This window comes from Bidens hawaiensis, unplaced genomic scaffold (assembly GCF_021521415.1).
Source record: "Bidens hawaiensis isolate Kalapana, Puna unplaced genomic scaffold, B.hawaiensis_p1.1 tig00014518_1, whole genome shotgun sequence".
Lineage (NCBI taxonomy): Eukaryota > Viridiplantae > Streptophyta > Magnoliopsida > Asterales > Asteraceae > Bidens > Bidens hawaiensis.
The window spans coordinates 145,971-218,059 of record NW_027492263.1 but is presented as its reverse complement, the minus strand read 5'-3'; the positions used below and the strand labels follow the sequence as shown (position 1 = coordinate 218,059).

The 72,089-nt window shown below is 34.8% G+C and overlaps 1 protein-coding gene and 2 pseudogenes across 3 annotated transcripts; 1 reads left to right on the top strand and 2 right to left on the bottom strand.

Annotated features, from left to right (window-relative positions):
- Positions 1-23,170: 23,170 nt before the first annotated feature.
- On the top strand, positions 23,171-25,249 carry LOC143546921 (putative jasmonic acid carboxyl methyltransferase 2; annotated as a pseudogene). Its single transcript, XR_013137676.1, has 4 exons — positions 23,171-23,248; positions 23,347-23,740; positions 23,846-24,100; positions 24,850-25,249. The product of XR_013137676.1 is annotated as a putative jasmonic acid carboxyl methyltransferase 2 (transcript).
- An 11,156-nt stretch (positions 25,250-36,405) lies between these two features.
- On the bottom strand, positions 36,406-42,581 carry LOC143546923 (replication factor C subunit 3-like). The gene is made up of 11 exons (XM_077038469.1): positions 41,554-42,581; positions 40,775-40,885; positions 40,624-40,656; positions 39,296-39,461; positions 39,020-39,198; positions 38,735-38,871; positions 38,002-38,097; positions 37,750-37,819; positions 37,595-37,672; positions 37,447-37,516; positions 36,406-36,652 (listed from the first exon to the last, which is right to left on the bottom strand). The coding sequence occupies exons 1-11, from the start codon at positions 42,418-42,420 to the stop codon at positions 36,567-36,569; spliced, it is 1,893 nt and encodes a 630-aa protein (XP_076894584.1). The 5' UTR covers positions 42,421-42,581; the 3' UTR covers positions 36,406-36,566.
- A 9,516-nt stretch (positions 42,582-52,097) lies between these two features.
- LOC143546928 (benzoate carboxyl methyltransferase-like) lies at positions 52,098-54,460 on the bottom strand (annotated as a pseudogene). The gene is made up of 4 exons (XR_013137679.1): positions 54,261-54,460; positions 53,013-53,445; positions 52,686-52,940; positions 52,098-52,471 (listed from the first exon to the last, which is right to left on the bottom strand). The product of XR_013137679.1 is annotated as a benzoate carboxyl methyltransferase-like (transcript).
- Between the last annotated feature and the right edge of the window lie 17,629 nt (positions 54,461-72,089).

Below are 72,089 nucleotides of genomic sequence, written 5' to 3'. Positions count from 1 at the left end.
CTGAATTTCTTGTTTGTCAGGAACAAATTCGGCTTCATCAATGGTTCAATCAAGAAACTGGAGCCCGATTAACCTACCTATCTTGCATGAATGCGATGTGATGTCATGCTTAAGGGATGGTTGAATATATATAGCATAACCATTCAACTACATATATTATCTTTGCATTTGCATTTTCTTCTATTTATTAGAGTGTGCTATTATCAGATGGGTCATTCTCATCTTTCATACAAGGATTCTAAACATGACACACGCAATAGTATCAAATTCTAAAGTTAAAGTTTGTTAAAGAAAGATAATATCATGATACCTCTATTTAATCCTCCTATTTTCTAAACGTTTTCAACTATTTCATAAACAAAACAATCAAAGAACTTTATATACCTACTTAATTTTTCCTTTTAACAAATAAATCTATATAAGACTAAAAACTAAATAAATAGTTAGTTGTGGTATGATAGAGCAGTGAGTGGCCACAAGAGTCTTTTAGTCTTTTGAGCCTATGTCTAGATCTCCTTTTACTGATTACTATATTTTATAAGTAAGCCGAAAACCATTTTATCTTCTTCTTAATTACTCAAAATTCTCGAGCAAAATAAAGAGGTGGTCGGAAAACCTCCATTGATGGTATTTCACTCATTTCTCTACAAAGTATTAGTATATAACCATTCAACTCTATATATTATCTTTGTATTTTCTTCTATTTATTAAAGGGAGTGTTATTATCAAATGAGTCATATTTGTTAACTTTCTCTCTGCACATGTAAAACATATGTCAACACCTTATCATTTTAAAGCGTTCATAATTTTTCATCGAAAATGTTTTTAAATTACTTTTGACCAAATTTGAGCTTGCTGTGCCACTAAAAAGTAAAAAGTCACTGTGAAAATAGACACCATGCATGTTAAATTACTGCACTTTGGAATGGCTTGTCATTCTATATTTCAGTCAGGCATACGATGCTAAATTATTGCACTCTGATTGGCTTATCACTATATAGTTCTAAGAATAAAATGAGATTTCACATATTTTTAGTGCAATGGGTTACTTTATTAATATACCCTGCCAAAATCTCTTATATTTATCACCAAGCAAAAAAAAAATTAATCTTGAATCTATTGTCATATCACTTACTAGTAGTGCAAATCATTTCTAGTTCGTTGTGGATTGTTATTAATCGTCATATTTTTAAGAAAAGTAAGTAGCAAATATTACATAATTATAAGTATGTAAGAATTCATTTATCGTCTTCTTCCTCTAGGTTCTCGAACAAAGGTGGATCCATAAACTTTTGTGACGAAGTTGCACAAATTAAATAGGGTCAAAACAAAGCGGTCAAGATAGATCAGGTTAAATGGGTCGATCAAAATACTTATTACCTTAACGAACAAAACCCCATGGTATTGGTGCAATTTTTCCCCTAAACAATAAATTTTTTATTAAACATAACAATAAATATTAAGTTACAAAAAAACATTTCGTAAACCAAAGATAAGAAAACATTTGTTGTTCAGTTGGTTAATAAACCTTTATTAGCTTTTGAATTTTCAACATAGACAAATGCAACCTACTTTTATCAAAAAATATCAATAACAATCTTAAAATTAATAACTTAATAGTAAATTTTAAGCATCCAAAAGTTAACATTTCATAATATATATGCGTTAATCATGACTCTAGATAAGCAATCTATTTTGTCTTGTTTTTATTAACCAACTGAACAACAAATATTTTCTTATCTTTGGTTTACGAAATGTTTTTTTGTAACTTAATATTTATTGTTATGTTTAATAAACAATTTATTGTTTAGGGGAAAAATTGCACCAATACCATGGGGTTTGGTTCGCTAAGGTAATAAGTATTTTGATCGACCCATTTAACCCGATCTATCTTGACCGCTTTGTTTTGACCCTACTTAATTTGTGCAACTTCGTTACCAAGTTTATGGATCCGCCTCTGTTCGAGAACCTAGAGGAAAAAGAAGATACATGAATTCTTACATATTTATAATTATGTAATATTTGCTACTTACTTTTCTTAAAAATATGACGATAATAACAATCCACAACGAACTAGAAATGATCTGCACTACTAGTAAGTGATACGACAATAGATTCAAGATGAATAAATTTTTTGCTTGGTGATAAATATAAGAGATTTTGGCAGGGTATATTAATAAAGTAACCCATTGCACTAAAAATATGTCAAATCTCATTCTATATATTTTATCAACTTTATTCGATTCTTATACTTTCTATGTTGTTCTTGTGTTACTTTCTCAAATGCCACAGTCACCATGCACTCACTTATTGCCTATATAAACAATCGTGAACATGAGATGATTGATATATGAAACTAGCCTCTCACCTCACAAGAATCACTTCACCAACTAGTACTACTTAATTTCCAAAATGGCAATATTTGAAGCTCAATGTCACCAGGTGAACAACGACTTAGAGGCCGCACTCATCCAAACCCCAGATGATTATACCAATAGGTATGCATGCATCTACAATTTTTTTAAATATTTATTCATATAGTCTTAATTTCTAAACTAACCCATCTAGTCCTTAAATTTTTAGATCATACAGAAAGGAACTACGCGCTAATTATACTAGATTCTTCCAAGCTTACTTTGTATTGCTCTTCATTTCAAATGAACTCAACAATGGTGCGGTGCCAATAATTCATATAACCATTCCACTTTTTTTGTTGTCGCTAGCTTTTTACGTGTGGGATTCCCTTGTTGCTAAAAACTCCAAGAAATGGAGGAGAAGCTTGGTGTACATGGGTATCATTGCCGCAGTGGGCATTACGTGGGTAGGGGTCATCTAATTACTCGTTCTAAGATGATCAGTGGACTGGAATAAGATGATATTTAAATAAGTTTTATGTATTCTTCATTTATGTATGAGGAAAGTTTAGGATAATAATATAGTTGTTCCATGAACGCTACATGTAGTTTCTTATACATTTTGCAAATATTAATGAGAAGGGTACGGACCTTTTGAGAGCAATTTCCTTATAGATTTTAAACTCAACAAATAAAAATAAAAAACATCTTAAAAATATGTAAACCTGTTTTCGTTTCATGTATTGGGGTCCACGAGACATAATCACAATTCACATGTGACATGTTATCATTGAATTTAATCGGCCTAGTAGAGATGAAAAGAGATCAAAAGTAGACATATTGTCTCCTTCACGGTTTTTTTAGGGTTTTAACCCAATGTCTCCTTCTTGTATCATCGATCATTTATGATAAGTTGTCTTGCTGTCTGTCTTGATTACATATGGATTACACAAATACACAATTAAGTATTTGATGTTCTTATTCTTGTTGTATCTATCGATTTCTTGAATTGAGTATTCTATTGGATTGGGATTAAACCATGTTATATCAGGATTTTCCGCTAAGTGTTACAACAAAAACTAAAAATTACTTAATTATACGACAAACAAATTAATTAATATATAGAATCAAAATTAAAACACAAAAATTTAGGATTTTCCGTTATGTGTTGTTACAAAGGAAACTAAAAGTACTTACTATTTAACAAATACATTTATAAAAGGGCATCTAGCGCGGTGGTGCTTTAAGTCCTTGGTGGTGCTGTGGAACTAAAAGTCCTTGGTGGTGCTGTAACCGGGATGCGGGGTTTATCAGCAGCTTGGTTATGAAAATGACATCTAGCGCTGTGGAATTGATGAGCTGTCTCCCAAGACTTCGGGATCCTCAATGCGAGCTTCTTTTGCTTCGCTCATGTATGGGAGTCGCCAAGCTTTTGTTCGGTTTGAGAACGTGCCAACCTATTTATGTGGGGGAAGCTGTTTCTATATTTGACAATGGTCTTCGAATGGCGATTGAGGACATCGTGGTTTGTGGAGGTCCGTTCTTTGGGGATCTCCAATGGAGGTTGGCATCACTTCCGACCCGTTATGGGGGTTTGGGTCTCTGTTCGGCCGAGGATGTATCTACATGTGCTTTTGTGGCTTCGAGAGCACAGTCGCGGTGTTTCCAAGACCATATTCTTCGGGGTTGTGATATTTATGGGTTGGACTCTGATTATGGGTGTGCGATGGATCGTTTACGTACTTCACTTCCAGATTTTGATCTTAGCGGGTTCTCTAATAAGGACACCGCCCCCCCTAAAGCCCAACATGTTGTGGCGAGTGCCTTATTTAGTGGAATCATCAAGAGTTTAGAAGTGAAGTTTAATATATCCCCTCGCCAAAAGGCCGTGTTTGAATGCCTTCGGGCTCCTCGGGCTCAGGATTTTCTAACGGCCATCCCCATTGAAGGATTAGGCCAACGTATGTCGGGTTTGGAGTATCGGGCTATCCTTAAGTACCGGTTAATGATCCCTATGTTCCCAACTGATGAACCTTGCCCAATTTGTCGCAAGGTGTAAGGCCCCGAACCCGGTAGCCCTACTTTAGCGTCGGATTTACTCATAAACACAGTTCTTACAAATCAGAGTTAATTAAAACTTTCGCGGAATATAAAAACTTTCATAAAATATTACAGCAATCCAAAACTTGCCTTAATTAAACATTCTTGTCTTTCAAAATAAACGTCAATTAACATTAAAACATCTTGAGTCTTCAGATGCCAGTCTCCTATTCGCCCACCATGTGCCCGCTTAAGCTAGCTGTCTCATTCTACTCACCTGCGTGCATACTAAAAGTCAGCTACGCTGAGTGAATTCTAATTAATCGGACGCCATACAATACATACACATACATACATATCCGAAGATACATATCCATACTTAATCCGTTACCCTGGTACCATACATACATACATATCTACAATCACCAACCTCAGTCTACCGAGAGTACGTTCATAGTCCGCCGTCTATACCTGTACTCAAGATCGTGAACGTATAAGGTCCACAGTCCTTACCTATGTTCACAAGTTTTGGTACGTGCAAGGTCCGCAGTCCTTCCCTATACCATTCTACTATAACAACACGTACAAGGTCCTCAGTCCTTCCCTATGTTGCAACCTAAACCATAGCACGTACGAGGTCCACAGTCCTCCCCTATGCTACCACAACACAAATATAGCACGTATAAGGTCCACAGTCCTTTCCTATGCTACCACAACACAAATATAGCACGTATAAGGTCCACAGTCCTTTCCTGTGCTGACGCCAATTTACAATACGTATAAGGTCCGCAGTCCTTATCTAGGTTGGCGTCTATACCTATAACACGTATAAGGCCCACTGTCCCTATCTACGTTTACATCTATCATCTATATCACGTATAAGGCCCACAGTCCTTAACTACGCCATCACCTGCCAAGTCGATGTCCAACAGAAGCTAGAGGGATTTGTCATCCTAACTTACTACGTCAGACGTAGAACTCACGTACCATTCCTGTACCTTCATACACTTACTTCGCATATACAATAAACACATCGTAGCATAAGAACACTCTACGCGTTCCTCACATCATTCAATTAACAATCATGCTCCTTGTCGGTACGCGCAATATCCGAAGATCGTTCACGCCCCGACAAGCATTCATTTATAACGATCATACATCATCCATATATAACATTCATATCTTCATTTACAACCTGACAGTACGCGCAATATCTGAAGATCGTTCGCGTACCGATAGTCAATCATTAATATCTATCACATATATCATATATGGCATACACTTACCACTTAAGGTAAGTGTATTAACTAAACACATCGAGTATGCACACAACCCCGAAAACATAACAAGGAGTGGGGCTAGAAACCCACATGAATGCGGTTCCTTTCTCCGTTTATCGTGGTTCCTCTCTTTAACTGTGCTCTGCTAACTGTATATAGGTTACACGTATCAATACTCGTCCTATCGTATCAGATTATTTCAACTTAGTGCTAAGTTAAACTTAGGTGAAGTTAACCTCAGGCGAAGTTAACCTTAGGTGAAGTTATCAACAGGTGAAGTTAACCTTTGGCGAAGTTAACCTTAGGCGAAGTTAACCTTAGGTGAAGTTATCAACAGGTGAAGTTAACCTTAGGCGAAGTTAACCTTAGGCGAAGTTAACCTTAGGCGAAGTTAACCTTAGGTGAAGTTATCAACAGGTGAAGTTAACCTCAGGCGAACTTAGTCAGCTGGCGAACTTGATAACCAGCAAAGTTATCATCAGGCGAACTTAGCTGCAACGAAGTTGTCCAGCTGCAGCTACTGTTCGTTCTTAATCCCCATAATCATCTTCGTTTCTTAACGAAATAACTCGATTTAGGTATCGACAGAATCGTCTAAGCAGCGCCTACAAACCCTAACCATTCAATCGTTCAAAACATCGGGTTTACAGGGTGCGATTTATGTATATACATACGGGTTTTTCATAGTAACGATTAACCTATAAATCTGTAATCAATTTCAGTAAGTTTAGCCTCGTTGGATTCGTTTTTTTACCAGACTAAAACAGATCTATGATTTCTAGACAAAATCCGAACATAAACGAACAAGTTCTCGATATAAACGTACCGTAAACGAGTCGAACTACGAATAGAGCTGGTCTTTGAGGTTGCTTTGGTCCGTCACGACGATCTAGCACCAACAAGCTCGGGTTCTCGTCTCCGGATCTTGGTTCGGGTTGTGTGTGTGTTTTGGTGGTGTATGGATTATGTGTGAAATGAATGGAAAATGGGAATTAAGGTTTATATAATTATGGATCATGGGCTTAAGCCCATGGCCTCTTCCTTCCTTCCCAAGTCCATAACCCATATCCATTACCTAACACTAGCCCGACCCATACTAGCTTCTACTCTATTAATTATTTCCCGACTAACTCGAGTAAACTTTCCCACTGATATTAATTTATTTAATTATAATATTCTTAGAAATTTCAGGATGTTACACAAGGTCTGTTTGGATTCTTTTGGTGACCATACGGTGCATTGCAAAGAATTGCCTGGCTTTAAATACAGACATGATTTGGTTAGGGATGTTCTGTGTGATGTTCTTAAACGGGCAGAGATTTCTGCTAAAAAGGAGGCTTCTGTTAACTTTCTCACGGATCCTCTTGAAGGGAGGTCCACTTTACGACCATATGATATTCTTGTGTTCGGGTGGACAGTGGGGAAACACGCCTGTGTGGATCTTACATGAGTGTCTCCTCCTGTTGGGCTCAGAGACCGTGGGTTTGTTGTGGGTCAGGCTGCGTTGAAGGCTGAATCGGGCAAAGTTGTTAAACACGAGAAAGCTTGTTCAGATAATCAACATGTCTTTCTACCATTTGCCTTTGATACATTTGGTTTCCTGGCCCCAGAGGCTGTGAAATTTTTGAGAAGGGTTCAGCGCGTCGTACACGGAACCTCTTCAGCTTCTAGGTCTCAGAACTTCGTTTTTAGCAGGATTAGTTTGCTATTCAAAAGGGGTTGCGACGCAGCTTGTTGCCCGTTTGCCTGCCACTCTATTGTAATCGTTTTATAGTAAATTTTAATTTAAAAAAAATTATAAAAGGCTGTCAAAAATATAGAAACAAGCATTGAATACAAGGAAAAAAAGGGATACTAGGATGAAAAAAAAAATAAATTTTCACATGACATTAAAACATATCTCGCACTAACGAAGCCAAAAACCTTTTCATGAGGTGCAGAAATTCATAGGGACTGTTTGTCCACTGCCATATACTAATTAATTTTTTCTGAACGAATAAGGTTGGGTTATATTAAAAAAGATAATAAGGCTAAATTCTATATATGTCAAACGTCACTACAAATACAAAATGAAAAATTGAAATCTAATAAATCTAAACTGTTCTACTCATACAAACACAAATCATATTTTAAATCTAAAGTTCTTAACTTGTTTAATTTTTCAAACCCGGTCCATATTCATATCATGACATTTTACATACCAATAATTCATGTTTATGGTGAATCAAATAGAGTAACGAAGCAAAGTAATTTTAGTGAAATAATATGAATTTACTCTATGCAAAACAAAGAAAGCAGAAACGTTAAAAAAATAAATAAACATTAAAACTCTCTTGTAAGGGTATGTGTAGTGGTAAAGGAGAAGGGGCAGCAAATTGCAATTTGGGGCGACAAATTGAGGGGAACACCCCAGGCTACATATAGGCGAAATGTGTGTGTGTGTGTTGGGGGGGGGGATGTAGTTGTCGCCTGTTGTGTGTCGTTGTTTTATTATTATTATTATTATGAATATTGGTTTTAAATAATCCAAACTATACTCTATTGGTAAATACCGGTCCCAAATTCAAAGTTGGATGGTGGCGGTACCAAGTAAAGGGTATTTGTTTTAAATGAACCGGGACTAACAGAGGTTAACTCCGTTAGATATTTTCTGACGTGGCACACCTACTTGTCAAAAATTACTTATGTGACGAATACGTGGATGTTTAGATGGAAAAAGTTGAGGGGGGATTTGGTTTTCTTTCAAGGTCCAAGGGTATGAAATGAAACTTTGAATTATAACTTCCACCTTCATCATTCATCCACGTTTTTTCCGACCAATGATTCCGGCATCTACTCCGAGGATCTTTTAACGCCAAATTAATGACTGAAACGACCAGTTAATTACATCTTTTGATTCGTAACCCCAAGCTGAGATGGACACAACCTCTATTGCGTTTTTACAGGCTATAAATCGTTTCCTAAATGAGTCTTTATTCACCGACAGAATCACGGGATTTACATTATGAAAGCAGACATTGTCACTCGTTTTCAAACACAGCAAATTTTGTTCGCCATCCACTTTTCCCTCACTCAAATGGACCCATTGATTTTCCCCTGTGTTGACACGTCGTCACCATCGGAGCTCCGGCGAGCCATAAATCCTTCGATTCGTTTTCAATCAGGTAAACATTTTTATGCATTCTAGTCGTCTTCATTCCCGGATAAAAAACCCCCTGTCAATTTTAACTTACATGGGCTTTAGATTCATCGATTTTGGGGTTGAATGATTAGGGTTTATATCGATTTGTGATTGTTGATAGCTGTATAAAAATGATGTGCCTACTCATCATCATCATCAGATGCTAAGTAAGCTGCCTATGTAATCAATATTTGGCAAGTAGGTGTGTGACTTCAGAAAATCACTAACGGAGTTAACCTCCGTTAGTCGCAGTCCGTTAAAAACAAATACCCTTTTAGTTGGTATCGCCACCAGCCAACTTTGAAGTTGGGATCGTTATTCATAGTTGGGATTATTTAAAACCAATATTCCTTATTAATATTATAAGTTTGTGTGTGTATGATATATATATATACATATACCTATATATATAAATATATATATATATATATATATATATATATATATATATATATATATATATATATATAAGGGATGGTTCAAGAGAGAAGTGCTTAGAAATCTGTGTAGGTGTATGCTGATTGTATAGAGATATTTTGTTTAATGGTTGTGTATGAGTATAATAGCTTTGTATGAGTTCATATAGGTTGTGTAGGGGTACATTTGTTGTGTACCCACACGTTTCATTTAGGACAATAATATTAGTCCTTTGTTTGCTTTTAAAATTCAAAATACACAAATGCATCCGACTTTTAATTGAAAAAGAATATATTAATAAGCATTTTAAACATAATAGTTAATTTTAATGGATCCTAAGATTTCATGTTAATCATGATCACTCTAGATAAGCAAATCTATTTTGTTGTTGGATTAACCAAGAACAATAGATCTTTTCTTGTTTTTAGTTAATGAATGTTTTTTTTCTAGCTTATTGTTTATTGTTATGTTTAATAAAAAATTTCTTTTTTTCTAACTTTGTGCCGCTTTGATAATAAGTTGTATTCGTTTTTTTAACATGTTAATTGTTTTAATTATAACTATATGAGTGTCGCTACTATTTTATATGTTAGACAAATTAGTTTTTTTTGAATTTAGTGTCGGTGTTAAAACGAACTTAACTAATAGTCTCAAAGTGAATGCATGTTAATGCACCGTCAAAACGAGACGGGGACAAAACTATTTTCATTAAAATCTTTAAGTAAGAAACCTTTCCATTAGATCACAATTATATTGATCTTCAATTTTTTATGTTGCATGGTAGGTTCTCTGGAGAAGAACCAATTAAACTCACCTTAAACATGCATGCAAGCGCCTAAACTACACAAACAATGTGCTTTTTCACGTAACATACTAGCTGAATTATATCTTAATTATATGGATTAGTGAAAATGCAAAATAGTGTAAAGAAACGAATCTGTAGCTCTGTGTAGATATAAAAATGCTTATCAATTAGTATTTATATTTTAGATTGTTATTTATTTTTTACTAGGCTAAATTAGTTGAAAATAATTATGTCGCCAAATCAGTTGTAAATGGTTCCCGTCACAACTTCTGTCGTTAAACAGTTCAGTCGCAAAAAAAAGTTCACTCGCAAAATTGGTCGCAAAAATCCACGGTCGCATTCTCAGTCCAAGAAAACAAACTCTAGTCGCAAAATCGGACACACCAACATTTTTTGTCACAAAATAATTACCGACCAAGGTAAACCATTCGGTTGGAAATCAGTCGCAAAATAGCATCTGCGACCGGTTTGCGACCGAAAATGTGGCCTTAAATATCGTGTTTATGATTTTTCAAGCAAACAAAGTGGGCTAGCTTTAAAGGCAAGTAGCTTTGGATTGGATATTGAAGAAAAGGTATTGGTGAGAAGCTAGGTTGCTCGATTCAGTGCACCAGTTGTTCTATCAAATCGTGGCCTCCAAAGAAGAATGTTTTGAGCTGGATTTGATGTCGTTTGATGAGGTTGTTGGAAGGTTGAAAGCCTACGAAGAACGTTTGTTGAAAGCTTAGGTTGCTAATTCTATCTACCTTTGTTTTTGCTGGTAAGGATTCCATTTTTTGATAAAGGATTTTACTCTCGAATATCGAATTAATTAATATATGATGTGGTCATGTTTGTTGATGGTCTTATTGTGTTTGTAAAGTAGTTCGAATTCTACATGTTGTACTGAGGTTCTTGGTACAATGGATTTGGAATAATGTAAGGCAAGAATGTGTTGACTTTGGATGCATGGGTCAACTAAGCTTTCCTGTTTATACTTTTATCTTCCTCAAATATATGTTGGTTTAAATAAAAACGTGCAAATTATTTATACATAACACAAAAATAATATAAAAAAAAATTAATAACATGTGACATGTTTATAACATTATTTGAGGAATAAAAATGTCTTGTCTGAAATTAAGATAGTACTCATTGGCCAAACTCTTGTCTAAAGTCGAATCTCAAATGAATCCTTCACATCCTTTGAAATCGAAGTTTTCCTTTTTGTGTTGTCACTTGCAATCTTGTGTACTTTAATCAGATTAAATGCCTACTCGGTAAACAAAGGACACAAAATTCTTTGAGTTTGTGAATTATACTAATTAACTCATTAATGTTAGTGCATATTGTATTATGCAAATCTATGCTACAGCAGACTGAATCCATTGTCGAGTAGCATAGCATGGAAGTTGATTAGGGTAACATGCATGGGCTATAAGCCTATAACACTACAAGGTGGACAGGTGTGAAAATGAGAAACTTGAATATTTACTTTCAAGTACAACATAAGTTCACTTACAATAATTAAGTTTCAAACTAAATCTTAAAAAAGTGCTCAAAATGTTGTTACTAAATCAAATTGTTATTATTATTATTATTATTATTATTATTATTATTATTATTATTACGACGGTTTGGTTAAGCTAAAACGATTGACCAAAACTCATGGGTTGGTCACCGCTATCATTTTTGTCATAACTCATAATCGATTTAAACGAATCGAACCGAATGTCATATATTTTAAATATCACTATATTAATTATATCAATATAAAATTTACTTTAGAGCTCCAACCATGTTTTTTGATTTTCCTAACACGTACCAAACAAACCGCTGAATTTTTTATATTTGAAATGAGTGTTATTGATGCTAAACATTTGTAGATATGGGAAAGTGAAGCTTAAGAACAAAAGGATATATTCCAAAATCTCAACTTTGATTTATCATCCCACATGACGGGTTAAAAGAAAAATACACTCAATCAAAAGTTAACTTCTAAATGAAAAGGTAAAGATTAAACACAATACCTTTCCATTTTAGATTTTGGCCTATTGGGTACTTGCGATGGTGCATACAACCAGTTGCCAAACCTTCAATTACAATAAATAAACCCAAACCAGCAGCAAACATAATATCTATCAGAACAGATCGAACTCGCGCAAGCTATTTGACAACATCACATCTAAAATCATGTTTTCAATTCACAAATTAATTTATGATATATATCAATCTCGTCCCCTAATTATATTATGTGGTGTCAACTCTCTAATGTATACTAATTATATAATTATTAGCAATAAAAATGTACAAAATTTATATTAAGATTAGTATTGACTATTAGAAACTAAATAAATGTAGTCATGTAGTACAATATATTGATCAGCCAACAACAAATTCACAATATATTTAACTTAAAACTCCTATAACACCTCGGATTTTAAAAAGATTTTGTGCATCTTTATTGCTACTTTCTTAAATATGAAAGAACCATTTGTCCAAACGTTACATGGATTGATAATGTGTGATACAAATATTTTGTATATTAATTAAAAATTATTATATTTTTATTAGTATATATGAATTGCTTAAGCTTGTTTAGTAAGCAAGTTTGCTTTTAAAATATAGAATAAAGTTTGAATTTGTTTAAGCTAAGATTGATTGAAAGCGTTTAACGAGCCAATCTCGAAATGAGTCGCTCCTGGTAATGTATAGGTCTTAATATCTCCAAATAAAGTGGTAAAGAATTTTTTTTTAAATACATTAAAATAATGCCAACAAGACTGACATTGACAAAAGAACTTATCACATGTGTTTAATATACATGCGTTCAAAACAAGTTTTGATTTCCTTTGATCAATTATGTGAACACAATATTATTCTGACATAACTCAAAGAATCAACGCCTTTGTCACAGTCACCACAATTGAGATATGTTGGCGGAGTGTATTGTACATGAGTTCACATTATTCTATAAACTTATACAACAATAATAACAAACAAAATTAATACTTCAAGAATGATTACTATAAATCACCGAACTCAAATGAACTATACAATCCACCAACATTTATTGGATTTGAAAACTCGTTATTATGCGCTATTACATAATTATGTGCCATGAGCCAAATGACAACCAAGTTAGCAGCCATATTGAATCGGCATTGGGAGGTAAAGTAAGAGATTTAACTCATTTAGGTGAAATATTTTATGCCCAAGATTGATGGTTCTTGAACTTTGCAATATCCATTAACATTTTAACTAACATTCTAAAATGTACTTTACTTTAATGATGTTTTGTGTCCTTATGTTTTATAACACATATGATAACAAAACGCATCATAGCATCCAATGATATATTGATATGTCACTTTCAAAATTGTTTTCATCAAAAGCCTTGTTCTTTCATATATTGTCACTATGAAAGTTTTTTTGAATAAAGTATTGTTATAATGATGTGAGGTTGCATTATTGTATGTTTCGGGACCACTTAAGTTATGAAGCCTTCTATTGAGAAGCATTTAATTATTCTTTTAATGTTGGGTCTTTATGAAACCAACCTTTAGTTGACTCCAAGTTTCGTATGACATTCCAAACCTTTTACTCCATATTTTTATTATTTAATTTTAATGAAATAAAATTCTACTAACTAATATCTTTTAAAAGTTAGTAATCACAATTCGTGTATTCTTCTATTCTTTTTGGTTGAACTTGAAATATTACAATTGCTTCAATCTCCCTTAGCTGGTAATACTATCAAACTACAAAACGTAACACACAAACAATTAACGTAGTATAGTTTTTATTTATAATAATATTAAAACATTAATAAATAACAAAGTGTAACTAAATTAACCCGATCAGAGACTTGATCTTGTTTTAATCGTTTTAGCTCGTCAAAAGTCAATAACTAAATTAACTCCAGTATTGGAAACATTGATTCGTTAAAAGTCAATAAATAAGCAACAATAAAAAAAATAAAACTATAACTATTTCATTGTTTATTTGAAATTGCATTTTGACTTTACAGAGTCACACTACCGAGCAGACGACGAGGCAAGGGTCGGCGGAGTACTGCTAGAGGACAGATGGTTGTGCGACACATTACAAAATTATTGAAGGATTATAACTTTTTTAGAAAAAGAATTTTATCCATTTGTAATTAATATGTTATGGTGAAACTTGTTTTTCATGTAGCGAGTTTGGGATGAGTAGGAGTTAAAGTTAAACGAACAAACAATTTTGTTTTATATACTTTGAACTGGAAATTCTATTATTTTCTTTGACTAAATATTAGAGAAATCATCTTGTGTTATAAATTTTGAACGATTTTTATTGAGAAAGATACCAAAATGTAATCATGCTAATGATATTCACCAATCAAATATGGTTTTGAACATAAGAAAATGAGAGAAAGATGTCAGTTCCCTTCATGTGTTGTTTACACCTTATCACAACCCTCCACGTATACCAATGCAATGACACCAAATAGATAGAAACAAATCTATATGTTGGTTCTCCACATTCTCCTACTACGTGGTCCACCATAAGTGGGTGCTCTTCACTCTTCACCAGTAAGATTTGTTATTAGAGGAGTTGGTCTAGTAAGTCAAAATATTTGACTTGTGTATTTATTGCTAGGGTGAGTTATTTCAAAGTGAAGCAAGTTATTACTGTGGAAATTAAAGCATGATTAATAATGTTGGTTTTCTTTCTACTTAATTGGTAATTATTATTGTTCTTTACTCTCATTGTCAATATTGTCTTCCATCCTTTTAATAATGAGTTATATTATATATACATACATGTGTGACAACATACATTTCTTGCCATAATATATGTGCTTGACTACATATATAATTTGGTATATACTATATACAACTCTTGTTTGTTCATATAGTTATTTTTAACTGATAACTCATGTGCCACAAGCATGGTTAAATCCCGATTAATAGCTTTGATACCTCCGCCGATTAATTGCTATTTGGTCAAAATTAGTCAAAATTGAAAATTTTAGATATTAAACTTGGTTTATATGTGGATATTTGAAAAACTACATATAAATTTTAATATGATTAATCATGATTAACCGTTAATTCTTACCTTACCGTCCGACTAGCGCTTAGTGGCTTCTAGGCCGAGCATTGCATATTCAATTAAGAACTTGATATTTAACATGTGTGATATTTGCATTTAAATAGGTGATTGTTGTTTTATATAGGGATATTTAGATATGTGTGTATATAATATTCACCAAACACAATCCTTACAAAGCTCCAAAATGTTATGACCACGCACCAACCACAATATGATTAAGGGGAAGAATAGACAAAAAGAAAAAGGTGGTATCCCATAAACAACCAAGTAACATATTCTCTCTCACATGTGCACATTTACATAAAGTCATAAAACTCCAATGTTTGTCTTCCTTTTCTGTTTTATCCTTCTTTTATTTACTTTCATATTGTTTTATTATGAATGCTATGATAGTGAACCATGGGCATGAGAAAAACATGTTTTTATAATGGTGATCATATAAAACGGAAAATAAAATAAGTTTGAGAAGATTAATTGTGGATTAGATTCTGTTAGTAAAACATGTGCAATGAAAGTTTGTTATGGTCAAATATTGTAATTTTTAAAAACTATACGAAATTCATGGCAACATGTCCTTGATATATTTGGAATATAAACAACATCAATGATGAAAAACTTTATAAAAACCCACACTAAATTCCATTGACAAAATTTGGAAACTGTTAAAACCTACAATTCTTTGGCGGAATCACATCTCATTAAACTTCAAATTTGAATTTAACTTGTACTCTATTACATTAGTTTGCAAAATATGTGGAAATTAATAGACGGAAACCTGATTACTTGGAAGGCTATATGGACATGCTAGTTGAAGGCCATGTGAATACCTTGTTTTGCTTTAATAGTTTAGTAAGATAAAATTATTAGATTATTAGCACTAGTGCGTCTAGTTCTTTCCATGCTTCGTGGGATCAGTCATCGCCGGGGCTGGGGTTCCATCAATGTGGTTCGATAGCTTGTATGCAACTACGTGTTGTTTGAATAACTTGATCCATGAGGAATAAGTAACCTTTAATCCATCTAAAGTACGAATTTTAGTTTGTATATTCATGACAGAATAGGCTGGATGGAGTGGGGTTTGTTTTGGTGATGAATCAGAGGATTCTGGGGGATCGTTTTTAGTCATAGTGACCGGTAAAAAAGGATAATAAGGGATTGACGGCTGGAAAAAAATAAAGAAACTTTAGGGTTTCAGAACCGAGGCTCTGATGTCATAAAAGTGTTTATGGTATTCTATTATTGATGATCAGAAAGAATACATGAGGGCCCTTTATATAGGGAAGAAACATAAACATAACCTAACACCTAATTAGGAATAGATAATAATTCCTTATTTACAATGATTATCTTATCATAAATTTAAACTAATTTAAACTATCTGAATAATGTATACGGTGCTAATAGGAAATACATTATACCAAATGTTCAAACGAGCCTTTTAATGATTGAAAATGCTACAAACTGTAATTCTAAGTGATGTGTTATAAAATCATTTATTATATGTCCCTATGCCAATTAATACATATGAATTGGTGGAGCTACCCGTCCGGTCCATTAACCCTTATTCCGGCAACACTATTATCTAATCTATTACACGTTTTTTTAACAACACCTTATACCGCAGGGTTTGGGACGAGTTTGGGATGAGGTTTTATAATCCGGCATGGGTATGAGAATACCTAAACCCGATCCATTGACATCCCTATTGTCATCGATCTTCAATAATTTGGCGGCACTTAGTATTATCATTAAAATATAGTACGCACAGAATCCCATAATGACGTGCGAGAGTTATAGATTGCTATAATGAAATTGTTGAAAAAATATTGGTTTAGTTCGGGTCAAAACTAGTCATTTTGAAAAGGTATCGATTTGTTTAAGCTCAAAACGGGGCATTTTAGAAAGGTATTGGTTTGGTTCGAGTCAAAACATCCCAATCTATATATACATATTGATTGTGTATTTACTTAATAATATAATTATATACTACTATTAAGAACCATATTGTAATACAACAATGCATATTCACACACATGGTATGCTATTCTCTTGAGAAAATGATTGTTGAACAATTTGTTTTCCAAAGTTTTGATAACTTGATGCTATTAAGTATTTAGTCTTATCCTCAAAAAGAAAGTTGGATCCAAGGACGTTCTATTCTTACTATATCATTCTTACTAATATCTAAGTAACAAGCGAGAGATCAAAGTCTAGTCACTTTAAATATCCAAACTCGAAACCGGGGTCCGCATAAAGTACGTTATTAGATTAAAGGACGTTCATTTAATTTCGTTTTTCTTAAAAAAAATTTGCGTAACGACAGATCTAGTGGCATGAGAGAATAAAGTCTTAAAAACTTTATATAAATGAACTTGTGAAGATAAAGTTAAGGTTCAAAACAATAAAATAAAAATGAATAAATGTCATAAGGTGCATAGAATTATTTGGTAATTAGTAACCTCGAGCATGGAAATTAAACGAGCAAGATTTAGTACACGAGCAGCGACCCAGCCCCAAATGCAAGCCCATGCAAAAAGGATTAGAACTAAAGAACTAGTATAATATAAATATGAATCGGTTGACAAAAGTTCGAATCTCATTCCACTGCGTATGATTTTTGCGAGCATCTGAGTTAGAGATGACGCATTGAAGCTCAGTTGTGAGCAAACTATAGCCATCCACTCCTCCCTGGGCTGGACTGCGAGCAGTGCGTCTAGTTTCACGAAGAAAAAAACACTTCTTTCTTCCATCACCCATTGTTATTTCTGTTAGTTAAAGAATCAACTACTTTTTTATATTTATATTTATTACAATACTAGCTTTAGAACCCGTTGGAGGTAAAAAGAGTCGTTTTCTTGTTTGATGTAAAATATTTAGAGATATGTACAACCTACAAAAAAAAAGGGTCAATTTAATATTTGGGTTTAAAATGCGGCAATAAACAATAAATCCAAGATGAAATAACTAAATTTGACCCCAACAATAAGCATGTTTCAATATTAAACAAGAATGATTACAATTTGAACTCTAAAACTCCCCATTAATCTTTCATTCTTCTTGACCCGTTTAAATACATAACATACACAACATGATCGATCATAGAAATTCAAGAAAACAAACAAATTCACACATTCACTTCCATGAAATCACAACTTTGAAAATAACATTATGACCGAAAAAGATTTAGCATTACTTAGAATATATAGTAGATAGATTCAATATTACTTTATGGCCTTATATATTCTTTTACTTTTTTTCTTTAATTAAATATATTATTTTTTAAAAGACATATAATTATGTTACACATTTTTACATGCATGTGACTTAAAACTAGATGCTTAGTGATTGACACAATGTTCAGTTTGGTGAGGCATCCTATGCAAGTATATATGCAAGAGGCTGAGAACAATCAGAAGCTATGCATGTATATAATAAACCCAACCTTAAAATGGGCATCGAATCAAATATGATGCTCATTTATTAACAAGTGGTGATGGAGGGAGACCTGGACTAATTTTAAATAGAAAATTTAACATTTACTAGAAATGCTGAGAAGCTTACTGGTTGACACGTTAGGTGAGGTCATGGGTTCTAATTCACATCTTCATTTGTTCACCCTCTATGTCATATAATGTAGCTTCTTTTAGTTTCAAAATTTGAGATATTTTTAACATAGTTTTGTATTTTGCTAACAACCCTAACTCATTGTTTACCTTATAACAATGTTTGCCTCATGTTTATTATATTCATTATATACATGTATTGAACACATAATATACATATATGATTTGGAGGTTTCGGTTTTACCCTTTAGCCCTAAAAGTTTTTACAAATGCAAATCAGACATCTTTAACGAGTTGGGCTTGTTTAAACTTGAAGTTGGCCGGGTTTGGAAAGCTTATAAGCGTACTTTTTATCTCTTGTCACCCCTGCGTAGAGGGCCGATTAAATGCAATGATATATGTAATTTGTCACATGTGAATTAAATATCATTTATTTTTATTTTGTGTTGAATTTAAATCCACAAGGAAATTGCTGTTTGAGCTCTTCTCATTAAAACTTGCATATAAAATATAAATGCTTTTGTAGACTTTGTAAATTAAGAAACCACGTATTCATTTAGAAATATATTTCAAAAATATTAATCACACGAAATTCAAGTAAGATAAAGTGAGTCCAACGATATAAAGCTCATGCTACATTACATACACATGTATGTCAACTACTATTTAAACTTTTTCAAAAGCAAGTTATTTCTTTCCTAAAAAATTGAAGTTATTTCAAAGTATCTAACAAATGCAACATTGGTTAATAAAATATTAAATACAAATTAAGAAATTGTTAATATATTATATGGATTAATTATCTTGTATATTTTATATAAATGATTTATATAAAAGAGTGATAATTTTTATTACTTCTATGTGGTGTAAGCAACAAGGATCGATCTTGGAAGTGCCGGTAATAAGAAATATGTTTGATTTGCTAACTTGTTATTAGCAAGTGATTTCGTTTTTCAAACAATGTAAGTATTATATTTCTAAAGTTTACATACTTTGATTGGGTTAATCAGGTTTTACGGTTATATTATTCGGGGGTTGGGTTAATCAGGCTTTACGGTTGTATCATTCGGGTTTCGTGTTTGTAATTTGGCTTTCCGGTTGTACGATGATTCAAATCCATTTTTATATATGGGTTTGGATATCGGGTTTGGGTTTGATTAATATTGACTTTGTTACGATATTTATCTAAACTTTTATATCTTTTTTAGATTTGGAATGATATATCATATATCACGCATGAGGAAATTGACATGCACTTGATCGAAAACATCATGAGGCGGTTTTTTACCTCACGTATTTGATGATACAATGAGCGATACCGCGTAGTTTAGTATTCTACTTGAACAAGTATATGTTGTAAAATATGTATTATATAATGAATTAAACAAGTGTTGTCATAATTCAGATTAATAACGATAGAAAAACCCCACATAAAAAAATAAATAAAATACTTATTAAATTACAATACTTTACAATTTAAAAGAAAACAATATAAAACCTATTTTCTCAAATAAAACACACTAATGGTTTGTGAAACTAAATTATTAGTTCATAATATTTTGTAAATGAAAATTTTATTATGACTTAAAATCAAATTGAACAAATTCGACTTCAAGACATTGAGTAAAAGAGGCACCAACCACTAAACATTGAATTTAGGATAACGTGTCAATCCATGATTGAATAAGGATCACATGTCAATCTGTAACTTAAGTGAAGTTACTGAGTCACCCTTTATCTTACTTCCATGGGGTCATTTGCTGATGTCTTTTAGTCATTATAAATAATAAGTGAAAGGCCCAACCAAACTTTCTTATTGATTGAATCTTTACTTAAATGCGGACTATGGTCTATGGGTACTACATATGTGACCCACACCACTTGTCATTCAATTCCATCAAATGGGGACCATCACTCATCATTGTTCTTTCTTTGAATTGAGTTCATAAGTAACTTACTAATCTTAATTGCAAGTACCAACATATACTATGCCCCTGCGTTTAGTTTCTTGAAGACAAGGTATGTCTACTAAAAAATATATTTTTTGTTTAACATATAAGTTAGAGATAAAGCATAATCAAAAAGCCGATGGGTGATTAAAAAAACTAAACCAAATACATGGCGTTACCACAATATTTTAGGTCAAATGTATATTATTTAATTCTCATAAATCTTTAGGACCAACTGCATTGTCTAACCCATTCTTTTCGGCTCAAAATTTCAAGGCCAAACGGCTCAAATAGAAGAATGAAATGGTTGGACCAAATTCATCTAAACAACAAAGTGTTATTAGAACTTGTTAGTAATATTACTAGAACTCTTCTGTAATTATGGAGTCTTTTATATTAACAGTGACAAGTAAATAAATAAGTTAGTTGAGGTTAGATTGTTATTGCCATGGGTAGGATCTATATGTTGTGTACAAAATTCCACCGAACCTTCGGTCAAACTAGAATTACATTAGCATGAGATATTCAAACACAATGGGACCTACCCATGTGAAAAGTACATAAGATTGGTGGTGTCTTGTAACATGAAGCTCATGGATTTTAAGTCACAATTTCCTTTGTTATTCTAATTTGCCGTTTAATTAACTTCCTCAATATATTTCAAAGTTTAGATTATAAGTTTGATAAACATGATAGCGCATGTGGTCACATATTTTTTCATATTCATGAATTGAATACACAATAAATTAGCACAAGAAAAAGACACTTAAGTGGAATTGATAGGCAAACTCTTATCATCACCCACCAATATAAAAGAAGACAAAGAAGCATCAACATTATCATGTTTGTGTGTATATAGATTTGAAGTGTGATGGATTGGATAATTCAGTGACAAAAGAGGGTGGGGTGAGACTACAACGGATGTTAATAGACCGAATCTTTTATCTTTAGGGTTTGGTCAAAGCCACAAATGCTTTGTAATTGTACATATGGACCCGGTTAACTCATATTGCGCCGCTTGCTCCTTCAGCTAAAGTAATTAATTATTCCAATTTTACAAAGCCCAAATGAATCCATATTAGTCCACAAAACTTTGCTAGCCAATTGTAAATTATGAACAACTTATGTGTTCACAACAAAATTATATAATTATTATATAATACAACCATCTACCTAAATTTTAAAAGACATCCTTCAAATAAATGGCCTTGTGTAATTGTTATTTATAACAGATCAGATGATACTTTAAAAAATTGCAATAAGTGTTATGTTAGGTTGTGTTCAATTGATGTATTTGCATTACTTAAATGTTATAAGTTGCCCCTCTAAGTTGTATACCTTTCCATTATTATACGTATATGTGTCATATACACTGGAATATATATCTATATTTGTCATACATACATAAGCCATATAAATAAGAACATATGTCCCTATATCATTCAGCCCCACATAAACTTGCCAGTGATGTCATTTAATACTCCATCCGTCCCATTATAAGTGTCATAGTTTGACTTTTCGAGTCTTTCTTTTGCAACTTTAACCGTAAATATTTTTTTTCATGTCATATAATACTTGATGAAAATTATATCAATGTAAAATACATTTAAAACCCAATCCATTTATATATTTAACATCAAGTATTATATAACACAAACAAATTTATTGTCGGTCAAAGTTAAACAAAAAAGATCAGAAAAATCAAACTAGGACACTTATAATGGGACGGAGGGAGTAGTTGATAAGACAGATCCGGGTAGCTAGCTCTGTTTCAAATTGTGTCTAATATAAAGGTATAAGTTTGAATGGTACTGTTAGAGTTAGTGTGTCAACATCCCAAGAGATTTGTTAGAGTTGTTGGACCGATACGGTCAAATATGAAGGTATAAGGCTGAATAGTGCTGTTAAGTTGGACGGTGCTATGGAAGTTCGCAAGCATGCTGCCACAAATCAATCGGGTGCTAATGTAAATAAAATTGAAAAAGTTTGATACTGATAAACAAATAGTTTTTTAAAAAGAAAGATAGTTATGATATTTTGACATTAAACAACCCGTCCACAGGGTATAAAACTAGTTATTGAAGAGTTCATCGAGTTGGTTACTATTGTCTGATATTATTGAAGAATTAAATACATTCATAATTCATAAAATACACGTGCTGATATAAAAAAGTTCTATTTAGAGAAACAGCTTCGAATTAACTTCCAAATTTGTCCACGTGAATGATTTGGAATAAAATCTTCTAAAAGTATTCAATTAGTTTCATTTAAAAACCATCCTATGTACGTTTGTGTGTACGCTAATGTATCATGTGTATGCATCTCAGTGAGCTTTCAGTTCGCTGGCACAAGAATATTATCATTAAAATATTAGATATGATTCATATGAAGATCGAGAATCCCATAATGACGTGTGAGATCAACTTATAACTTATCAATTTGTGAAAGCATAAATTCACGAACTATAATAAATTAGTTAACTCCAGGAAGCATCATGATTAAGACACCATGGAAGTTGTAAACATCCTACACATGAATACAGGCGATGGCGAATCGAGCTATGCAAGTAACTCGTTACTTCAGGTCAGCCTTCAATACTAGTGCAAGATTATTCAGCGTCAACTAGTTAATCGCACATTTAATGTATGATGTTGTATGATGTGTTCATATTCTTTCTCTAGGAAACGTTGATACAAAAAGCGCTACCCGTCCTAATGCATACGATTAAAGGTATTACCAATCACGATCTATTCTCTAGCGATCAGTGTTTCAAGATAGCAGATCTCGGATGCTCCTCTAGTAAAAATACATTAATGGTAGCGTCTAACATAATGGATATAGTCACCGATATGTGTAAAGAGAATAATCGTAAACCACCAAAATTTCAAGTATGCTTGAATGATCTTTTTGGAAAAAATGTTACCTGATTTTTATGCGAAGCGTAAGAAGGAGAAGGGAGAAAACTTCGGCCCTTGTTTCGTTTCAGCTGTTTCTGGTTCTTTCTATTGTAGATTGTTTCCAGAACAAAGTTTGCACCTTGTACACTCTTCTTATAGTGTTCATTGGCTTTCTAAGGTTTTTGCTTTATATATATGTTAATAGCCATCTCTTTAGTCTTACAAATATTTCCTACCAATTTGCATAAGTGATAAACTATAGCACTTGTAATATTTCTTATAGGTACCAAAAGGCCTTGAAAGTAATGCACTAAATATATACATGGCAAAAACAAGTCCTCCTAATGTGTTCAATGCATATGGGAAGCAATTTAAGACCAACTTCACAAACTTTTTACAAATACGTTCTGAGGAAATTGTGTTCGACGGGCGCATGGTTCAAACACTTGTTGGTCGGAGTGTTGCCGATCCAACTAGTGACGATGGTTGTCGTCTATGGGAGCTACTTGCACAATCACTTCTTGACATGGTAAAAGAGGTACAATAGATTACGTTGCAAATAAGACTTCTTTATGAGCTTTTAGTTATTCCTTAGTAGTTTTGTCGCTAAAATATCTGCCAGTAATATATTGCAAATCAGATTACCTATGATGACATTTTCGACAGGCATTCACCAACATAATCTCATCGATCGATAACCACTTTTACTAATGTATTTCCATCACGGAATTTGGGGTATGTGTGGCGCGCGCTTTTCGGTGCGGTTTTGGGCTAAAACCAAACCGAAAACCAAAACTTTGGTTTTTGGATTTTTTGAAACTGTTCGGTTTTGGTTTTTTCGGTTTTCGTTTTTCAGGTTTGGTTTTGGTTTTTTCGGGTTTTGCCATTTGAGCTTGAAAAATTTAGACCGATAAAAAAGTTGGCAAAAAATAATGAATTTAGGTATACATATTTTGTTAATTGTTAACTAATATAGACTATTATACGTTTGACAAAAAATATTTAACTCGCATATTTATTAATTTTTTATAAATCACTTAAAATAAAAAATATAAACAGAAAAATGTAGGAATTCGGTTCGGTTCGGATTTCTCGGTTTCTATTACATGCAACACCAAAAACCTAACCGTTAATTCGGTTTTTACAAAAACATAAAACCAAACCGTCGGATTTTGTTTCGATTTGGAGTTTTTGGTTTTTTCAGTTTCTTGCAAACCCTACACGGAATAGTCTTATATGTGATGCTTCACCAACTAATTCCTTATATGCTTTAACAAAAAACCACAGGGACACGTTCAAGAGTCAGATATAAAATCATTTAATGTCCCTATTTATTATCCATGCGAGGATGAAATTAGAAATGTTATCCAAAATGAGGGATCATTTTCTCTTGAAAGCTTGACTACTTTTCATGTCAATTGGGATCCACAAGACACAGATTACATAAATTTGAATGATACTCATGAAGACAGTCTAACTCATGGAGAAAACACAGCAAAATTGGTGAGAGCTTTTACAGAACCGTTGTTAAGTTCGCATTTCGGGGAATCTATTTTTAACGAGCTATTTGAGAAGTACAAGAATCATGTGGCCAAACATCTCATTAATAACAAAACAAGATTCTTTAATTTTGTTATTTTATTAACCAAGAAATGAACTATTTGTGTGTGACCAAATAAATAAATAATTGTATGATTTCTTATTGTATAGTTCTCTTAAATGGTGTATTGTATAATCGTCACTTCTTAAATAATGAGCATGTGTTGTAGGCATGTTGTTTTCGGTGTCATCCAAGTAAAGATTTCATTAAAATCCATTATTGATAAACTTTACATTCCATATATATTAGTAAGAATTATGTCGTAAAATCAGTTGTGAATAGTTTCCGCCGCAACTTATGTTGCTAAATGATTAACGATTCAGTCGCAAATAAGTGCTGTCGTGATCTCAGTTCCAAAAAAGATTCAGTCGCAAATTTGGTCACAACAACATTTTTGGTCACAAAATAATACCGGCCAAGGTATAACCGACTGCAGAAACCGGTCGCAAAATATGCGACCAATTTGCTACCAAAAGCGATCATAAATACCTAGTCTTTTAGTAGTTATAAGTGCGGTACTTTCAAAGGCAAGGTGAAGAGGTAGGTCCCAGCAGAGCCCAGTTGGACCCACAGACTCACCTTGAAAAGGGACGTCTGCGCAGTTCAACCCGCAAGACTCCTTAAACGGACGTCTGCGCGGTTGAACCCGCAAGACTAAACTAAAGGAACGTCTGCGTAGAAACCAACTGGATCAGCAGGACCCACCACGCTCAGAGACGTGACGTCCTCACGTGCGGTACGCAAGCTGTCCCCGCAGGAAACGCCTCCCAATGGTTTCCAGGTACTCCGCCTGTTCCCGCAGTTACGGATACCGGCCATCAGGGAAGGCCACCCGCGCAGCATGGCTACACGCACAAGGCTTAACTCTCATAATAATTCAGCAGTCACCTGAAGAAGGAATGAGCAAGCCGGGAACATTCCCGCACAAAGGCGGGAGGGGGAATACTCCCGCCCAAATGAGCCAGTCCGTACGATACTGAGGATCTTTTACTGTACCTGACGAGGTATGTGCAAAAGATCTGTCCAAAGATACGACAGCTCATTGACAACAGTATGGCGAGCAGCATGCTCTTGTACTGTATGTCACTATTAGCCGCTACCTACTCACCAACTCCTGACATACCACGTGCATAGCCTGTAGTTGGTGAAAAAGGAATAGTACACAGCAGGCCTGGTCACTATCAGCCGCTGCCTACCCACCAACTACCAGCATGGCACGTGCGTAGGCCACTGTTGGTGGAACAGGAATACTATTCAGCAGGCCACACCTCCTTGGAAACCTACCTTCGGCTATAAATACCACAAATGGTATGATCATCTCATCTTAACATATTTTATCATATTATACCTGATATCTGCTCTAGCAATCTCTTAATATACATTTATATTTAAAGAGCAATCTAGTATGATTCTCACGCCGGAGGGTGGTCACAAGGAGGAACCCCCCCTTCTCAGTGACAAGCTCACGGTGTCTGTTTTGCAGGTTATCAGAAGAACCATCTTTGCCGGGTCTAACCCCTCGTGGGAAACATCTATCTAACCCCCAGGTTACCCGTAATCTGCCCGGGGTCCGGTTAGTGTTTCTTCATTGGCGCCATCCGTGCATAAAAGCTAGAACTTCATTTCTTTTCAGTTTTTTCAAACTTCTGGAAAGATGGTTAAAGAAACTCCGGTAACCACAACCCCAGCTACTGGGGGGAATACCGGCTACACAGTCTTTACGAACACTACCCCGGTTACCCAAGCCGGGGCAAGTGAAGTAAATTTTACGAACACTACCCCAGTTACCCAAGCTGGGGCAAGTGCAGTAAATAATCGCTCACTGGGATTCACCGATACCCAGTTAGAGAAACGAACAAGACTCCCCCGCCAAACACTCGATGAAGTTAAGGCAAGGGCGGAGGCACGTCAGAAGGAATTCCAAGCTGAGTTGGACGAACGCTTGCGTTCCGTCCAACAGGCTGACGAATTCGAAGAATACTTGGAAGATGACTCGGAGGAATCCGACACCGACGCGAACCCTCGCCATTGGGCAAAAGGGAAGCGTAAGGAAACGGACTCCCAACCGAGAAGGCGTTTTGGAGAAGCCTTCAAACCAAAAAACACAGGTGGAAGTCCACGTGACTTCTCCAAAACATTCAGACCAACTGTGGCAAATGCGGGAACGTCCAAATTTGCAAGGGACATTGCAGAAGCAATCGCCCCAAAAAGTGCCAAACAGATGTCCAACATCGGCACATATGATGGTATATCTGATCCAGACGATCATTTGAACAGATTCATAGCGGGGGCAACCGTCAGCAATTGGACGGAACCCACGTGGTGTTACATGTTCCAAATGACGCTTGTTGGGCCAGCTAGAGCGTGGTTCGATCGTCTACCGGTCAACCACATCTACGACTGGGCTGACTTCCAACAGAAGTTTAGCCAACACTTCAGCCAACAACGAAAGTATACCGAGGAGCAATGGACAATCCTCAAGTGCATTCGAGAAAAAGATGAATCTTTGCTAGACTTCATCACTCGCTTCAACTCGAAGAAGCTAAGTCTGGGTAACATTAGCGAAGATCTTGTTCGCGCTGCTTTTATTCAGGGCGCGAACGACCCAGAGCTCATCCGCACCTTAACGGGTAAAGATGGCATGCCATCCACATGGGATGCCATCATGACAGCAGCTAAACGCTTTGCGGAAACGGAGAAGCAACTGGGTAGATATCTCCCACAGAGCACAAACCTCTACACCCAGAAAACAAGAGAAGACAACGTCCTTACCGCCCGATTAAACAAAAAGCGGAAGCTAGGCATTTGGCAGTCAAGGGTAAACTTTGACACCTCATCCGGCTTGCAACATCGGTTAGGCGGAAGGGGTAACGTACAGTCGAACCAGAACTCCAGGTGGACGCCGCTCACCAAAAGCGTCACCGAGATATTCGCCACTGAGGAGCTCCCATGGCCAAAGCCTCCAATAATCCGACATCGTCCCAATGCCGATCGGAGCAAATACTGTGACTTTCACAGGACAAAAGGCCACAACACTGAAGAATGCACAGACGTAAAGGACATGGTCGAAGCATTTGTCAGAGATGGGACGCTCGCGCACCTCGTGGCGCAATGAACGCTAAGCAGGCTGATGCGTGTAGAACCCCAGCTGGGGAAAACACGAATAAAATTGCAGCTTCAATATGGAGACTACATGCTGCATAAAGAACGAGATCCCGAACCAGGTATCGGCTCGATGGCACTCCCATCCCAACAACATGGAAGGGAGCTCAATTACACAGTTTGCATGTAGATCAATTCCAAATTTGTAAAGAAAAGGCCAAGAGCCACTTCTAATGGAAATGATTCTCCTTCGAACATCGACGCTGATGATTTTACATTTATACTTTAACTATCAACACTGATGCCAGTTTTCACCGCATAATTAAGTGTGAAAGTCGTTGCATGGGGAAGGCGGCAAAACCCGCATAAACCCAAAAAACGGCAAACCTTCACGCAGGTCAGTTGAAGGGGAAAAGTCCAGTCATCCTACTAAATGAAAGTGCCGGTCTATCCGCATGAATCATGATAGAGGAAACTGAACACTAACCTATTAACAACCGCGCGTCGAACGGTTAATTTATTCAACACGGATATGCCGGTTTTCACCGCATAATTACGTGGAATGTCGTTGCGTGGGGAAGGCGGCAAAACCCGCATAAACCCAAAAAACGGCAAACCTTCACGCAGGTCAGTTGAAGGGGAAAAGTTCAGTCATCCCACTAAATGAAAGTGCCGGTCTATCCGCATGAATCATGATAAAGGGAACTGAACACTAACCTATTGACAACCGCGCGTCGAACGGTTAAATTATTCAAAACAGAGAATTTCTAACAAAAGGATGAGGAAAACCTACACGCAGGTCAGATATAGGTAAAGTTTAGCCATCCTAAGTGCAAGTGACGGTCCTACCCGCACAATCCCGAAAGGGAGCAAAACTTCACACCTATTATCTGCCACGTTCAAAGGTTAACTTATCCTAAACACTTAGAAATTTCAAAAAAAGATGAGGAAAACCTCCACGCAGGTCAGATGTAGGTAAAGTTTAGCCATCCTACTAAGTGCAAGTGACGGTCCTACCCGCACAATCACGAAAGAGGAAGCAAAACTTCAACCTATTATCTACCACGTTCAAAGGTTAACTTATTCTACACTTGAAAAATTGCTAATTTAAACTAAAGTATGCAAGTCATATAACGTTTATAAAGCAAGGAATCCAAAGAAAGTAGCGGTCTTACCCGCATAAAGATTTATATTTCACAATGATTCATTACAAGAATGGCCGGGTAACTACCCGCCTACAAGAAAATAAATCTATACAAGCTAAATCTATCCTAGCAGTGGGAAGGGATCTTCAGGATCAGGCTTCAGGGCCACTTCCACTTGGACCAGCACCATCAGTAGAGCGGGGCAGTTCAAGGAAAGCTTTAAGGATAGCTAGCCCATCATCAGTAGCAGCAACTTGGTTCACCTTCTCCACCACCGGATGCGGGAAGGCGGCATACTGATTCACTGCTTGGTCGTAAACAGCTTCAGTATCAACATTATACAAAGGGAAGTTGGAAGGCGGGACGCCTTTCTCAACGAACTCTAGACCAAGCAGGAAGCCGGCCTTTTCCCCATCCTCGTGAGAAGCGTTGAGGGCTGCGCTCATAGCATCATCATAAGACGTCTCTGAGAAGACCCGATGCACAACCTACAATAAAATATACAAGTATCAGAACCTTTTCTATTTACAAAGAAAAGCGTAAAGACATGAAAAGCATACCTGAGACAACGCTTCTCGAAGAAGCCATTCCTTGGCAACCAGAGCTTCTTGGAGGGCAGCTTGAGCTTCGTTACGGGCGCGTTCGGCTTCACTCTTGTTGAGGTTGGCAAGCAACACTTCTTTAGCCGCAGCCTCTTCGACGCCCTTTAGCTTCCGCTCAGTATGGTCAAGCACCCCCCTCTGGTCCAAGATCTCCTGGAGCTTTTTGGCGTCTTCCATCGTCAGGGCATCATGAGCCTGCTGGAGAGCCTCTAATTTGGCTTTAAGCTCTTCATTCTCCACGCGTAGAGGCTCAGCAACAGCTTCAGCCTTGGTGGCCCTCTCGGTTGCGTTCCTTGCAGTTTCTTTAGCCAGCCGAAGCTGTTCATTAACAGCTTGGGCAGCCTTGGAACGGGCCTCGAGCCGGGCCTGAACTTCAACTTCGAGGGCCTTGAAGGCCTTCTCCTTTTCCGCAGCAGCTACGGTAAGCCTTTGGTTCTCCTCCCGGACAGCCCGCGCCTGAGCTACTTCTTTAATGCGAGCTGCTTTTAACTTGTCGTTTTCACGACAAAGCAGCTCGACGCGCGGCTGCATCCGGGCCAGGAGAACCCGAAGCTCATTGGTTAGCCTACCCTCCTGGTAGCTAGCCATGGCTTCCCCCAACGCACCACTGGGAGCAGCGTGACGAGCCCACTCCACGCACTTCACAGGGGTGCGAAGGGTTGTTCCTCGGCGAATGTTCCATCGTGGAACATACACTTCATTGGAATCCGACACTGCAAAAAACATAAAGCAGTTAGGAAAAGATGATAAAAAAATATATAAAATGGGCCAAAAGAACCCTACGCACCTGTAGGGTCAATAACAGGCCGATAGCCGCCAAACCCATCACCTGAACCCAACGGAAATCCATCCAAGAGGTCAGGCAGATGGGAAGGAGGCAGAGGTTGGCGATAAGCCCCATGCATACCTGAAGGTTCGGCCGTCGTTGCCGATGACGGAGGCATGGTAGAAGCCGCCGCGGTCGCCGCCGCGGAATCCGCAGCAAAAGTAACCGCCGGCTCGGTGAAAGATGCGGTAAAAATAGCACTCACAGCCGGCGGTGACGTCATCACAGCTGGAACAGTCGGCTCAAAGGAGTGAGCAACCGAACCAGCGGAAGCAGGCGCAGGCGCCTGGGTCGTCGCCTCAGGTAGGCTGACCAAGCCTACCGTCATGGGCGGAGTACTCTGCGCTCCACCCTGGAATGCGTCAACATCCACGCCTGCACAAAGAAGATAAGTGTTAATGATATTAAGCTATGAAGTTAAAGAAAGGAAGTTTGTACTTACGGGTTTTCTTGAGCCTAAAAGTACGGACGGGCGGGGATGAACCCGATGGAGCCGGCCTCTTCACGCCGGTCACCGTTGTCATCCTTGGCTCTCCGGAGGTGACAATCGTCGCAGCCTCCGGAGCGGCGGTCTTATCACCACCGGGATTACCCGCCACCTCTTCGCTCTCGGTCTACGAATCAGACCGAGGCGCCGGATCGGCAGTGGAGGCCACCTTCTCCTTCCCCTTCCCGCCGGCAGCCTTCTTCTTCCGCACCAACGGAGGACCATCTGCGGATTCCTCATCAGAACATACGATTAGAGGAATTCCAGCAGAGGTTTCAACATTGAGGGGTCGAGGGTCGAATAGCGCCTTACCTGGCCGCCTGGCGCTAAGGATCTCATGGCCTAGCGGATAGACCTCCACGAACCGATCCGCCGTTTGTTCTAGGATGGGCAACTCGTTCTCGTCTAGAGCGCGAGTACCCATCCGAGCGGGACCGTCAGCCTCCCGCGGGTACATGAGCGACTGCAAGTCGTTCCCCTCTGAAATAAACAGGAAAGAAGTTAGAAGAAATTCTAAATCAACAAAAAGAAACAAAGCATACCGTAAGGAACAGAGTTCGAACCGTATTCAAGGACGATTGGGATCTTTTGCGCATCCGCAGCCTTCCACACCCGGCTCATCCCCAGCATCACCATCCCGGACTCCGCAAACCGGTAAACCGGAGATTGGACTCGGGATATCTTCGCAAACCATTCCGCCTCCTGGTAGTTGGAGGCGTGAAGGCTGGGAAGTGCTTGCCCATTCTTGAATTTCATGGCAAGGGGGATGGCGCGAGCGGAGATGTAGAAGAACTCCCGCTTCCACGAGCGAAGACTGCGCTCGGTTCCGCAAATCTTCAAACCCTTAATCCGGGTTATCAACGTGTACCACCCCTGGATGCACCTCCAGGAGTAGAATGTCATCAGGCGGTCGACGAAGGGCTCAATGCCCAGTATCCGGCACACCCACTCGAAGTGGCGAATCTTGGCAATCGCCATCGGATGCACCTCGGTCAGGTGCACACCGTGCCTCTCAAGGACACGGTAAACAAACTTTGTCAATGGGAACCTAAGATTCCCATAAACAAAGAAAGTAGCATATACCCCGATCTTGCCTCTGGGGGCATCGTACACCGTCTGATGGAGTTCAGGAAACTCAGGCTCGAGAGACTCGAGCATGAACTTCCTGACGACGTACTGATACAGATCGACAGGCAGAGCACACTGGCACTCGCCAGCAGTACTCTTGTCATCGGCTGTAGATTCGAGATCACGTGAAGACATCTTGCAGATGAAAGAAGAAAACGATTTCAAGGGAATGCTCGACTGAAAAGATGAGTATTCGCCGGAAATCGTTTTGAAGATGAAGAGAAGAGTGAAAGTGTGGATTACAAAGAACCCTCTCCCCCTTTATATACTAATCGCAATTAATGCGATGAATTTAATGCGGAAGAGAGAGAAATTGAAGGTGCAATGAAACTATGACACGTGGCAAAAAGCAAGCTGGCAACAGCTGTTGACAGGACGCGTACCATTAATTTCGCGGCCACGCGCCCGAAAAATCGAGCCTACGCGCCTGAAAAAGCGACTGGAATAACCATGTACTGTCACGTCACCATAACTTCCTGCACGTCCTGACACAGTCAGAAGAAACCGTCGCACGACGTTTCAGAGGTTTGGACTGTTCTTATCCTTTCACCAACTCTTCGAATTTCAAAATTCAAAAAGATTCAAAAGTAAGCGGGAATATACCCCTTACCTTGGCAACCAAGTAACTATAAGACGGGTGCGGGTACAGTGTCAAGGCAAAACCCTTCACATACTTAGCACCCGCAGGGAATAGAAGCCAAAAATACCTCGGCAACCAAGTAACTATAAGACGGGTGCGGGTACAGTGTTAAGGCAAAACCCTTCACATACCTAGCACCTGCAGGGAATTGACGCCAGGAATACCTCGGCAACCAAGTAACTATAAGACGGGTGCGGGTACAATGTTAAGGCAAAACCCTTCACATACCTAGCACCTGCAGGGAATTGACGCCAGGAATACCTTGGGAGTAAAGTAACTATAAGACGAGTGCGGGTACAGTGTCAAGGCAAAACCCTTCACATACCTAGCACTCCGCATGGAAATGAAACCAAGAAGGATCTTCTGGGCCATGCTTGCGCAAACGGGAATAACATCCCCGCATAGCGGGAACGTCGAGAACTACATTGTTTGAAGCTCCAGGATGGAATTGGTGGTTTTAACATAATTGATCACTATGTTCAAAACTACCAAAACCTCATGGAGAATCCACACAAGTAGGACTCAACACTCCTGACTTGCGAGGAGGTTACAGACCTACCCGCATCATACCCAAAGATCAAGCAGAACAGTGGGAAATTCTGCGTGACATTAGGACTTCCGTGGGAAGAATCCCCATGGAAAACCTTAAAACTAAACCCTTTTCAAGAACCCTTTGCTTAAGTCCAAAAGTTCACCTCACTTTATTAAACATTCATGAGAAGAACATTGGACTGGGGGGACTTGAAGAGGTAGGTCCCAGCAGAGCCCAGTTGGACCCACAGACTCACCTTGAAAAGGGACGTCTGCGCAGTTCAACCCGCAAGACTCCTTAAACGGACGTCTGCGCGGTTGAACCCGCAAGACTAAACTAAAGGAACGTCTGCCTAGAAACCAACTGGATCAGCAGGACCCACCATGCTCAGAGACGTGACGTCCTCACGTGCGGTACGCAAGCTGTCCCCGCAGGAAACGCCTCCCAATGGTTTCCAGGTACTCCGCCTGTTCCCGCAGTTACGGATACCGACCATCAGGGAAGGCCACCCGCGCAGCATGGCTACACGCACAAGGCTTAACTCTCATAATAATTCAGCAGTCACCTGAAGAAGGAATGAGCAAGCCGGGAACATTCCCGCACAAAGGCGGGAGGGGGAATACTCCCGCCCAAATGAGCCAGTCCGTACGATACTGAGGATCTTTTACTGTACCTGACGAGGTATGTGCAAAAGATCTGTCCAAAGATACGACAGCTCATTGACAACAGTATGGCGAGCAGCATGCTCTTGTACTGTATGTCACTATTAGCCGCTACCTACTCACCAACTCCTGACATACCACGTGCATAGCCTGTAGTTGGTGAAAAAGGAATAGTACACAGCAGGCCTGGTCACTATCAGCCGCTGCCTACCCACCAACTACCAGCATGGCACGTGCGTAGGCCACTGTTGGTGGAACAGGAATACTATTCAGCAGGCCACACCTCCTTGGAAACCTACATTCGGCTATAAATACCACAAATGGTATGATCATCTCATCTTAACATATCTTATCATATTATACCTGATATCTGCTCTAGCAATCTCTTAATATACATTTATATTTAAATAGCAATCTAGTCTGATATTCACGCCGGAGGGTGGTCACAAGGAGGAACCCCCCCTTCTCAGTGACAAGCTCACGGTGTCTGTTTTGCAGGTTATCAGAAGAACCATCTTTGCCGGTTCTAACCCCTCGTGGGAAAAATCTATCTAACCCCCAGGTTACCCGTAATCTGCCCGGGGTCCGGTTAGTGTTTCTTCACTAGGTTAATGATTTTTCTAGCAAATTAACTAAGTGTGGTACCTTCAAAGGCAAGGATATTCTTGGTTGGATACTGAAGAAAAGGATTTAGTTTGACTCGATGTCGTTTGATCATGAGGCTGTTGGAAGGTTGAAGGCCTGAACATGTCAGAGGACCAAACAATTAAGAGATAACCATGTAGATTAATGTTTGCTAGCTAAAGAGAAACGGCACGGGCATTGTGGTGGTAGAAGTTTAGATCGAGATGAATTTCGACATGGCCGAGGTAGAGGTCGGGGTCAGGGAAAAATCAAACGGTGAATGATTTAACGCGATATATAAGAGCCACATAAAGTGTTACAAGTGCAACGAGTTTGAACATTTTGCAAACTAATGCCGAAAGTACTCAAATGAGACCTACTACATATATCATTTTTTTTCTCTTTCTTTTTATTTATGCATTTAAGTTATAAACTAGTATTTATATTGGCTTGATGTTTTGTTTTCAATTAGCAAAATGTTTTCAGTTAATATTAATTAATAGTCTATATATCTTGGATGAATATAACTAACTATATATGTGTTGCAAATTGTTAGATCAAGAAGCTTTTGCCAGCATTCACTTTATTAACTTAAATATCGTCAAGATTTTGGCCCAACCATTATTTTTCTCCGTCGAAAAAAAAGCAAACTCTTGTTGCAAATCGGACACAACTACACTTTCTGTCACAAAATAATTAGCGACCAAGGTAAACCATCGCTGAAACCAGTTGGAAATCAGTCGCTAAAGAACATTTGCGACTGATTTGTGACCGAAAATGTGGCCTTAAATATCCAGTTTTCTAGTAGTTACACATGAAGGACGGTGGCTTGGTTAATGAATTTTCAAGCAAACAAACTGGGCTTGCTTCAAAGGCAAGTAGCTTAGGATTGGATATTGAAGAAAAGGTATTGGTGAGAAGCTAGGTTGCTCGATTCAGTGCACCCGTCATGCCATCAAATCGTGGCCTCCAAAGAAGAATGTTTTGAGCTGGATTTGATGTCGTTTGATGAGGCTGTTGGAAGGTTGAAAGCCTATGAAGAACGTGCCAAAACTCAAAGGATGCAACAATGAAGAGTATACTCATGGTAGATTGATGTTTGCTAAGAGAAAAGGCACATGTGTGAACATTGTGGCGGTGGAAGTTTAAATCAAGATGACTTTGGACATGGCCGAGGCCGAGGTAGAGGTCAGGGTCTAGGAAAGGTCAAAACGGTAAACGGTTCCAACATGATAAGAACTACATAAGGTGTTACAAGTGCAACGAGTTAACACATTTTGCAAACAAATGTCGAAAGTATCGATGTGTTGCAAACAACAAACTGTTAGATAAAGAACTAAAGAAGTTTTTGCCAACATTCACTTTATTAACTTTAATATCAACAAGGTTTTGGTCCAATCATTATTGTAAAGTCGTCAAGTACTTGATTTATTAAAAGTTTCACATCAAAAGAAGAGACTTCTTTGATTGACTTATATATGAAAAGGATAATGAAAACCATAGAAGTTTTTTCTTGTGAGGTAAGCATCATCATGCAACTATGCAATGATTTTGCTCGCAAAGAAAAAAGTCACCTGTGGCATTCTCAGTTATCATTTATTCGGCGGTTCAGTTGCAACCTTCGCTGCAATCGTGGCACAACGTGCAAGTTGTATGCTACTTGATTATTGTTGGTTCGGCTAGATCCAGTGCCTGCTTAGCCAGATGATTTTTGTAGCAGCTCATAAATTTCGCTATGAATTCTGGAAAAACACAAAATCATATGTTATACATGTAAAAGATCAAAATATTAAAATTTTAATTAAATCTTGTAGCTTTCTTTAGTGATGGGCACGATATAGTACGGTTCGGTTAATTTCGGATAAATAACCAAAATCAAACTAGCTTGGGCTAAAACTTTTACATAAAAATACTTAATATATGACGCATAAATACACGAAATAAATGTATAAATATATAAAATAAGATATATAAATACAAGAAAAAGTGGTATTAAACATGAAATACATGAAATGGAGGTATAAGAGCTAGAAATATATGAAAATATGAATGATCTGGTTCATTTAATTTTGGTTAACCGAGGGTAAAAAATAACCGATAACCACTTTTCAGTTAATTTGTTTTTCGGTCATATTTGGTTCGGTTAACAGTTTGGTTATTGCTCACCCCTAGTTTGCTTATTTGACCTTTTATTTTCTTTTAAAAATTTTAATAAAAAATTTTAATAAAATAATTCTACTAAACCTACTGACAGATTGTTATTTAGTACTATAAAACTATTAAATAAACCAGTAAAGAAATGCTTAATATTTATAAAACTGAGAAACTATTTAGAAATTTAACTTAAGTAGATTTTTAGAACTAGCTATCAATTAAATATTACTTATAAATGTAGGATTAAACCTACCATGTATTTAGTAATATTTAAAAAGTGATGTTTGATGACATTAACAGTTTCAATACATTGTAGTTTAATCCTATTGCACAATATCTATCAAAAAATGTGCATAGATAGATAATGATCTTGTTGGTTTACCTTCAATATTCATGAATTGTTGGATCAGCCTTTTCCTTTCATCATTGGAAAATCTTTCAGAACCCTTACCCTGAATAGAACACGAAAACGGTCATGTATGTCATGTTCCATTCCAATCACATTTAGTAAATCGACACCTAGTTCTTACCGTATATTCCTTATACGTCTTTTCAATCTGCGTATGCATTGACTCCTCAACATTCTTCTTCAGATCAACCTTTAGAGTCTGCAAATAGAAAGATTAGAAAATGCACACACGAAGAAGAAGAATCATGTATGTGATACAGTTTTATTCATTCTTACTTCAAATATAAACTCAGGTGGTACACTGTGGTCTATGAGATTCTGAAGCTTTTGCCGTATATGATATAACCTGTCAAGATAATTGATTCAAAATTGTTAGACCAAAGTTGGTGTATATGGTTAAAAGCAAAACTACTTATCTGAAATGGCAATAAGACCAAAGTGGCAAAGTTGGCTAATTTTTGTGTAATTGTCCCTTAGTGTTACATCTACATGTAGTTTTAGTTAAACTTTTGTAATTTGATTCCTTACTGCTTGGGGCTCTGCTTTTCTATTATACTTTTGGCAATATCCGCAATATCTTCTTCCCAACCACTCAAGATGATCTGATCTCCTTCCAGAATTGGGCTGCAGATAGATCATCAAAAAACACGGAAAGACGTTAACAAATTTGATTGTCATGAATGCCAAAATGGCTCTTGATACATGCATATATATATGTATGTATATATGTATGTGTAAGGCTATATGCATATACATATACATATACATATACATATACATATACATATACATATACATATACATATACATATACATATACATATACATATACATATACATGTATATGAGTGAGGTTACTGTACAATAATTGCTTAACGTACGATAGGTACGCGAGACGCTCAAAGGAAAAAACAAAAACGATCAAAGGCAAAAGTTCTAAAACGCCCAGGCAATACTAAAACGATCAGCCAAGAAACTAAAACGCTCAGCCAAAAACCTAAAACGCTAAAAATTAGTTTTCGTGAAAAAATAAAAAAAATTGATCGATTAACGATCCAAAACTTCTTTTTTTCGGTGAACCAATGATTAATTGGATATGTATTGACGATTCCGAGATGGTGGGATGCTATTTCATGGATCGATTTCGTAAATATAGGGTATTCGCGTACCTATTGTACGTTAAGGTATTATTGTATTCTATCTTTTTTCTACATATACATATGTATGTGTATATCTTTGTATAACCAGAATGGGACAGAACTTATGATGCCAGCTAGCTTCGAAGGAGCGAATAGCTTGCCGCAGATTATTCTTGGAATTGACAGCGATTCTTTCGGCTAATTTCCTTGGCAAATCTATTTTCTCTTTCTTTGCTATGAGTTCCAGGACTTCAACAATCTGAAAACAACTAACAATGGATTGGGTGATGTATTATTATAACAAGTTTAAGTTAACTGAAATAAAAGCCACTAGAAAACTTATTTTTAAGGGTATAAATTAAGTCCATTTATGAACTATACACAGTTTAAAAGTATCAAATGATCACCTCTTTATTAGAAGGCGGAAGGAATCGGATCAATTTGCAGATGTTCATAAGGTGTTGCAACTTTGAAGCATCTTGGCAACAAAAGAAGACTTTATGACATCCTCTATACCGCTCTATAACCCATCTTATATAAAGAAGTGCATCGGTTGATAGCTTGTCTGCCTCATGGAGAATGATGGCTGCACTTGTTGATATGAGGTAAATATAATATCTTGCTAACTAGATGCCTTATTTGATTAGTTACTAATTTAATGTTGAGATTAATAACATATATACCTCGACAATTATCGATGCCACATCGTGCTTTGTTGGTTAACATATTGGCCTCCTTAATAAGTTCAACTATGACATGCTTCTCGAATCCTTTTAGATCAGACAGGTTAACTTCTACATGTTGAGACGATTCTTTCACATTGACTATGATACTGCTAACTTCTTCCCCCTGAAATATGCACGCATGCCTAGTTAGACCATAGACAGTCTAAAAGTTGTAATTAATCACAAACTCATTTACATACATCCATTTCTCTCTTTATTAAGCGAATAAGCGCACACGCACATAAAGATAATCAACTATGTGTGTACTTGTGTATGAACACAAGCTTGGTGGTTTCTATCTTGTGTTCGGCCATAGGCACACTTCTAAAACTAGTTTATTCGTATCTGTCGGCCACAATGGTGTAGCTAGAATTTTTTTCCCACAGTGGCATAGCCAGAATTTTTTTTCTACAGGTTTGGAAATTTTTGAAGGGCGGACGACCGATTGTATATCACTTAGATTTGGGTTTTCTACGGGCTCGATGTTGAAATTTCTACGGGTGCGATGTCAAAATACACTAGTATGTAACACTAAAACAAAAATTTGTGCAGGTTTGGCCGAACTCGTTCCCCTAAAGCTGCCTACGCCCCTGGTCGCCCACGTCTAGCCTAATACACTTGTGGAAGTGTTATTTATTTATTTTTTTTTTCAGTAGGATGTGGAAAAATAATGAAATTAACTTTTAAGATGTAGAAGTGAAATATAGTTTAATTGTAAGAGTTGACATAGTAATGTTGTTTATATGTAATATCTAAATTGTGATATAAGTTGTTATGACTGGTCTAATGTAGGTTCTGTAGTCAAAGCAACATACTAACACACGCCTTGTTCAAATCAACAATAAGAGGGATATATTAAAGTTTTTATAATATTTGTATTAATTAACGTAAAGAGTCCTATACATAGTGACTTGTGTAGTTGTTTGTACTTGATATGTTTGATTGCTAACAAAAATTAATTGTTTTTATGTTGATATGATAAATCAGTTTGGGTTACATTAAAACAACTTGTCAGTTAAAAACAAATGAAGTTAGGTGAAGGGAATATTTTTAATATTATTAATAATTAGTATGCTATATCCTTTAAGATTCGGAATTTCCTCAAATTTATGTAGCAACATTCGAGGGCAACAATTTGTCTATTTTAGGATAAAGTTAATACATCCTCCACTATATATATATTTGTCATAAACAATAGACATCTCTTTTGCTATTGCATTATTCATTTTCATAGATTTCTTAATTCTAGATGTTTACATATATATGCAAGAGAATATTAAGTATACCTTCAAGTTGAATGTCTTGCACTGGTCTCTTGCCTGCGCAAACCATGTCAATTGGTAAGTAAAACAGCTTTCTTTCCCCTCGGTAAAGTTTAATTTGCGTGGGTACAAAACCTTGTTATCGTCTTACATTGTTTACATAAGATTTCATTACCTGAACCTTGTCGTGTCCGTATGCATCACGAAGCAAAGCCCGAATCATTGTCAGCTTTCCTACACCTGCTTGTCCTTCGAATATAAAGTGACGACATTCTTCATCTTTTATCTACAAAATCAAAACACCTAAACAGTTAAAACTTTTCGTATCTATTACTATTCCTGACAACAAGTTAATCCACACCAGTAGGCTGACCATTATCCGGAGCAGCGGAAAACAAGGCAAAAAAAGCCATAACTTCGAACGAGCATAGCTAAACTTGGGTTAAAAGCGGAGTTAAGTCTCCGATTTTATCACTCAAAAGTTTCCTCAATTTGACCAACCTTCTATAAAAAAAACAATTTCTATCATAAAATGTGTAAATCATTGATTTTCATAGTTTGAGCTTCTATTTATGTTTTTAACTTAAATAATTATTAGTCTATATGTAATTTCCATTATTAGGGACTTCATATAGTGTTTAATTTTTATCTAAAAACGGTCTCTTCAGAATGGTCATAACACTTGTGTTTCTATTACCCGAGTTCGGATTCCCCTTACAGTGGTGCTGCTCATATTTCAGAGCGCACACATATGCCAGGAATTGAACGATAACCTCCCAAAGAAAACCTTAAGGAAAACCTGTTGATCACCCTAACCAAAATATGGTGATGAAAACACCTCAATACCTCATATAGTGTTATGCATATGGTTTTATATCAATTTCCTTTTGATAATTATTCTTATCCTTAGACATTAGATAATTAATATTGTTAAACATTAATCTCAAAACTAACCGTTTTTTGCAGCTCCTTAGCTTTGTCTTTGTTGCATATGAAAGAACCAAGAGTGTCTGGTCGATACTTATCTGCCCAAATATACTTCTTCTCCTCCTCCTTTGGTTCAACATCTTTCTTGGTTACTACTACCTTTGGTGGTGATGGTTGCATAAGTGGTGGTGGTGATAGCGGTGGCAACGTTGGTGGTAATGATGGATGCGAAGGTGGTAACAACTGTGGTGATGTTGTCTCTGATCCTCTCTCCCTCAAGGACTCCTGATTCGAACTTTCGGTCGAGTAAACCTTAACCATTGTCGGTGGTTTCTCGTCTCTTGATCTAAACAAGAAACATGACCCGAACCCTAGTTCGGGCATCTTAACAGTAAAACTGGTTCTAGATGTCGAACTCTCGCGATCAGGGCTCGTGGGTGGAACCCTTTCAGGATAATATAGGAGCCCTTTGTAGTAAGGACTAGAAGAAGTGAAGTCATGTGCTATAGGAGTTGTACTCTCTGCTTCAGAACTTGCACCCGAAACCTTTTCAGTAAAGAGTAACCCTTTGTAGTACGGACTAGGGGAAGTGAAGTCATGTGGTATAGGAGTTGTACTCTCTACTTCAGCACTTGTACCTAGAGGTTTTTCAGTAAACAATAGCCCTTTGTAATAAGGACTTGAGTTGAACCACCTCTTGTCAAAGTCCTCAAGGTTTTCTTTAGTTAAAGTGGAGGACTTTTTTTTGTACATCAAATTACTTGCAACTTTTTCGGTCCAACCGGTTCTCAAGGAGCCGGTGGCAGTGGAACGAGACGATGACTTTTCTGTCACGTTCGATTGTCTGTCCGTGAGGAACGGCGGTGGTTCGGGAGACACATGAGGGCTCTTCATTGTGAAAATTTTGAAAAAGTTTCAAAATTTTGGAAGTGAAGGAAATGTGGGGATATTTGTAAGCAATGTTTTTGGATATCACAAGGTTTTGAAAAGTGTTTCGATAGAATCAATGTGCTTTGTCTATTAGGAAACAGGTTGGGTTTGATTGTTTTCATAAACGTACAAGAGATTTTAATGTGTCCAAAATCGAAGCCGGCAAGTTTCCAATGCTATAATCTGATGGGGAGTGTTTCGACTCGTTATATATTACAATAGAATTGTATTAATTGGGATTGAAAGACTCGGGTTGTGCAATCGGATTGTGTTAACCTTTTCTAACCAAGCTCCCGAAATAAAACCCTTAATTACATCATTTTCAAGGATCGAATCGATAACAATTAATGATTACACCAAAAATGAAAATAGGATAACTCTCAATATTATTATCTAGGGGAAATATAAGTCACGGAAAACAAATGGATATGTAAGGAAAACAATCAGAAATACCGGTTCAAAGTTGTTAAAAGTTTTTTTTTTTTTTTTTTTTTCATAATTTTGTTAAAACTTTACATATAGAGGGAAATAATTGTGTAAAAGTTTAAGTTGCTTTTGTGAGAATTGATAAATCGTATGTTAGATTTATTTTATTATTTGATATTTACCTATTAGTAATAAAAACAATTATACAATAAAATGTTATCCTAGAGTTTGAAATAAAATAATGCTACGTCATCCTTGGTTATATCATTAAGATGCATCTAAGAAATAGAACATCAACATCAACACACAAAGATATAATGAAAATCCAATAAACTTAATTAGCATATAATACATCCTTTTGATGCATGATAATATAGTTATGTATGTCACACTCACATATTAGACAAATTTGTGAATCTGTTGACAGGGGCAAATATTGACAATGTAACTCCCTTTTCTTATTTTAAGGTCAAGATGCAACAGTACACACATTTTTTTATTTATTTCTCTTAAAAAATTATAAATAATAAGCGACAATAGATAAAAACCAAAGTGATTTAGTTTATTCGATCAATGCTAGCGGATTTTAGTTAATTTTACAGTGCCGAATACTAGCAGCGGATATGACATGTAATCGTGTATAGGTTTTGTAATAAGTAGCAACAACATAAATCCGGTCATTAGTTTTAATTTCATGTATGCTCACGAGACCCTTTAATTAGTCCGCAAAGTTTGAGAGTTATGGTGTTACAAGCATGGTTTGCCACTTTGCCTGCGACCCCACAATTAATGTCGAAGGGCTAAGGTGTGTCGCAATAAACTAAGAAGGATTGCGTTAAAAGAAAAGAAAATCAAAGGAAAAAACTTGAAGCTACAAATCAAAAGGGGAAAATGCTAGTTAAAAAGCTAGCTTAATTAGGAGACAAAATCGACACATGATGTTGTTACATGTATATTCATTATGAAACCTTTAATTACTACTAACGTACTATTAGATTCATGAATTCAGTAGATCATTTAGTGATTACTAAGAATTACCCCATGAGAGTGATATATATTGTAAAGAAAAATAGAATTTATCTATTCTAATAAAAAACTATCATTTTTTTGCCACTTGTCACTCTCATAGTCATTCTCACATTTTTCCAACAAATTTCAATATATGGTCCATATCTTTTAAGTAATTTCAATATGAATTCAAGTTTTTTTTTTAAATGTAAATACTAATTGATTCATTCATTAACATTAATGGTTAATAAAGAAATATCAAAATTAAAGTTGCATGTATGTTAGAATAAAATTTGAAAGTCACATGCAATTGCAAATTAAAAAATAAAGGTGCATCATTGTCGAAAAATTTGGATTTGTATATCTTATATAAAAAATGATGCACCGCTGTTCGAATCCCAGCTTAAAAAAATTTGTAGTTTACCATATAAGCATTTTCTTATGCATTTGAACTCTGAAAATGCGTATTTTCTTAATTTTCTACAAACATTTTGTATAAATATTACAAACATGGAGAATACCTATTATATATATCTTGTTGTTTAGCATTAAATCATTGAAGTTGTATATTATGATTATAATCCATATGTATAACGATTTACTATATCAACTATTTGTTATCTATTTATATGACTTTTTTGTATAGTATAAAAAGTTTTAGCAATAAGAATATCAATATTTAGTTTTTAATATTTTCTTCCATAACTCATACCAAAATGTTTCAGAAACATAGGTTTTATGACTTGATTTATACTTTTTTATACATTTAAATATATTTAATTTTATATCCCTAGCTTATAAGATAAATTACTTGATTAAAAGCATTTGATATTTTAAACCAAAAATTTGTTTCAATCCCATATTATTATTTTTTCGTTTTCTAAATATCGGTTATTTATATAATTCCAATATTATATTAACTTATCAATTATATTTTTATACAAATACAACGAATTGAGGTTATGTTAGTGTTACATGTTGATTAGTACATAATTAAAGTTTTTTTTATTATGGTTTGTATGCAAAATAATAAAGAATAAACAATCGATTCATAATATGTGGTATGAGAACAATGAACTTGGACAAAATCCTGATAACGCCAACGACTAAGGCTTAACCTTTAATACCTAAAAATATATATGATTTTAAAACTAAAAGTTTATTCAGGTTGAACCGAAACCTAGAATTCGAACCCAAGAACCAACTCGAATTACTTCGGTTCAGTCGGGTTAGTATTTGGGTTGGAGTTTCTCAGGTCAGGTTAGTTTGGGTTCGGGTACGGGTTTTCTCAGGTCGGGCAATTAAATTCATATAAAATGAAACAAATCATTTTGTTATAATTTAATTTTTGATTTTTATGTTGCTTGATTATACAATTTTTACTTGTAAAATATTAAGTTAATTAAAAATTTATCATACACAGAATCAATTTCAAATTTTATAGATTATAAGGATGATTATATCATCAAAATTCAGGTAATATGGTTTTTGAGATAATCATGTTTTTTTTTTAATAAACATGAGTAGATGTTCTCAAATGACATCATATTAATTGATTATAAACTATGATATTTTATGTAAATAAATATTTTTTTATTAGTATCATGGATATATTATTTATCTATAGTTGTTATGTACTTGGAGAACTTTTTTTTGTCACACGGATAACTATGTGTGACTATATAAAAAGTTGTAAGTATACCTATATGTTGCCTTATTAAAAGTTGCAAAAAAACATGGACTATAAATTTTGATTTTTGATAAACAATGTAATCCTTTTAATACAATCACAAATGTAGTATATAAGGAAGTTTTTAATTATTTGTAACATATTTATGTAATCTTAATTATGTAATTTCTGTAATGTTAATGTAAATTGTAATTATATTAACAATATATTATCAATTTGTCGACTATATTTCACTTAATGGTTAAAATTTAAAATTTTCAATAATTACCTGTGTAATACACGGGCCTCAAACTAGTAGAATAATACCTTAATGTACAACAGGTACGCGAATATCCTATATTCACGAAATCAATCCATAAAATCATATCTTAAAATCTCGGAATCGTCAATGCATATCCAATTAATCATTAGTTCACCGAACAAAACAATTTTCGATCGTTAATCGATCAATCTTTTACTTTTTTTAACGAAAATCGTTTTTGATCGTTTTAGGTTTTTGGCTGAACGTTTTAAAATTTTTTGCCTTTGAACTATTTTGTTTTTGCCTTTAGCGTCTCGCGTACCTATCGTACGTTAAGCGATTATTGTACAGTAACCTCACCTATATATTGTAAGTGTTGTATATGTAAAAAGTTCCTTTTGAATGAAGACAATATATACCCACCAGCTGTATGTTTTGCAATGATTGTAGTCTGTAAACTAGAGTCAATGATCGTCTCTATCAAGAGTAGGGTTGTTTTTAAAAGAACTAACATACACGCATGACCGTCTCAATATGTAGCGTTCTGAGTAAAAAGTAGAGAATGATTTAAACTGTAAATCTTGGATAAGAACGGTAAATGTCACAAATACGACTACAAACATTAGAGAATTGTTATTGTTAAGATTGTATAATTATTTATATCGTATGAATCTAAAATATATGTCACTATTTATGTTATTAAATTTATTTGTTTTATTTCATTTTTTATTATCATTCCAGGCACCGGGTTCTTACCTTGTTCTACATGCTTATTCATTCTATTTCGAGATGACTAAATGACATATCAAAGAAAAAACAAAAGCCTCATGTTCCAAAGTCGATGACTAAAAAGTAGGGGTGGAACCAGTTCCAGAGCTCGCAGTTGCGGCAACTTCAAGCCCGACTTTTTCCCTCTTCAAACCACGAGGCTCGAGCGATTGCAACACAGATAACGGTTTGCTTACACAAGCGGATATGGCTTCAAGATACGGAAAGTTGATAGACTCTAGCTGCTCGAGGATAGCAACTTTAAATTCTTCTTTTGCTTGTGGTCGATAAAGTATGGCCCTATCTATCGGCACGCCTCTCTCGCAAAAGCGATAACCAGCTTGAAATCCTTCTTGAATCTCAGATTTCAACAACTTGGAATGTAACTCACCAAATTCTCCAAGGAATTCCTCACTACGAAGGAGATTATTAACAACGTGACGAAAACCCTCTTCGATTAACCACTTACGCTCCTTAGAGACCTCCTTAAGCATGTTATTCAATTCCCGATTGTGGTTACGAAGGTTCTCAACAGCGTAACGAAGGGTCTTTATCTCCGACTGCCATTCCTTCTGCTTATTAACATATTCATTTTCCAACATCTCTTCTCGAATCTTCAAATCAAAAATTGTGTCTTTCAACGGCATACGACGTATGTAGTGAATACAATCTCTATTATTAATAGTTGGGCAGAGTTCAACGTCTTCGCCACGAAACCTCTTTTTCCCCATGCCATTAGCTCCTGTATTTTCGCTATCCACCGGAACGAGGGCCAACTTCACTCGGGTTTCTTTTGACAATGCACTTTGAAGTTTTAGTAAATCATTGTTCCATGGGGTAAGAGGTGTAAATGGATCATCCATGAAATTATCTGCATAAAAACATGGTAATCCTGGTTATGAACACGCCAAGTTCAGACTATATCTATTAGGGATAAAGCAATAACTTATAAGGTATGTTTGGCAAACAGCTTTTAGGAGCTTTTAAGAGCTTTAAGTTACAAGCTTTTAAGAAAAAACTCATATTTATTAAAAAATCTTATTTGGTTAGAGTAGTTTGAAGTTAAAGCAAAAGGCTCCAACTACAACTATAGCGTTTAGAAAAAGCTACAAGCTTTTGTATTTCAAATTTTACAATTTTGGTACTTGAACTTTCATAATTTTTGTTAATTCATATAATAATTACATATTTAACCAATATTCAAAACTAACTACCCCCATTACTTTTTAAAACACCATAACTTTTTTCGCACGTTAATATTTTTCTAAAAAAAATTAGAACAAAAAAACGAGCATTTTAATCTCTTTAATTTGAATATCATATTGTTATACTTCTTTAACTTTAAAAAATTAACATATTATGTGAATATTGGTTAGGATCGACAACAAGTCGAGTCAGGCAAGCCCGGGTCATGTGTAAGACCAAATTAGGGTCGGAACGAGTCGATGCAAAAAGGGTTAATTTAGTTTGGTTCATGTTGGTACGGTTTTGTGTCGAAAGGGTCAAGTCAGAATAGGTTTCGGATTAAAACGGTGCACCGCGCGAGCACCCAGCTAGTTTTATTAAAAGTTCCAGCTACTCTGCCAAACACCTAAAAATTTCGAAAAAGCTACAGCTTCTAGCCACCAGCTTCCAGCTACAGCTATCAGCTACTTTTGCCAAACACACCCTAGTGTTGTGTTAATCTTGTGATTATTAGTTATAATTGCACGTGGTATCATTCCGTTCCATTTATTTTTCTTATTATGTAATGTCAAACTCACGCTATCAAACTCGCACACTGACGATATATGACGAATAAACTCAAAATATATAATATTCGGTTAATTGGTTAGTTAAGTATGTGAGTTAAGTCGAGAATAATCAAAAATTTGAAACACAGAGTAGACAAATTTTAAAAGAAATAAAAAAATTTTAAGAAAAACAAGAAAGAAAACAACATAATATCAGAGTAAATTGTTTATGGCCTATGACGTTATTAATTTTTTTTTTCTGCCCTGTTAGGTTAACTCCATCAATTATTTTGGAGTTAGTCAAGGGCCAAAACATTAATCAAATTTAAACATTAAGGGTTTGTTCGTTTAAAAACTTTCAAATATGAACTGAAATGGCTTATAAGACATAAATCATAAGGGCATGAAAATATATGTACTCTAATAACTAAGTAATGAACCTATTAATAAAATGACTCAACTAAAATATGCAGTTAATTATATGTACAAGCCAATTATGTTCAGTCCAACAACTGGTCGGAGGTGGGAAGCTAGGTTGACCGTCCCACTTATGTGGTCCCAAGTTTGATTTTCGGCTTATGTGCATACTCTGAAATAACACCACCAGGATTCGAATTTGGGTAAAGTGAATTAGTTATAAGCAGTTGGTAAGCCTTTCAAAATCCTTGGCAACCAATTGTCCTTAGCCATTCAAAAAACAATTACATGTATGAAGAGGTAGGTCCCAGCAGAGCCCAGTTGGACCCACAGGACTCACCTTGAAGAGAGACGTCTGCGCAGAAACCAACTGGATCCGCAGGACCCACCATGCTCAGAGACGTGACGTCCTTACGCGCAGTACGCAAGCTGTTCCCGCAGGAAATGCCTCCCAATGGTGAAGTACTCCGCCTGTTCCCGCAGCTGCGGATACAAGCCATCAGGGAAGGCCACCCGCGCAGCAGGGCTACACGCACAAGGCACTTAGCTCTCAATAATTCAGTTGTCACCTGAAGGAATGAGCAAAGCCGGGAACAATCCCGCACAAAGGCGGGAGGGGGAATACTCCCGCCCAAATGAGCCAGTCCGTACGATACTGGAAGATCTTTTGTGCTGTACCTGACGAGGTATGGGCAAAAGATCTGACCAGAGATACGACAGCCCATTGACAACAGTATGGCGAGCAGCATGCTCTTGTACTGTATGTCACTATTAGCCGCTACCTACTCACCAACTCCTGTCATACCACGTGCATAGCCTACAGTTGGTGGAAAAGGAATAGTACACAGCAGGCCTGGTCACTGTCAGCCGCTGCCTACCCACCAACTGCCAGCATGGCACGTGCGTAGGCCACAGTTGGTAGAACAGGAATACTATTCAGCCGGCCATACCCTCTTGGAAACCTACATTCGGCTATAAATACCCCAAATGGTATGATCATCTCATCTTATCTTGTATCTTATATCTTATACCTGATATCTGCTCTAGCAATCTCTTAATATACATCTATATTCAAGAGCAATCTAGTCTGATTCTCACGCCGGAGGGTGGTCACAAGGAGGTACCCCCCCTTCTCAGTGACGAGCTCACGGTGTCTGTTTTGCAGGTTATCAGAAGAACCATCTTTGCCGGATCTAACCCCTCGTGGGAAACATCTATTTAACCCCCAGATTATCCGTAATCTGCCCGGGGTCGATTAGTGTTTCTTCAATATACAACTGAACTAAAGTCATGATGATATTTGTTTGCTTACCCTCACTTAGAACCTTCTTCCAGTTTTAAATTTGGTACTGCGATGTTTAATTTGGTGAGCATCAGTCTCGAATTCAAGACTCGACAAGAAGTGGCGGTTGCGAGGAATCAGCGATCCAACTGAGCCATGTCGCATATGACCCTTTCCCTGATCCGCCTCAGAACTTCTACCCCAAACTTTTTCACGGGTACGGAACATCCCCCCTTCGTAATTAGGAATGATATTTTCTTTGTGCATAAAATGGTCACCTATGTCTCCGATCCTGATGATATTCGGGTTGCCGGTGGAATAAGATGATGCCATTTTTGTCAGGTTCATTGCAAAAGTTTTGATAAGTGTCAATAGTTTGGAAGAGAAGGAACGGTGGGGATATTTGTAACTTGTAAGCCCCTAGGAATGAGTCATGACTCATGATGTTAATGTCTTTGGCTGAGATTGTATATTACAAGGGTTTAAGAGTCTTTCGGTATGATCAATGTGGTCACGTCGTCTCGTAGGAACATGATGGGAATTTGTTGTTTGGATTAATTAATGTATATGTGATTTTATATGGAAGCAATGTATTTTGAATTTCATATAATATTTGAAGGGATTGTATAGTTATATGTTAGGAATTAGGATGGTTTATACACACAATGACAATTTTAATGTGTCAAAAACGATCTAATTTTTTATGATAAGTTGAAAGACTCTAATAACCAATCATTTGATTTTAGTTTTCGTTTTCTTTTTCAATTGAACGATTAATTATTTTATTTTTACATCAGTTGTAAAACAATTAAATCATTCTAGGTTGATCAAACATCACGCCGATGAACCGATTGATGTGGGGTAATCCTTATGAACCAAAATTTTTTCATGTCACATCAATCAATAGGGGATTTGTTCAAGGTGCTACAATAACTCATGCTAATCTTCTATATATGGCTACAAAAATGCTTTAAATATGGCCTTATAGTGTGATTTAGGCTTAAGGTTTACACTTTAAACCAATCAGCGTCTTCCAACTCATTCAACCGCATGAAAATTTTTTCTCTAGTGTAAATATTTTTTTATGTTTGGATTTATAACAACCCGGATCCAAACTTTTCAGGTAGACCGGTCAACTCGAGTCAAGTCACATTAGTTGACAAATTAACGCTAAACTTTAAATTTTCAAAAAAAAAAAACAACTTAGTTACTTACATTAAGAGCACATAGCAAGACTAAACACATGAACATACACACAATTGACATAATCATATAAAACTGAACATCATATGCAAAATATTCACAATCCATTACAAATGCCTTTCCCAAAAACATATAAAATTGAACATCATATATTCATTAATTATATGACAAGCAACAATAGATAAAACCCAAAGTGATTTAGTATAGTTGATCAACGCTAGCGGGTTTTAGTGTATTTTACATAGCAGAACACTAGGCAGATGATATGTAATCAAGTCTATAAACCACAACATCCATCCAGTCATTGGTTTTCTAACGAATTTATTTGTTTTAAGTGTTGTAGTCAAGAATAAAGTTGAACACACTACTTGTTGAAAACATTGGTTTAAATCGTTTTACATTCAAGTTATTTTTATGTACTTCTAGACGTCTAGTACTTTATTTTCGATGCACCATATTTGATCCAAAAAAAAAAATCTTATGAACAGAGAGTCTTTATTATATTATATATAAAATTATTTTTAATAAAAAGCTCACGTCTACACACTAATAGTACATTTTAGAGATCAACTACAATAGGAAATACAAATGTTTGACAACTACAAGCAAATAGTTCATTTTTTGGCTAATGAAATTGATGCAGTTTCGGAAGCAATCAATGGCTCGAGAGACTCATGATTAATCAAAAGACGATAAACATAACCAAAGGTTTCAAGAACAATGTTTTTTATATTAAAACTCAATCAAAAACTAACTAACAAATAAACCCTAACACCCTATTTATACTAAACAAAGGAATATGGATAAACATGGAAACGAGATAAACGTAAAAATAATAAAAGATAAACTAATAATTTAAAAGATTTCAATCCCCTATAATGCACCTGCATCAGAAATAACAATACTAAAGTATCTTGCTTCGTTATTAGTTAGATGTTCGGTCACACGTCTTGTATACTTCTTATATAGTTCGTCAATAATAGATTCCCCAAAATGCGAAATCAACAATGGTTCTGTAAAAGCTCTCACCGCTCTTGTTGTGCTTTCACCATGAAATAATTGGCTAGCCTCATCAAAATCATTCAAATTCTTGTAATCCTTGTCTTGTGGATCCCAATTTACGTGAAAGGTACTCAAGCTCTCCAGGAAAATGATCCCTCATTTTCAATGACATTCCTAACTTCATCTTCACATGGATAATAAATAGGAACACTGAATGAGTTTATATCTGATTTTCGAACGAGTCCCTGTGGTTTTTTGTTAAAGCAAAGTGGAACATTACAAAATAGATAAGACTCGGTTTTTTGTTAAACCCACGAGTGATTCCATCGAAAACCTATCGGTAAAAGTTGTTACAGACGTGATTTAGTCAATGATAGTGATTTACGACGGCTTACTAACGTCAATTATAGTGACATAATAAGTTAAAGGTCATAGAGAAATATTGTAATTTTTTTGTACCTCTTTTACCATGTCAAGAAGTGATTGTGCAAGTAGCGCCCATAGGCAACAACCATCATCACTAGTTGGATCAGCATCACTCCGACCAACGAGTGTTAAAACCATGCGCCCGCCACAAAAAATTTCCTCTGAGCGTAATTGTAAAAACTTTGTGAAGTCGGACTTAAATTGCTTCCTATATGCTTGTAACGCATTTGGAGGACTTGTTTTTGCCATGTATATATTTAGTGTGTTACTTTCAAGGCCATCAGGTACCTATGAAACATTGCATGTTTAGTAAATATGTGTGTAACTAAATAAATATGGCAATTAGCATATAAAGAAAACCTGAGAAAGCCAATGAACACTATAAGAAGAGTGAATAAAGTGCAAACTTTGGTCCGAAAACAATCTACAATGGAAAGAACCCGGAATAGCTGAAACGAAACAAGAGCCCAAATTTTCTCCCTTCTCCTTACGCTTTGCATAAAACTCAGGTAGCAATTTGAAAAGAGTATTGAAATCATTTCCAAATAGATCATTTAAGCATACTTCAAATTGTGGTGGTTTACGATTATTTTCTTTACACACATCGATGACTATATCCATTATGTTAGATGCAACAAATAGTGTATTTGTACTAGAGGAGCATCCGAGGTCTGCTATCTTGAAACACTGACCGGAGAATAGATTTGGATCGGTAATACCTTTGATCGTATGCTTTAAGATGGGTAGCGCTTTTCTTACCACCGTTTCTTGGAGAAAAAGTACGAACACGTCACTTGAGACATCCTCATTAAACATGTGATTGTTTACGTCTTATATAATAAACGTATATAAAGAAAATTCTCAAAATATCCATTTAACTTCTTACATATGTCTCACTATACCTATTTGACTTTTCATTTTTCCATAATGTCCATCAAAATCCCATCAAGGCATAAGAAATATTGTCACCCACCTTTTTTTATGTCTTTCGCCTAGCACTGTTTGTTTTTGTTATGAATATTATAGAAGTATAATTAATTATATTTTATTTTTTCGTATAACTTTTAATGTAAATAATTCTATAATATTTCGAATACACCTTTGCAATACGTGTTGACATAAAATTTATTCAAAATTGAGTTGGGTCAAAATTTTATCAAAACCTTGATATAAATTTGGCCAAGCTCGGTTTTGAATAAAACTTATGTCGACATGTAGATAAAAATAAGCATGTTGCAACAGTATATTCAGTATATTCGAAGTATTATAAAATTATTTAAGTTAAAAGCTATAAGCAACAAATAAATAAAAATTATGCAGACGATTGGATTTTTTATGTCTGAGCACCTACAAAAATCCATCTAGTCGTCCGATGGGTAAAATTTCGAGGCGACCCGACTTGATATAAACATATGACTTTTCCTAGCTGGTTAAAAAATCTGGTCGGTTAATGATTTTTATATAGGTGCCCTTGGTTTTCTTGTGGACATGTTGAAGCAGGGCTGATTTTGATGGACAAAAGTGGGAGACACTGACCAGTCAAATGGACATTGTGGTCATTTTCCCGAAAGACTCTTTGGCGTCTAAAGAGGGCTGACCTGAAGTAACGAGTTACGGGCATAGCTCAATTCTCCATCGCCTGTGTTCATGTGTAGAATATCTGCAACTTCCATGGCGTTTCCCTTGATTATTGTTTACAATCCCTGCCACCACAAATGGATAAATCATTTGTGACTGTATATCACAATGTCACTATTCGATTCCTTACATCTAATATTTAGTTAATTATATATAGCACACCGTATAAATGTACACGTAGAAATAACACATATAATAGACATAATTTTATAGATAAAAATATAATACAATATTGCTTAATATACATTAGTTACAAAAATACTTATATATATTCATGAAATTGATCCATAAAATTAATCGCATCACAAGATCTCTAAATCATCATATATATATATATATATATATATATATATATATATATATATATATATATATATATATATATATATATATATATATATATATCCAATTAATCATTGGTTCACCGAAAAAAAAAACATTTTTGGATCGTTAACCGATCAGTTTTTTACTTTTCTTCGCGAAAAACATTTTTGAACGTAATTATGAAAAACATATATATCTGGATTTGAGCGTGATGGGTTATAACACTGAGCGTAATTTGTAATTTGCTTGAGCGTTTTATAAAATGGCTTTGAGCGTGATTCGCGTACCTATTATACATAATTATTATACGATAACATTTCCCTAATTCTATAAATACCAAAAAGTGTTAAAAAATATCCTAATAATTTAAACTTGAAAACTCATAACTCATAAGCATTTAGCCTGTAAACAAACTGTGAAATATGAACAGCCAATAGAAGTAATTCATAACTCACTCTTCTTATATTCGTCGACCCGAAAATCTTTTGAGTTGTCCGATATTACTCACCGGATGGAGAAAGGTACGTAGTGTGACTAGCTATATATTCTTCAGGTGACTTGCCTTAGCTTGTTTCGCTTGGACGAAATTTATATAAATCTTGCCGGAAAACTATATATATTGTGTTAACCATTTTCTTTATTACTGTTATTACTTTTTTTTAACAAAGCGGCAACTTTCTTGTGTGTTAGGCCACCACACTTGTCAAATTAGGAGAGTCCCGTTATCCTACTTCGGCCTGATTATGTTGATTTAATCGGGCGTGCGCTTGCTTCAGAGTTTGGCTTGGGCGTTCCCAAAAAAACTATATCATCGGCTACCACTTAACAGTCGTTTTACCACCACAAGATCATAACTCTCAGGCGTAACGCATGATGTGACAAACATTGGGATTCGAACCGACAACCTCGCAAGACCTAGCTCAAAACTTTCATTACCATAATTCACAAAAGTAACACAAGTGAGGATCGAACTTAGGTATCTACTTGAGAACCCAAGCCTCTTACCACTAAACACAAGTTAGGATTTAATTTAGATTATATCATATATTGTATTTATTTTACTTCATGCGTAATTTGTCGTAAAATTGTCGGAAAGAGCTATATCAACACTTTTGTGACAAACCGTTTAATATATATGAATCATATACGGGTAAACTAATCAGCAACCACTTTGCGACAATTTTTACAAGATTTCCATAGAACAGACGCGTTGCTAAGTGCCTAAGTTTGCGATAGTATTCCGACAACTTTTTCAGTACTTAGATTGATCACCACGAAAATTGAATCGATTACTCATAAAGAAGAAAGTAAAGTCAATAATCGATTTAAAAGAAGAAAAAAAATGCAGCAATTTGTAGGCTATATTTAGCTAATTATTATAATTACCGTTCGTTGTTCTCGTTTATTATTCAAAGATCTAGTATTTTTAACTGTTAACCTTTTCATCTTATATTAGTTAACTTATGCTAAATTTAATGTTTATTCCTTTAAAGTTTAAACCAACTTCACAGTTCACTCATTCTCTTGTTCAGTATCTAAATTTTACATGTTTGATGTGTTTTAAGTAACCAATTCCTTTTAATAACTCAAACGAAGTAATAATAAATAAACTTACAAAATGAAATTTTAATGCTTGGCGGTTCATTCGAACCTCGGATATTCAAACTGGTTTAAGACCCTAAACCGGTTTAGAACCTTGACCGATTGAATTTGATAGGTTCTAACATCTTTTCTTCTAAACCGATTTATAACCCGGACCGAACCAGTTTTGGCCCATTGTTGACTAAAATGGTCCGACGTATAACCCGAACCTATTTGGGCCCATTAAGCGATTTATACACCTCTAGACTCTAGTCCTGCATGTAGCGTTCAGTTACTTACTTATCAGCTATACATTTTGTTTTTTTAAATAACATTCTTCATATATTAAATAAAATGATCCAATTACAATAAAGAGGTGTATAAACAGGCAACGTAAAAAATAAACTGAGAGCTGGTTACATTTTTAACTAACAAATAATTTTTTTTTTTTTGAACGGTTGTTTTGAATTTGTACTTGGGGACATGGGTTAACAATTGGGCTGTTTAATATTTAGATCTGGAAGTCTAGTGATACATCTGGTCTCGTATATGGGCCTTAGAAAATTGTTGGATTTAGACTTTTCTTTTATATGAAGTATATATTCTATTTATTTATTCCATGCCTAATATGTCGCAACATTGTCGGAAAGAGCTATAGCAACAATTTGTGACGGTTTGGCATGATCAAAACATCATATATGGGAAAACTAATCAGCGACCACTTTGCGACATTTTTGACAAGATTTCGATAGAGACGCGTTGCTAAGTTTGCGACAGTACTCCAATAACATTGTTTTAGTACTTTTTGACCGTTATACGACAACTTTGTTACAAAGCTTATTTTTTTTACTCTAGCTAGTTATTCTACCATTTGTTCTTGTTTATTATTTAAAGATCTAGGATTTTTAACTGTTAACCTTTTCATTTTTAATTAGTTAACTTATGCTAAATTTAATGTTTATTCCTTTAAAGTTTAAACCAACTTCACAGTTCACTCATTCTCTTGTTCAGTATCTAAATTTTAATGTTTGATGTGTTTTAAGTAAACAATTCTTGGCGGTTCGTGTACCGGCATGTTCGAACCTCGGATACTCAAACTGGTTTAAGACCCTAAACCGGTTTATAACCTTGACCGATTGGATTTGATAGGTTCTAACATCTTTTCTTCTAAACCGATTTATAACCCAGACCGAACCAGTTTTGGCCCGTTGTTGACTAAAATGGTCCGATGTATAACCCGAACTTATTTGGGCCCATTAACCGATTTATACACCTCTAAACTCTAGTCGTGCATGTAGCGTTCAGTTACTTATCAGCTATACACAATGGCGAAGGACTCTTAGGGCCAGGGGGCGGGCCCCCCTGTTTTTTTACGCGGTAGTGTAAATTTACCAGTTTTCGTCCGAAATTTTTTATACGTAGTGGAAATTTAGCCGTTTTCGACCAAAATTTTATATACGTAGTGTAAAATTTAGCCGTTTTCGGCCGAAATTTTTTATACGTAGTGTAAAATTTAGCCGTTTTCGCCCGAATTTTTTATACGTAGTGTAAATTTAGCCGTTTTCGGCTGAAATTTTTATATGTAGTGTAAAATTTAGCCGTTTTCGGCTGAAATTTTTATATGTAGTGTAAAATTTAGCCGTGCTCGCCCGAAATTTTTTATACATAGTGTAAATTTAGCCGTTTTCGACCGAAATTTTACATACGTAGTGTAAAAGTTAGCCGTTTTCGCCCAAAATTTTCTGTACGTGGTGTAAATTTAGCCGTTTCGGCTAAAAATTTAAGTCCGCCCCCCTTTGTGAAATTTTGTATACATTTTGAGTCCCCCCCTGTGTCTTAGTCCAAGCTTCGCCACTGGCTATACATTTTGTTATTTTAAATAACCTTCTTCATATATAAATACAATGATCCAATTACAATAGAGAGGTGTATAAACAGGCAACATAAAAAATAAACTGTGAGCTGGTCACATTTTTAACTAACAAATAAATTTTATTTTATTTTGAACGGTTATTTTACATGGACCTGGACGGGTGGGCCTAGATCGTTAACTGGTTTGTTTTGAATTTGTACATGGGGACATGGGTTAACAATTGGGCTGTTTAATATTTAGATCTGGAAGTCTAGTGATGTACATCTGGTCTCGTATATGAACACCTGATGACTGATGTCTTCTGAAACTAAAAAAGTAAGAAAGAGGGCTCGGCCGGCGTCTAGGACACGTTTCCGAACACATGTCTCTGATGAAGAGAGAAACGGAACTAAAAAGAAAAGATGAAAGCTTTTATTGGAAAGAAACTCTCCTGGTCTGTTTAGTAAGATGGAAAGAAGATGGACTTTTGTTATTAGAATATGATGTAAATGTTTTATAAATTCCGTAATTACAACGTATTAAATTTTATCTATATTTGGTGCAATTTTCGTTTAAAATAGAGTTATGCGTAATAATGTACAAGTTTTCGAGAAGCCCAAACATAGAAACGGTCAAAGTTGCTTCATGTTTTTTTTTTCTTAACATTCATAATATGATATTTATAAAGTCTTAATTTGTCATCGTAACGTGTTTTTTTTAATCTAAGTTTCATCATGGGTTTTTTTTATTAGACGTGAATTGTGGGTGTAAATTATATTCGAAACCATGTGGTGAATGCTAATGTACAAGTCATTGAAATAGAACATTACAAACTTTAACACTTCCACCTTAGCAAGGTGAAATTTTTTTAACAAATACATAAATGTTCAGTAAAATTATATATTCATTTATGATTTTATGGGTTTAAGGCTTCATGTGACTTTTGTGAATTAATAAGCAAAATATTGTTCTTCATTATTATAGGACTTTGATCGAGTTTTGATGTGTCCTCCATACCTTTGCATAAGAGGTTGTACAATATGTATATAACATCATAAAAACTCTTAAAAATTCTTAGCATGCTCATTCTTCATGTTTTATAATATAGTATAGATATAGATATATATAAGTTTTTTTCCTTTAGTCATTATTGAATTAGCTTTTGCTCAATGAAATTATGAGCTACATAGATAAATAGGTTTTCTAAAAACATCTATTTTCATAAATATGTTACATATATGCTCAATAATAAATTTTCTACAAACATCATTTTGGAGAGAGAAAAAAAACTTAAATAAAAATAGGTATGAAGATTCATGTGTAATTAATGACAAACATTCATTGAATTAAAGGCTTGGACTGGACTTCTTTATTTGAAGTGCGATGTTAAAAAAAAATAAATAAAAAATAAAAAAATTAAAGTTATGATATGTTGAATAATTTAATATTTAGTAACTTTTACCTTTAAGTTCTTTTTTGATATAAAATAATTTAACTGCTATGAGTGCATAGTAATTTTAAGAACGCGCTTTTAGAGAATAAAAAGGTATAAATAAAGTTAGTTAAAGAATATGTGTACGTATCGGATTGCGGATTAAGTGGTAAACAATGAGTATAATACTTAATCACAAGACTAGTACACTATAATATTCAACTTTTTTGAACGACTAATTAAGAACGTTTATTAAGGAAAAAACACTATAATACTCTCGCCACTATAATTTATTCCATCCAACAAGTATCACTCGTTTCCTAAAAGCAGAAACCTTGCACACTCCATTCTCCAACATAAATAAATGATAATTTTCACTATAATATTATATTGGCATTGGCATTAACCTAAATTCTTAAACGGTTAAACCACTTCTAGTGCGGATTGATAATTTTCACTTTGGATTTCGCGTGCTAGACAACCATTTGGATTAGATCGGACGGGTTTCATTTTATTACCGGCCATCATCTCTGTAAATACTTAAAATGGTCATTTCAATAATAGATGAACGACGGTTTAGAAACTTAATAGTAAAATATGAAAAAAGTATTATTAATATTTTATTGGGTTTTTTTCCTAACAAAATAAATATAATTTCCAAGAAAAAAATTAAAATTCTAAAACAAAGGGCCGATTGTATATTAAACGGTTGAATCTGACGGTTTAAGCGATTTGGGTCAAGTGGCCGGTGGTGGTTTAAAGTTCTTAACCACAATCGCATAAACTAGAGTCTCATGGAAAACATGACGGTGAGGTGAGTACCTGGCCAAGTGACTAGTGACGGATACAAGAAACTTTTCTACGCGGGTAAAATATGTATAACATGTTGGGTTAAAGCAATTCAGGTCAAAATGAATTGGGTTGAAACACGTTTGTATAAGACGACATAACTTGAATGATTAGTTTAAATAAAATTTTGTTATGATCGTTAATGTATGTGAAAATATTAAAAAGCTACAAAATTCAAATATACATTTTGGTGAATAACCATTTCAAATGTTTTATGACTAAAAGTTATTAGAGGTTTTTTGTTGTGGTTTTTCACACAAGTGGGCCTATTCTAGAAAATAAAATGCATTTTTAGTCTTAAAAAGTCAAAACAAACATAAAAATATATACAAAAAGAATAAAAAATACAAAATAAAAAAAAAACAAATCACAAGAATTGTGAAGATTTTACCTATGTATTTTCTACAGCCCACCCACCTTACAATGTGGATCCGTCTATGTGCCTACTGCCTAGTGGATCTGTCATGTAGGTAGAATATTTAATATGAAAAGCTATATAGTATACTAAATTAAGAATAAAGTGATTGACTGAAGGTATATTTCTTGCTATGGAAACAAGACAATAATATTTAATCAAAACGACTTTGATGAGTTGATCCTCCTTATCCTAAAAAATGACACCAGCTTTCAATGTATTCCAACCCTACAAGTGGTCAAATATGAAATATCACTCTTTGTGTAAAAGCATAAGCTTTGCTTTTACTCCCACATGAACGATACTATAATTCCATAACGACAACTGGCATTGGTATTGGCATTAACCAAAACTGATATTGCGCCATGTGGCAGTCTATAACCACCTTGGTCAAATTTAAGAAGCAGTGGAGGAAACAAATATTAACATAATCCACATTGATCCTTTGTCCACAATCACAGGTTAGCAAAATGCTTCTTGGTCTTCTCAACAATTAAACCACTACCACTTAACCGCGATGGACATTAGGCTGACAAAACAAATCTTATCGTATTTAATAGGATATTGACAACGTGATTAACACATGTGCACTTTTTTCCTTACACATGTTTAATCATCATTGCGTGCGCACGCCTCTTGATGATTTTAACTTGAATTTCGAATATTATGTTAGTCAAATTGATAGATAGGCTCAGGTCGGCACCCGATTTCTCTATGAAAAATCAATTTCAAACATCTTGAATAAAAGCATTTTCAATACCAAAAATATTTTACACTTGATATAATTTTGTTTGCTATCAATTTCCCATAGAATAGAGTGCATGGAAAAACATAGTGATGAGCTGGGTGTCTAGCTAGTGACTAATACAAGAAACTTTTCTATAGGGGGCAATATATATAAAATATATAGGGTCAAAAAGGATTGGGTGTTTAGATGACTAAACAATATGATAAAAGAAAACAAAACAAAACTCATTATTAAAATATTAAAAAGCTTCAAAATTCAAAAATATATAGTTTTAGTGGATATTGAACAATTTTAGTTGTCTCGTGATTAAAAGTTATTATAGTGAATATAGGTTTTTTTGTTGTGTGGTTTTTCACACAATTGGGCCCATTTTTATTTTTATTTTTATTTATAATTAAATGCCATCATTCATCTTCAAAATTAGTCAAACAAATATTAAATATAAAACACAAGACTTGAGATTTACCTAGGTATTTTCTACATTTTGATGTTTGGCCCACCCACCTTACAAGGTGGATGCCTAGTAATCGACCATAATATGTTTGTAGAATATTTAATATGAAAAATAATAGGAAAAAGTATATTAAATTAAGAATCAAGTGAAAATATTAGTTTGAAATAATACTTTTACGATAGTATAGTTCTTGCTATAAAGACCAATGCATTTCACAAAAGTGAATGTTCCAAATCACTTTTGCAGCATATAAATGCAATAATGTTATACTAAAAATGCACATTCACTTAAATTTCCGTTTAGCAAAATCAATATCGATTAACTATATTGTTGTTTCAGGCCAATGGACATGGCTCTGTATGGTATTTTTATGGCGATCATGGCAATATTGGTGGGAACGGTAGTACAGATGACTAAATCAACTGAAGAAAACAAGAAACACATCGGAATTTGCTTACTAACGCTGATCATAAATTTTATTGCAGCATTACCAGTGGTCTCTCAAACAGCTGATATGCAACACTCGTATTGGAGAACCATCATTTTCAAAGTCATATTCGTATTTACTGGAATACTTTCTCCGTATTTAACTTTTAATTTGTTCTTACCAGAATGGTTTACTTTGTCTGGTTTTATTATCATATGCTTCATTGTAACCATGATAGAAGGTCATAGCATCATGAAGTTCATAATCACATGGCCTTATAGAAAGTTTGTGGTCGCCATGAAGTACGTGATTACAAAACTTTCGGTGTTGTTTATGAGAGATCAGTTGGCAACCGTTTCAACCGTCTAAATCAAGAATTTCAAGCTTTACACAATATTGTTACCTAGATGCGGCATCTCATATTTCACTCTAGTTACTAGAGTCTAGTATATGTTTGGTATATTTTAAGTTCATGTGTTTGTAATAAGTTTCAATTTGTGACTGACGTGTTATCATGTATTATTGTGTTCTTTTTCATTTTTTATGAAAAGGACAGATATATTATTTATTTTTATATATAAAAGAAGAAATATGTATAGTATACATATATGCCCATGTTCCACTGTCCCTTTAATGTGTCTCCTAGTCTTTCCATTGTATTTGACTTAATCATATAAGTTGATCATCTCTCTCGGTTCTCAATCCGACTCGTGAACACAAAGCAGTTGCGAATATGAAAGACGACGACTTGGAGGGCCTTAACATATACCGGTCGATTACGGCCATGATGAAGCATAGGTAATATTTTCTTTGATGAAAGCTTAATTTCAATTTGAGACACTAAATTAAAATTTTATATCACATCTCTCTATCTAGGTCATTCAAGTGTTTGTTAACCAATCAAACATTTTTGTGGAGTTTACTGATATATGTTTACGATTTAGAGTCGGTATCCTCACCACAACGCGTGTGCTTTGTTTTTTTTGTTTGTTCTTTGCAGCAACGCGTGATTTTTTTCTACCGTCGATACCGCCGTCAGTTCACTGTCGTGACGCGCAAATGTTTGTTTGTTTTAAATATGTTAATTTGTCGTATTTAGTCACCGTTGACGAGTTTTATTGGTTAGTTCTGTTGCTGTAACCCGATGCCAATGAAATTCGTGTCACCTTGCAGTCACTAAATGACTTTGATAGAGAGATGTGATTTCCCGATTGGTACCGATTTGGGACTGGTATCAATCGGTACCGGTACCAACAGAATCACTAAATGACCTTTCTACCGTCGGTACCGAATCGGTACTAAAATTTTGAGTTTCGATATCGGTACTGGTATTTCTCGATTTTTTAGCTCCAATACCGGTACCGAACCGAAGATGTCGGTACCAGTACCGGTACCAAAAATTTGTGGTTTTCGGTACCGGTACTAAATCACACCGCACCACGTGGGTTTTACCAACTGACAACGTGCCGTTTTAAAACCTTTTTTTTCATAAGCTATACGAACTCTAATACTATCTTAAGCGTTTACTTTTTTTGGCTTATTACCGTTATCGTTCTGAAGCTAACGAATACCGATTGAATTCTCGTTGTTGCCCAACAGGTTTAGTTACCTAGCTAGTTATATGCTAAAAAACAATGTATTATTACTTTATTTAATTTACAAATAAGAGTACCACGAGGAATCAGAAGTTTTCGTTTACCACTTAATTTAACTTTTCTTTAATACTTTTTTTCGTTACTTTTTTTTAAGAAAAAACATCTAACTCATATATGACCTATTATATGATCAAAAGATAGTCCAGCAATATTCTTTACAGAACTAAAACTATAGTATTGAGCTATAAAGATGAGGGGAATTGATTGATAATTTTGACACCGTCTAACAAGCATCATATGCTTTAGCTTCTCAACAATTTCTTGAAAAAAACTGTTCTTGATTCTTGATTTACTGTGTTTACATTTGGATCAGCCACGCATACGGGACGGCACATTATATGTTTGGACAACTTTAAATTCAGTTTGGTATGGTTACACGAGTCAAGTTTTTAGTTGCTTATCTTTTGATTCGAGTCCCGGCCAGCACTCTTTTGCGGAGCGAAGTAGCAATTTACTAGTATTATTGAAGTGTAGCATGATGAATATTTTTGAAGTGTAATCTACATATATTTGTAACATATTTGTGTAATCTTAGTTATCTAATATTTGTAATTTTAATGTTAACTGTAATTGTATTAACAATATATGATCAATTTGTTGAATGTATTTCACTTAATTGTTAACGTTTAAATTTTTCATCAATTACCTGTGTAATACACGGGCCTCAAACTAGTAAAATGATAAGTTTGAATGTGATGTGTTGGCATGTTACTTATGCAAAAGTGCACTAAATGTATATAAAAGTTTGATGGCAATGTTTATTCATAGGAAGAAAGACCATTTGTAGCCTGTTTATATTTAAATGATTCCTTGGAAGCTTAGTTCAAGGAATCAATTTGGTAATTAGTTCCTTCATTCAAGTCCTTTATTTTAATATATGTGATTCATAGAACTTGATGGTGATTATAGTATCCTAGGTTTGTTAACTCTATTAAATTTGTGCATTTAAAAACTGTTAAGATTTGGTGAAGCCTCTGGGCTTGTGGTCGACCGGAAGAATATACAGAAGAATATACAGGGGCGGTTTGTTAATTTAATTAGGACCTACATGTAGTTTTTGTAGTCACCAAGTTTAAAACCTTAATCCTAGTAATTGAACCCTGTAATTTAAATCTAACACCTAAATAATAAAATAAACTAGTTGCAGCTTATGGTCGTAGGTCCTCCACTATGACCTAACTGTTGGACTCGGTCTGCCCAAGAGACATATTAAATTGATGTGGCTAGTACGTTATTATCCAAGTCGGGTCATACCCAATAACAAGCTAGACAAACACCGATAATATTCGTTCATATATGATGTGATCATAAAAAATGAATATTAACACTTGAGTTATTTGGAAAGGGGTTTCTAAATAAAATGTACTTGTGTAATAAACAAATCATATGGATGATTTATGTTTTATGAAAGAACATTACATAGTTTTATTTAAGTTGGTTAAATAACAATATGTGAATAATAATAACCAAGCATGTCTCTTAACATATAATAGGTTTTATAAGTTATAAATTATAAACTTATAAAAGTATATATGTATGGATATATATATATATATATATATATATATATATGTTTAAAGTTTTATAAAAGAAAAAGATAATAACTCTTTCAAATGTAATATTATTATATGTTTGAGTGGAGACATGCAAGGTGAGTGGAGACATGCAATGGTTATTATTGGTGGAGAGAAATATGCCTTTAAATAAAACCAAGTCTTTCTCTTTCATTCTTTCATAAAACACATAATTTCTAAGTAAACTTTTCTCTCTTCCTCTCTTGGGTATTTTCATCCAACATAAGAAAAGAAGAAGAAAATTTCAAGTGCAAATCCTAGCTAGAAGTGATGTGTTGTTGAAGCTTGGGGTATGCTAGCTTGAGGAGCTTCCATATTCAAGTTCTTACCTTTCAATCATCATCTCTTTCACCCGGTTTTGTCATATTGAAAGGTAGTAGTAACATGCATGGACTTATAGTGACATGCATGTATTTGATAGTATGTAATTCGTATTTGGATCCGGGTTTGGGTTTTGCATGTTTAAAATTGGTTTTATACATATCATATTAACAAGATTTAAAACTTTTATATCCGCTGCGTTTTTGGTAAAATAGGGATTTTATCACTTTGATAATCTTGTTAAAACTCAACACTAACCACATAAAATCTTGTGTGGTGTTTATTGTTTCTTATTTTATAATCTCTGTGTGATGTTCATTTGCGAGTCTATGTGTGTCGTTTCCGTTGCGTACTTCCTAACAAAAACATCGGTGTCCCGACTGTCGTTGATGCCATGAAGACAAATAAAGTATGTGGTGTGATGCCTAGGTAAAGTTAATGAGTATGAATGTATACCTCATGATCTTATGGTTTAAGTTCCGAACCATGTTTCATTTTGATATAAATAAACACCTAAATGAAATATTGTGAGAATAAATAACAAAGATAGCATGCTGTCGTTGGTTTGGATATGCCGAAAGAATGGGACTAGATGCTCATGGATTAAATTGATTTATGATTAACGGGCTTTGAACTTAAAGATATTTAGACTAATCTAATTAGAGACAGCCCATTAGAACTCTAAACACAAGCCACATGAAGGGGAATACAAGAAAAGAAGAATTAATTGAGGAAGGGAGTACGAGATTCTTTTTGGCGGCTGTAACATATCGCAGAACATAATTTAACAGTGAAAATTTTCTTTGTTATGTCATTAGGTATACTCTAATCTCAACATAAATTAAGATGACATGATACTTTAAAGATTGATTAAACCAATCTTCACTTGTGTTAAATTTGTTAAAAGGGGCCATGAGTTATGCTTTTTACGGGTTAAAATGCAAATAACAATATATTAAATTAACAATTAATAAGACTGAGATAGTTTGGATGAGATGGAGTGAAAGAGAGAAAAATAAGTTATGTGATGCTTATGTAAAGTTAAGAGGGGTTAGAGTATACCCAATGGTCTTATTACGATTAGCTAAATTCATTCATGATCATCCCGGATGTATGTTTTTGTGAGTAACCGTTTAACTTTTATTGTTCTTAGATTAGGGTTGATTTTTGTGATCACGCTAAGATATTTAGGATTCAATTGTATGCTAGATTAATGTAATCAGTTTTGCTCTGTTCAACTTTTATTTAAATCATTTCTTAGTTTCTTTTCACTGGGAATACTTTCGTGACATGTGATATGATGTTTAGACACTTTTCTCAATTGGTTTCCCAACTTTAATTACTTCATTTACAAAGCGTTTTCTCAATTCAATTTATAAGATCCCCTTGACATCATTTGTCCATCATAGTTTAGTTAATTAATAATCCATAAAAGAAAATTTTCCAAAGATTTTCTATAGCGACGACCTTACTTGCTCGTATTATAAAGATTTTTAAAACAAGATAGTTTACTTGTGTTAAATAGATCATTTATCTCGTGCAACTTGAATCATTTAATCTATTGTTTTAGTTTCATTTTGGAGCATTTGACATGCTAGAAACAAGTTTATCTTCATAAATGAACCAATGAAGATTAGGAATATATTGAACGAGATAAAATCTCTTAGCTAGCTTTCTTCTGGATTAGAAATAGATCCAAGTCCTTATGTTTGGATTGGGCTAAGCGGAACACTATTGGTGTTTAATTCCTTTCGTATGAGGTTGTTGTTGCCATCATGTCCGAAAAGCTTTGTGCATAATGTAAATTTACCCGTTTTCGCCCCCCCCCCCCCCCCATTTATGATTTTTTTTCATACATATTAAGTCCGAACCCTGGAGTTTCCGACTCAGCTTCGCCACCGGTGTTTTCATACTAATCATTATGGTGTTACTGAAATTGAAGGTTACTCATTTTACCAGTGACCTACAATGGTTACAGGAAAATTATTCGATTTAGTTGTGCGCATGAATAGACTATTTTGCAATGGTATCAACTATCATATATGTTGAAGGATCGAGATAATTATGCGATTGTTCAAAGAAATTATCGTTCGCAGGCGGTGGCATGAAAACGTATTTATTAATGAAAGCGTTTTATGCTTATGCAATCTTAAACTGGAATCTACTCATTTTTCTTAGTTGCGCGATCACCACAAAAGGAAACTAAACCAAATAATAAAAGAATCGATTACCTTTTACTATTTTCTCATCTTTAAATAAGTTATCTTATGCTATGTTTAATAATTTAAAATTTTATGTTTATACCTTCACATACATTTCTCTTGTTCAGTATCTAACTTTTAATATTTAGAAGTTTAATTAAACAACCAACTTATTGTTAAAAATAAGTAATAAGTAAACGCCAATGAACCCGAAACAAAGTGGTCGATGTAATACACCAAATTAAAGACTCTTTTTTAAAAATAAGCAGAAGTATTTTGGTCACATGTGACGAAAAAGCTAGCTTGAAAAATTAAATAGTTTAAAGAAACCTTAAACGGTGTTCTTTATAATAATTAATTAATACTCAAAAATTGTAAAAATAAATCCTAGATTCTATTATATAGTAAGTCAAATAGGAAACTATTACCAAAAAGTAGGACGAATAATAAATAATTAAAATATTAATCTTCGACTTAAATTTGTAGAAAATAATCTTTGACTCAACCCGAGAATTTTTTATCTTTTTCAAATTTTATTAAAACAAAGCAAAACAGTGAACCTTGAATATATTTGTGTGTGTGTTTTTTGTCTATTTTTGGGCTAAACTGGTGGTCTTGTTAGGGTTCAAACGAGTTGAGCCGCTCGTGAGCTACTCATGATCGACTTGTTAAAAAGGTCGATCGAGCCCGAGCCCGAACTCGAGCCTGCTCGAGAGCCTAAATAAGTCTGTCATTTATATAATTTTTTTAAATATATATTTAATAATTATTAATTAACATATGCAATGTTATGAAAATATAAATAAAAATAAATAAATAATTTATATTATTTTATGCATAAAACTTATAATTGAAAAAATATATAAAAAAATAATTAATAAATAGTAAACGAGCCGAGCCTTGAGCTCTGTGTAAGTTAAACGAGCCGAGCTCGAGCCTAGTTGAGTTCAGGCTTGACTCGTTTGCACCCCTAGGTCCTATCCATGTGGGGTCTTGAAACCCTAGCTAATTGAGTTTACTCCAGAGCCGACATGTCGTTGATGCCTCAAGCTCATGGAGTCATTGCTTGAGTCACCGGATCTCATGTTGTAACAAGCGGTCACTGACTCATCGTGAATTCGTTTGATCTCAATATCCCATGAGATTCTCGATCTAGTTGCTACGTCCGGCCGATCTACAGTGAATCGATCTCCACGAATTGCCATATGATCAATCGTAGCTCTGATACTAAATGACACAGTTACGAAAACAACCAAATAGCTAAAAAAACTCGATGATTAAAATTAAAAGCTTGAAGAATTGAATGTTGCAAAGAAACTTTAAACGATGTTCTTTGTAATAACTAAAACTGAAAATCTGAATAGACAATAAACCCTAGATATAGTTGGGAAATATGAGTCAAACAGGAAACTATTATGATAATATAAGAAAGTAGAATATTAAATAATTAAAATAATCTTTAATTCAGACTTGTAGGTAATTAACACCGCGTCACATTAGCCCCAATATCAATTATGATGCAAATTGCAATTCTTGACTTCATTATAAAGATAGAATTGGAGTTTGAGACTCATAAGTCATAACTAATGGCCAATCACCCATTGCAAATACATTTAGTATGCTCAATAATTTAACAAAATGTTATAAAGCTACAAATAAAATAAAGAAAACAGGAATTGGTGCTTGAGGTTGATAATTAATGGTCAATCACCCCTTGCAGATACCAAATGCTATAAAGTTATAATAAAATAACATGAATGGAAAATCTAGTTTATAATCGACACAATTTGTTTGTTATAAAGCTTATATATTTTAATATATATATATATATATATATATATATATATATATATATAAAAGGATATGATAATACCAATGTATTCAAAGTTACACATATATATTGAATGCTGTATGTAAAAGCAAAATACTATTTTCACTAAAAAATGAAAATGAAAAAGTAAATGAGAAATTATGTCTATATCAACAAGGTCTACTTGGTAAAAGGTAATTGAATTGACAAATATCCATTTTTTTTCATTTTCTCACAATTTCTATTTGATTTTGAATTTCACAACTTCGAATCAAACATTCAAACCCTACCTTGATATGAAGATTCTTCTGACATTAATGACTAAACCAGACACTTTTGTTTTAGCTGTAAGATTAGAAAATTTCTTTAAAGAGGTAATATGTTATAATATAAAAAGTATATTTTAATATATATATATATAGTAGGTGTATACCGGATACAATTCAAGTATATGTTACGAAAAGTAGTAAACAAGACTATTCATTTATTAACTAGCTTTTAAACCCGTGTATTACACGTAATTTGTCAAATAATAAAAATAAAAAAATGTTATAAATATATAATATTGTGGTTATCAATACCTAATATAGATTAACTTTCTCCTCAAGTTTTCCTACTCTATATATACATCTCATGTACCTCTTTGTAATATATATATATCTTAATATGAAATCTCTCTATTTCTCCTTACATGTCCATCTCTTATTGTTTAGCTATTAGGCTTGTTTCACAACACGTTGTCAGCACGAAGCTGTTGATGAAATTATGACGATCAAAGTTGCTATAAGAGATTCGTTCATCAAGTTGGATCATCCATTCCAAAACCTGGAGACGAAATAACTTCCATCCTATAATCAGGTATTTGTTTAAAAATCATTAGTTAATTAAGGATACATTCTCAATATTAATGGTTATTCTATTTGAAGGTGATAATCGTAGGTTAATTTAAAGGTTCATTATAATATTGGTCTTTAATATTTGCCATAGTTTAGGAATTTGATTTTATATTTCCGTTATATCAAGATCTTTAGCTTTTCAAACATATAACTGATAAAAAGAAATCAAATCGATCAAATAAATTGAGTATTAATTAAATTACAACAAGAAAATTTTTAAATTAATAATCATGATAACTTTACTTTTGATGTTATCAGTAGTTGAATTATAACTATAAGTTATCATCCAAAATATTTTAACAATTCGAAGTTTAAAACAAAGATCTTCGATCTTTTAGTTTATTGGAATTTTTGCATATAACTATAAGTTATCATCTAAAATATTTTAACAATTCAAAGTTTAAAACAAAGATCTTCGATCTTTTAATTTATTGGAATCTTTGCATTAAACAAGGTTTTCTTATGCCAAATAATGTAATAGTGATTGACGATATTAATATTGTTTATTAACTAGAGTACGTGTGTTCATGGTATGGATAGATATATCTTCAATTATTTTTTTTCAATCAACGTATGTATTATAAGAGATATAAAAAGTAAATTTATCTTCTCTGTTCTTGAAAAGTTGACTAGAAAATGCCAATTTTATCAATTTATATATAGTTCAAATATTACATGAAGTTGCTTCTATATTATATGCTAGTTTGTTATGTAAGACAACATTGGGGTTGGCTTTGAATCAAATACGTAATAATACAATATTTAAGTAATGAAGATTTCTGATGGTAAGAACCTCCAATACTTTTGAATATATTTTTTTATCTTACTGAGTTTATATAAGTTTTTCTTACTTGTCATGATACAATGGATGATGTCATATATGTGTTTATATTTTATAACTTTATTATGCATGTGAGAAAAGGAATATGATTTTCTTTTATCAAAGAAAGAAAAGAATTTTAGTAACTTTTGATATGCTAAATAAATAAAGTATTAAATGAGTTTCTTAAAATAATGATTTTAAAAATATATTTCAATTTGTCGTGCAAACCAAGTTTTGAATGTGGATTTTAATTTGAAAACTGCACTATCCTACGAGATATTTCAAGTAATCTTAAGTTTTTATTGAAAAGAAGGTTTGCGAATGTAACGTGTATCTGGCTTAAATCTAAACCATTTTTATTTGTTTATGTTTTAGTGTAGGGCAAGAAATTTGTATGTGAGATACTCATGTGAATCGTTATATATGTTTGGGTTAAT

Bases quoted from the DNA above. Each gene is read 5' to 3' on its own strand.
- LOC143546923 (XM_077038469.1), bottom strand. From the start codon at position 42,420: ATGAAGAGCCCTCATGTGTCTCCCGAACCACCGCCGTTCCTCACGGAC. The intron at 40,886-41,553 runs GTTAGTTTTGAG...TTGATTTTGTAG, and splicing joins CTAAGGAGCTGCAAAAAACG to ATAAAAGATGAAGAATGTCG. The intron at 40,657-40,774 runs GTAATGAAATCT...TGGTTTGCGCAG, and splicing joins ACGGACACGACAAGGTTCAG to GCAAGAGACCAGTGCAAGAC.